The sequence below is a fragment of the Melitaea cinxia genome, chromosome 20 (genome assembly GCF_905220565.1).
Source record: "Melitaea cinxia chromosome 20, ilMelCinx1.1, whole genome shotgun sequence".
Lineage (NCBI taxonomy): Eukaryota > Metazoa > Arthropoda > Insecta > Lepidoptera > Nymphalidae > Melitaea > Melitaea cinxia.
Genome location: NC_059413.1, coordinates 5,577,543 through 5,649,631, shown reverse-complemented (window position 1 = coordinate 5,649,631; position 72,089 = coordinate 5,577,543). Strand labels below are relative to the sequence as shown.

Below are 72,089 nucleotides of genomic sequence, written 5' to 3'. Positions count from 1 at the left end.
TAAAAATCTAAACATATTTATATACTGCTATTGTATATAATATAACAGATGCTTGTTTTATATGACTTTAAATACTAAAACTCAAATGAGTAGGATGTCTGAAGACACATACAATACAAACACAAAAGCACATTTACATTCAAACAGATTACGAGCGGGGATCGAAACCGCGACCGAGCACAACAGCTGTGATCACTGTGCAAATAGCGCTACAGTTACACCAGAGATTCGTTACTGTAATATTTATAATATCTTGTTGTCATTTGTAGAAAGTAACCGACATAGCCCACGGAATTAGCAAGTTGAAGTGGCAGTGGGCTGGTCACCTGTGTCGCAGGACCGATGGCCGTTGGAGCAGATGTGTCCTTGAGTGGAGACCGCGTCTTAGCAAACGCAGTTTGGGATGTCCTCCGGCCCGTTGGACCGACGATCTACGTAAGATTGCCGGTGTAGGCTGGATGAGGATTGCGGAAAACCGGGATGTTGAGACCTATATCCAGCAGTGGACTGCAATAGGCTGAAATAAACTGAATTGAATTTGTATTCATTTAAAACACGAGCACCCGAAAACGAAATCTATATAATACAAATTAATATGATTCGCGACAAACTGTTAACTCGTGTGAAAGTATTAGGCGCGAGGCATACTAAATACAGTGAGAGCAACGACCGCCTTGTCAAGAAAGTGCTTAGGTGTTGTCACATACGTATATATACATATATACATTTCTATGTCGTAATACATATTAAACAAGAATGTGACTTAACACGATGTTTTTAACCACTTCAAAAAATGGAGGAATGGAAGTTACGATTTCGTTATAATTTCGAATACGTTGTAGTAGGTACTTGTCAAATAGAATTGAAGTCAGTTTTTTTTTCATTTTACATATTTTTATTAAGAATACTAGCTGACCCGGCGAACTTCGTATCGCCTAACAGTGACTTTTAAGTATTATCACAAATCTTTTGTATGGGAGTATAGAAAAGTGTTGTTTTTAGACTTTTTCAGGAAATTTAAATTTTTTTTTTTTTTAGAATTTTTCTCTCCGTAAGAACCATCCTCGTACTTCAAGGAACATTTTAAAAAAATAATTAGCGAAATCGGTCCAACCGTTCTCGAGTTTTGCGCTTAGCAACACATTTTGCGATTCATTTTTATATATAAGATTGCGTATGAAATTAAAACTATAATCATAAATTTTAATTTCTTAATAATTTTAATGTCCTTAGTAATGCTATTCATTTATCATTAACATATTATACTAATGTGCTTGACTAGTAATTTGTAAAATAAATTCATTATCAGGTTTTTTGTCTAAAAATAATCTTAAATTAACAATTAACATACAATAATAAACAATCATCTTCTGACATTTGTAGAGGCATTAGTATAAACTCTTGCTTTGTTGAACACACACACACAAAGTTCCAGTTAATCATAATTATTTAGTTAAACTGTTCCCAACAGAAATGAGTCCTGTATTACTTGATTTGAAAGTAAATATAAAAATGTTTATTAATAGCAAGTAAAACAGAACAAGTCTATTGAGATACAACTTCTGTAAATAAAAATGAGAAAAATATAATTAAGCCTAGATAAATATTTAAATTATGTAAACAGTGAAGAAGAGACTTAGTATACAATAAACAAAATTGTAATTAAATTTTTTACTACCTCCAAGGGCGTCTGACGAATCATCCTATTAGGATATATATACCTACGACTAATATGTAAATTATTTTTTGTTTACTTAAAATGTATTTACGAATTCAACTACAGAAATTTGTGATAATTGGAAATAAATTAAATTAATAAAAACTAACATAGCCGGTAGAATCAGCAAGTTGAAGTAGAAGTGGGCTGGTCACATGCGTCGCAACTTGCAGAACAGATAGCTGCTGAAGCAGACGTGTCCGCTAAAAGTGGAGGACGTTGTTGACAAATGTAGTGTGGAATGCCCGCCGACAATCTGTGTAAGATCGCTGGTGGAGGTTGGATCAGAATTGCGGAAAACCGTGACGTTTGGCATGACCTTTGGCGGGTTTTGGTGGGCGTATGGGGACTGCGATAGAGAGAAGTCTGGCGAAATATATAAGAGTTTTGTTGATTTCTGAGGAACGATATTTTAGTAGTATATAATTAAATTACTAAAATATCGTTCTATCTATTTACTAAATTAAATAATTAATGTATTAATATTATCTACTAAAATAAATAATTAATGTGTGGCTACGGCACTAAAGAATTTAGCCACCCCCTCTCTTCCCGTGGGTGTCGTAAGAGGCGACTAAGGGATAACAAGGTTCCACAACCATCTTGGAACTTAAGAAGCCGACCGATGGCGGGATAACCATCCAACTGCTGGCTTTGAAATACACAGGCCGAAGACGGGCAGCAGCGTCTTCGGTGCGACAAAGCCAGTACTGCGGTCACCAACCCGCCTGCCCAGCGTGGTGACTATGGGCAAAACACATGAGTTCACGTTATTTTTGGCGTAAACTTGTGGAGGCCTATGTCCAGCAGTGGACTGTATAGGCTGTAATGAATATAATTAAAAGTGATTAAAAAAGTGACACATCGAAACTATGTAGTAGAGATTGAACAATATTTATAATCTACGATCATGAAAAATTTGATGGAGATTTCGATAGTTATTTTAACAGAACTTTAGCAAACGTTGGATATTTTAGGCTTTGTTATTTTAATCTATCACGTTATTGAAAAATAAATAAAAATAAAATGTTGAGAAATTTGATGATGATTGAGTATTTTGTGCCAGTTAAAATCTCTAAAACTCTGGAGGAGCTGGAATGGTGCACACACAAATAAGCAAATGTAACAAGCGTGTGTGTACCTACTTAGCCTTTTTTAGGAAATTTAGCTTTAGTTACCTAGTTCATAAGTTCATGTTATTTTATTTTGATTTTCTTAATTTTATCTGGGGGCACGGTAGTGCCCCCGCCAAGACGAAACAAAAAAAAAAAAAAAAAAACGAAAAGCACTACCTATCTTTTCTCGAAGTGCTTCGTCGTTTTTTTGAACCCTCATAACTTGGGTTTGGATTATACCAGATAAACAAAATTCTGGGGATATGATGTCAATAGCGGACTTATTAAACATATAAAGTTTCAATTGCATAGCTCTTATACTTTAGATTTTATTGATATCTAAAAAACCCCGATTTCGTCACTCACTGATGATCATCAAAATTCATAGAGTACTTCCTGAAGTCCCAGAAAGCTAAAATTTGGTATGCAAGCTAGTATTAGTACACAAACAACAAAAAAATTCTAAAACTTGGAACTTTTACCCCCTAACCTCTTAAAATAGGGGATGGAAGTTTGTATGAGACTTCCGCAAATTTTGATGGTAGAAGTCTGAAAATTGATATAGGGACTCCTTGTTACTTCTTGTTATAAATAATAATAATAAAAAATACATAAAAAATAAAAATCGACAAATATTTTTGACATTTCATCTTAAAAATTTATTTATTGATTTAGAGTGAAAGCTTAATTACAATAGTTTTTGGTGTGAATATTTGGTGATTTATGAAAGATAATATAGAGTCAGTGTATTTAAGGAGATAAACCAGTTGGTGTTTTCTATATTTGTATTTCTTCGTTTGACATAGTTATTAAGTTCTCTTATAGTGGTTTTTTTTTCAAGACAGCAAAGTAATTTTCTGATATATTTATTGCTGTGGATTTCGTGTTATTTAACTTTATTCTATAATTATATGTATAAACTATTAAGTTTTCGTCTACTTTGCAGTTTTCTTACGTTTCTTGTTTGTTCGGTTTTATTATACACATATTACTTTTATTGAGAGTATTGTCCGTATTCGTCATTTGCGGTCAATTTAGTGTTATTACTGTTCTTTATCTGGGGGCTCGGTAGTGCCCCCGCCAAGACGAGCCAAAAAAAAAAAAACGAAAAGCACTACCTATCTTTTCTCGAAGCGCTTCGTCGTTTTTTTGAACCCTCATAACTTGGGTTCGGATTATACTAGATAAACAAAATTCTCGGTATATGATGTCAATAGTGGACTTATTAACTATATAAAGTTTCAATTGCATAGCTCTTATACTTTAGATTTTATTGATATCTAAAAAACCCCGATTTCGTCACTCACTGATGATCATCAAAATTCTTAGAGTACTTGCTGAAGTCCCAGAAAGCTGAAATTTGGTGGTTGAAACTTTTACCCCCCAACCCCTTAAACTAGGGGATGGAAGTTTGTATGAGACTTCCGCAAATTTTGATGCTAGAGGTCTGAAAATTGATATAAGGACTTCTTGTTGCTCATTGTTATAAATAATAATAATAAAATACATAAAAAATAAAAATCGGTTATTAGATAAATATTGACTTTAGTAGTATTAAAGTACAACAGGCAGCTATAGACGAATATAATCGCCTAAAAGCCAAGTATCGCCTTGATCTATCGCTTATTATAAACAGTAAACCAACAAAGAAAAAAGGCAAAGATAGAGAGTGATCTATGAAAAAAGGCACCTCTGATTTGCAAGAAATACACCCCAAAACAAAGAAAGAAAAAATGAACAAAATACCAAAATATTGTCATAAGCAACTTACAAAAAGAAGTGAAATCCCACCAAAAACATTTTCATGTAAAATGTTGCCAAGACGAGATCATATGGCTCGCACTGTCAAAAAGTTATCAGATCTCATGTAGAGCCAAGCTTCTAACTCTACACGCCCTAACTCTACAAGCCCTAACTTCACAAACTCTACACTTTAGTCAAAATATGTGGCTTGGCCGTTTCGCTACCGCCACGTGAGGTGAAAAATTTATTCACTGTTTATTACTTTTCTGTTGTACAATAGTTCTATTAAAGAAAAAATAAAAAGAAGAATAATAATTGATATATAATACAAATAAAAATAAAAAGAGAATATATATATATATATATATATATATATATATATATATATATATATATATATATATATATATATATATATCCCGCGACGGGGCCAAAATGAAGAGGCAGGGGGCAGCATAGCCAGCAGCAGTAGTCCACCTCACCAGCAGTCGTCATCAACAACATCGGCAGCCGGTAGTAACGAAACGGCCAAGCCACATATTTTGACTAAGGTGTAGAGTTTGTGAAGTTAGGGCTTGTAGAGTTAGGGCGTGTAGAGTTAGAAGCTTGGCTCTACATGAGATCTGATAACTTTTTGACAGTGCGAGCCATATGATCTCGTCTTGGCAACATTTTACATGAAAATGTTTTTGGTGGGATGTTTTTGTCTACTAACACCATCTTAGAATTTTTTCATTTTCGATTTTATTTTTACTTTGTTTATTTTTATTTATTGATTTTTTAATTTTGTTTTGTTTTACTAACCCAATATGGACTTAAAATTAGTATGAAATAAAGTATTATTATTATTAGTATTAAAATGTGTTAAAAGCATAAAACCTGGAGTACCTAAATCTAGAATTTACGAAGCTGCAACTGTAGAGTTCATTCTTCTCATAAATAAAACATTATTTCAAGTGCTAAGGTAACATCTGGCGTCTGTCACGATATGTCGTTAGACTGAACCATTTGTCTAGAATCTAGACTTTATTTTGGCTAGGTTTAAAAGTAACGAACGTTGTAGCACTGATCGTCATTGACAACAATGTTTGCGTGTTAATTTTGTTTCAGTCTTTTGACTGGAATATACATTTTTGTTTCGACTTTCTATTTTACAGTAAAATTCAAGAACGTTACAAGTAACATTAATGTCTATAGGAAACTTTTCGGAAACCGGTAATATTTCTAGTTAGGAGTAGATATTCATATATGAATAGTAAACGGATTAAATATTGTGTTTATTTGCAAAAAGATAAAAAACCGACTTCATTTTACACCAAAGAGTAGGAGTCAAAACGTCAATAAAATATGCATTATCACTACATAGTATAAATAGAGTCGCTTCCCGCTGTCTGTATGCTTAGATCTTTGAAACTACGGAAGGGATTTTGATGCGGTTTTCTTTAGTAATTAGAGTGATTCTAGAGGAAGGTTTATATGTATAATACATTCATAATGTAGTCGAGGAACACTGATAGTTTTAGAGGTTGTTGCGCACATATTATATGTATATTATATATTTTTTTATATTTAGTTTTAGCATTGCATCCGTGCGAAGCCAGGGCCTGTCGATAGTTAGGAATAACTCAAAAAGTTCACGTCGGATCTCAATGAAATCTAAATGAGACTACATGACAAGGTCCATATTTTGATTAAAAAAGATACACATAAAAAAAACGCATTTGAATTGTTAGTCTCCTTCTTTATTTGATGTCTTTTTAAAATGACCAACCCTTAAGTATCGCATATAATAGAAATAAAAAGTAACACAGACAAGGGAAAAATAAGAGATGCTATAGAAGTATAGAATGTGAAATAGTAAAGTTGTAATGTAAAAACAAATATACTACATAAGATAAGGACAAATGTTCAGCTATTATTTTACACTAATTAAAAAAAAACGGCGGTAAAAGTAAGTTGGGCTCAATAGCTTTATTAATTCTCGTATACTGAAAATCAACTAGAAAAATTACTGTCTTTGTCACTATGTAACGATAAGATCGACTCATGTACAATTGTACACAAGTGTTCATGTAGTTTAATTTCACTTTTTTATTTAATATAAATATCTAAATAAAAATACTGGTGTAAGATGAAAACATCAGTATAATAAGACCAGAAAAGTATAACAACAGAAAGCTAGGTGGTACCTGAGATAAGTTACGAGAACAAGAGGTATTCAATCTATCAATTTTAGTACCTAGATTGAAAAACAAAACTTGAAATGGTTCGATGTACAACAATTTTGTAATGAACTTGAGACATAATGATCTAATTATTATCCGAGCCGAGCCACATATTTCTTCTAGAAAGTTTGTACGTTAATATCAGACACAAACAGAAATCTTATAAATGGCGTAATAGAATGAAAATCCACAAAAGAAACATATGTCAAGCGAATTAATGAATTTTCGCTCGTTAGTCACACACGTATTTTACTTAAGACCCTAATATATTTCTCAGGTATTAATTAAGTGAAAACGCTGTGTCCCGACGCGTTCTTGCTCATAAATCCCCCTTGTTCCATGACATTGAACATTTGCATTAGAATCTTGAAGGATGCAAAGTAACTGAAGGATTTAGTATGAAGATGATATTAGAACAGTTATGAGATATTGATGTCTGTATTTATATTAATATTTTTTATTTTAATATGAAAAGCTGGAGTGTTTAGCTACACCATTCTTACACATACATTACAAAAATAAATTTTATTCTGAAGATAAATTATTTCATCAAAATATTATAGAATTTGGACTATAAAATTACATAATTAACTAGATTCTAAATCAAAAAATTTGAAACAATTCTAATACAATAATATATTAGACGAGCTATATATTCTATGTAAATATAGACAATCGGTTACAATTACACACTGAGATTATTATATAACAGTCCTAAATTAAATATAAATGAATAAAGCAAATATTGTTAATAATATGATTATGTATAATGTATCTAATTGTTAAAAAATGTGACAAAATAAATTAAAAGTATATCTAAGTAACGTAGTTATAACATGAAACTGTTCACTATTGTTGATAGCCAATCCCAACTTCAATGTTCATAATGTGACCCAGCCGACGTTACATTTTGCATATTAATGTATGCAAATAAGCCAGAATCGAACCCAAAGTAGAACTGTGACTGACAACAATAGCCACCTTTTGTATTTTTTCTTGATTTTGTAATTTTGATTTAATCTTTTTTCTGGTGTTCAATAAATAATCAATAATCACCCCTTTTTACGAAAATTGCGGGGACGGAGTGATGAGGAGTGAGAAGGAGTGCAGAATGCTAATATTTTTCTTTTTAACCATGCATAAAAATATATTAAATGGATAAAAAAATATTACACACACTACCATATACCATGTATGACACAAAAACGCAATTTATACTCTTTTGTTGATTGTCAGTCTGTAGTCAAATTGAAAATTTAAAAAAAAGGTTTCTTTATTTTCATTATTTTTTGCTTTTCCTTAATTCAAATTTTTAATTATGGTAGAATTTCGTCCTCTGGGTGACCAATAGTATGTATTAATACGGCAAAGTTAAGATGTTTACCTACATTATTATTATTATTATATGTTCTGCGAAGAAGCCCTGCCCTGCGGTCACCAACCCGCCTGCCCAGTGTGCTGATTATGAAACTTGGTTAGGCGAATGTCCAGCAATGAACTGCGGTAGGCTGAAGTGATGTGATGAATAAAATATATAGTTTCAATATGTGAAAAACTAACGAACGCTTTGGCTTACCTGTAATGTTAGATATGAGATTGATTGATGCATTAAATTAAATTACTAAGTACGATTTAATACTAAGTATTAAAATTAAAACAAAACAATACGGTAAAAATCTGTACTGTATGTCTGTTTGTTTTTTTATAAAATTATTAAAGTTAAAAAAAAATTAAAATTTACAAGGATAACTTTTGTTTGTACAGAAAAATACAAGCAATATTTTAGCTCTGTTTACTAGTTTTCATGGAAATTAATATTGTTTCAATTGTATATATTCTTTTACCGTTTGTTTCTCAGATAACCTAGTTATTTTACTTTTCTAAAGTATAGCCATTATATTCTGATGTTCTTACAGTTTTAAGTCAAAATTTTTTTACGAGGCCAATAAATGTTGCCTTCACAAAAAATTCGTACTCAGTGGATTTTGTTATAAATTTATATGTTTTAGTAAATCTTGTGTGGCTACGCTAGTAAAGAATATAACCACCCCCTCTCTTCCCGTGGGTATCGTAAGAGGCGACTAAGGGATAACATAGTTCCACTACCACCTTGGAACTTATGAAGCCGACCGATGGCGGGATAACCATCTAACTGCTGGCTTTGAAATACACAGGCCGAAGACGGGCAGCAGCGTCTTCGGTGCAACAAAGCCAGCCCTGCGGTCACCAACCCGCCTGCCCAGCGTGGTGACTATGGGCAAAACACATGAGTTCACGTTATTTTTGGCGTAAACTTGTGGAGGCCTATGTCCAGCAGTGGACTGTAAAGGCTGTAATGATGATGATGTTGATGATGGTAGTAAATCTTGAAAGTGTTTTTGGTGTATATACTACAGAGAATTTGTTTTTGTTAACTATAATCACTTTACGAAATGTTACTAAAATAATGTTATAGTTTGCATTATTAGAAAATAAAACAACAATATTCTACATCACATTATACAAAAAAAATGTCAATAAAAAATAAAACTACAAGTCATCATCGTCATCTTAAGTAGAATCAAATTCCTATGCTAATCTTTGGAGAATGATTTCCTTAATCCTAATTTTATGTACTATGCTATTGGACAATAAGTATTTATTGCAGCATTTACTTTCGCTTATGTTTTAACCTAAGTAAGCTCTATATTCATTCGGTTTCTCTGACTTTTTGGATATTGCTCATGAATTTCATGTTTTCGTGCAGTTTGTTTTTCAGTTAATTAATCAAACACAATGAACAGGATGCACCTATGGTGGATTCATTTCTTTTTTTTCTCATTAAAAGGAAGTTCTTCCTATTTCATCGACGACAAATGAAATTCAAATCTATATATTACTTTTTACCATTCTAGATCGCGTCAAATTTGACCAAATTACCATACAATTAAAGTATATGAACAAAATTTTACAAGAAATTGAAAAACTTTTTATTTTTTCGAAAATAAAGAATTAAATAAAAACATTATTTGAATTCGTTTCTTCGGGATTTACACCATGTACCTTTTTATATTTGAGGCTCCGATATTTCGGCGCAGTTGCATGCGCCATGGTCACGGAAGAACTGAGTTCAGAGAGAGAGAAGAAACAAATTCAAATAATGTTAACAACCATGGAAATTTAAAACAATATAAATAAAAACATATTAACTGACAAATTTTTCCAGAAGTTGGACCACCACCTCTTAATTCTGTTGTGTTACCAACGTAACGAAAAAATAAATTTTAGTTGTTCTTTTATTACTAGAATATTCTTTTAAATCATGCTAGTGGTTAATTGTATGTATTACAACTGTATAAAGCTACTGAAGCCACTAAAAAAATCCACAAGCTACTAAATCCAATTTTCCTGTTCCTAACGACAGACTTAGCTAACATGGACTGAGAACTAAAGACCACTTCCACAAGATTCACGTATTTTTTTTAACCGACTTCCAAAAAAGGAGGAGGTTCTCAATTCGACTGTATTTTTTTTTTTTTTTTTTTTTTTTTTTTTTTTTTTTATGTATGTTACATCAGAACTTTTGACCAGGTAGACCGATTTCGACAAATTTTGTTTTAATCGAAAGGTGGTGTGTGCCGATTGGTCCCATTTAAATTTATTTGAGATCTAACAACTACTTTTCGAATTATATCTAATAATGCGTTTTTACTTGACGCTTTTTTCGTCGACCTACGTTGTATTATACCACATAACTTTCTACTGGGTGTACCGATTTTGATAATTCTTTTTTTGTTGGAAAGGGGATATTCCTAGTTTGGTACCATGATAAGGAAACCAGGATCTGATGATGGAATCCCAGAGAAATCGAGGGAAACTCTTGAAAATCCGCAATAACTTTTTACTGGGTGTATCGATTTTGATAATTTTTACTTTAATCGAAAGCTGATGTTTATCATGTGGTCACATATAAATTTTATCGAGATCTGATAACTACTTTTTGATTAATCTTTGATAACGCGTATTTACTTGACATTATTTTCGTCACCTTACGTTGTATTATACCTCATAACTTTTTACTGGGTGCACCGATTTTGACGTTTCTTATATAAATTAAAAGCTACTATTCGTCACGTGGTCCCATTCAAATTTAATTGAGATTTGATTAGTAATTTGTGAGTTATATCTAATATTGCGTATTTACTTGACGGTTTTTTCGTCACCCTACGTTGTATTATACGTTATATCTTTTTACTGGGTGCACTGATTTTGATCTTTTTTGTATAAATCAAAAGCTAATACTTGTCATGTCGTCCGTTTTAAATATGATTGAGATATAATGAGCAATTTTTGAGTAATCTTTGATGACACGTATTTACATGAAGATGTTAAGACGACTGTGGTCATGTTCAATACTTTGCCACAACGCCATCTATCAAAATTTAACGAAATTACTTCGTTCACTATCGATCAAATTACAATATTTCACTAGAGTAGAGAGCAGCAGTTTATTCGTTATAAATATATTTGAGCTTTTAATTTTTGAGTTATCGCTAATACTGGGTATTTACTTGGCTATTTTACGTCGACCAACATTATATTAACCTCATTACTATTTTACTGAGTGGACCGATATCGATGATTCTTTTTTTAATTGATAGGTGGTGCTTGTCATGTGGTCCCATTTAAATATAATTGAGATTTGACTCGAACTTTTTGAGCTATATCTGATATGGCGTATTTACTTGACTGTTTTTGGAGTTTTCTTCTTAAGAATCGATTTTCATTTAAGGCCCCGGAATGAAAAAATTGAACAGTAAAATCTACTGAACGAATGACCTTGTTAGAGATGGCGTTCAGACGTTTTCTAATAACGCAATTAGGTTCCGATAGATAGCGTTATTGAATTCATTTATTTACAATTTGATATAGTAATAATATATTTCTTAGACTAGTAAGCCTTTTTGTGCCTATTTAGACAGTTGATCTGAAGGAGTAAACTCCAGTCGTGCATCGGAGCTGTGTGAAAACATGAACATTACATATTTTTAATAAAAAAGACATAAACCGTAATTCAATATAAATCCGCTTCAACTAAAAAACCCGCCGTAATAAGCGATGTCAGCGCTTCGCGCGAATCGACGACGGGCCTTTTATGAAATTTCTGCCTACAATCGCTAACAAAATGTTTAGAAATAACAGTAGAACATTATATAATTCTACAATTTTATAATGTCGCGTTATATGGAATACAAACAAAGTATTACTATTTTTTCGTCGATCTACGTTGTATTACTCTTCGATGTAATTGAAGTCGGTTTTTTTTTTCGTTTGCGAGCAAACACAATTATTATAACCCACTGGATCATATCAACTCTTCACTGCAATAACAAATAATAGCTTATCGACATTTTACTTCATTTAGTCCAACATTATCTTAGTATCTTCATTATTATGAAAATTTGCCGTATTCTGGGTGCTTGTGCAGTCCTTCTGGGTCTCCTCACCGTGTCTCGGAGCGCACGTTAAGCCGTCGCTCCCGGTTGTTATCATCTTTACATGATAGCGATCGTTACTCATAGTATTAACTATATCCGCCAACCCGCATTGGAGCAGCGTGATGGATTAGGCTCAGATCCTTCTTCAACATGGGTAAAGAGGCCTATGCCCAGCAGTGGGATATTACAGGCTGAAGTGATATGAATGACTTTATCAATAATAGTACATTTTAGCTTGCGTAATATTTGTTTTTGATAACAGTAAACAAAAATCTTAGATTTAAAGATCTACATAGTAATTTGCTTCTGACATTTGTTTTAGCTCAGTTGGTTTAAGATGCGGCAAAGCTTTGATAGGGCGCTGAAAACGTTTCCATCATTCTGTACCACAGGCATGAAATATTTAACTTCAAAAACAATTAGACGTGTTTCCACTGGTATGCAATTAAGACAACCTGATTAAACATCAGAGGGTTTAAGAGTAGATTTCTCTTGTTAAAGCTAATTATGAATATTGTGTTTAATATAATCCAATATGATGGAAAGAAAAATAATATAGTAAGGAGTAGTGAGTAATGAGACGGAAATTTGTTAAGATAGAATTATTGAAAAGTACCTTATTTTACTTTCACTGTTATGTAAGACTATTTTATTATATTTTTTCTTATAAAATACAAAACGAAGATATGTTTGTTTGTATTTGAAAGTAACTACTAAATTGATTTTCAACGATTCTTCTACTAATAAAAAGCTTTAAATCAATTTCAATTGGTATTTTAATGGAAATAAGTCAATATTTTCATTATAATATTTATTTATCTACGATTAAAGTATTAACAACAACAATTAGGGTCGTTATACTCTTTATTGCATGTAAAAAGTACAGAGTAAGAAAGATTTTAAAATGAATGTATAAATAGTAGTATATTAGTAGCCTTATTGTTAAAACAGCAATTTTTTCCAGGCAACCTTATGTAGTAGATATTTCGTTTCAATATATGTATACCTGTGTTACAATACATTTTTGGTAATGTAACGGTTTTCTGGAAGAAATCGTTGCTCAGTGATAAGCCTGCTGTTTAAGTATATTTGTACGTAATTATTTCAAAAGTGGTGTAGGTAAAATAACATGCCTTTATGCTATAAATAAAATGGGTGGTTTAAACTGTAAGAAATATCTTGTGTAAAATAAATACATATAATATGATATATTGTGTTTGTTCGAAAACGGAAAAAAACGACTTCAATTTACACTAACAAGGTAGTTTAAAAAGTAATCAATTCTACACGAATTACTAGAAATAAATCAAAAATACCCATCAGGTTTCAACCAATTTTAAATTGGATCACACCAGAAGCACTAGCTTTAGATTCAAAAGAATCATTAAAATCGTTCACGACAGTCAAAATAACACGAATTGAGAACCTCCTTTTTTAAGTCGGTTAAAAAGGAATTTTAGCAACTTTCTCTGTGATACAATAAATTAATTTGTTTTAATATAGACCTCAGAAATGTTTCTTACAGTTAATAATAAAATAATTGATACTTAGTATTAGTTTATATTACATAACACTCGCATTTTATAGAAAAATTAAAACATAGCGAATGAGACGGTACTAGGAATAAAAATAAAGAACAAAAAAATCTGACCTAGGCTGTAATTTTTATAAAAGTCCAATTCCGTTTGCATCTCGTTTTCTCGTGAAGTTTAATTTATTATTCAAGCTTCTATATTTTTAGATTTGATGATCCTATTTTATTTAAAAATCAATTAAGTAATTGACTTTTTTCATTTTATTACCATTTTTTTTTCAATTATTTCATTTAGAAATGTAGTAGCTTAAAAATAGTTTAGATGTTAAACACTTCTACCAACATAGCAGTAGGTAATTATATAATTATATACGTTACTATGCTTGTTACCACAAATCTGTGGCTCGAAACATATCTGTTACTTTTCCCTTTTGCAAAAAGTCGATTCAGATAATACATAGAGGGTACCTTTATAAAATAAAATAATATATTTAAGACTTAATAAATGTAACGATCTTATCATCATTAAATTAGACAGTTTTCTTTATAAAACTGACGTACTAATAAAAACATATTCGATTTAAAATTTAAATCAGTAGTCTTGGTTCCTGAACTACGGTTCGTATTTATCGTTCCTAATCCATTCAATTCATTCAATTGTCGAACATTTCCGTTCTGAGTTCGCATGATTTACAGCAGATCTTGACTATATTTATTATATTATATACTATACCCTTTATCGCGAAATCGTAACCGAATAAAACTGGCCAAGTTTCTTTTTGTTTTAATAAGAAAGCAACATTTTTTCTAAGTAACATATTTATACCAATAGAAATTAATCGCTGAAATTTATTTGCCTACGTGCATAACCTTCGAACAACCGTACAAAATATGATAATTATTTTTTTATGGTCGTTGTCTCACGAAAATTTTATATAGATAGTTTGAAAAAAAAAAATGTTATTTACACGAAAAAAAAAATGGCTGTATTTTGGTGTACATTAAGAATAAATAAATAAATAAATGGCGGTACGAAGATAGCTGGGTATAAAAGTTCACTCTGACTCGTAATGAAACTGTAGCCACAAACGTCAGCACAGGGGAAACCACGATGGACGTCTGATATTGAACAGGAAAATATTTAAAAATAAATCATCTCACCAATTTAAAATGTTACCTTGTCTGTTATCGGCGTGCGTAAATATACCTAAAGTAATATTGTAGCCAATCAAACTTAATATTATAATTCTAAAAATTAATCTTTACGAGAAATCCGAAATAACTCTAATAATACATAATTTTTAACGCTAATGGCTTTCATAATTTGTAATGAGCATTGAGACAGTACTGTGTGGCTACGGTACTAAAGAATATGGCCACCCCCTCTCTTCCCGTGGGTGTCGTAAGAGGCGACTGAGGGATAACACAGTTCCGCTACCACCTTGGAACTTAAAAAGCCGACCGGTGGCGGGATAACCATCCAACTGCTGGCTTTGAAATACACAGGCCGAAGACGGGCAGCAGCGTCTTCGGTGCGACAAGTCAGCCCTGCGGTCACCAACCCGCCTGCCCAGCGTGGTGACTATGGGCAAAACACATGAGTTCACGTTATTTTTGGCGTAAACTTGTGGAGGCCTATGTCCAGCAGTGGACTATATAGGCTGTAATGATGATTATTGAGACAAGCTTGAGTGATGTTCTCGAGGGTTGGGTTCATATAAGTATCTAATTTAGAGAAAATATTATCTATTCTTCATTTAGACATGTGTCGTAAAATTCTGGTAGCGTAAAAATATTAAAATGTAGATATTAAGTAAACTATTTTTAAAAAGATAATTTTTGGAGAATCTAAATTCTTAAATTAGCAGAACTACAAAATCGTTTTAGAAAACGCACAACAACGATGTACTTTGACGGTCTATTCCAGTACTCGTAGCCAATGTACCCATAGGTTGGTACTACTCAAGTTACCTAGCGAATAACATTATTTGTCAAACTATGGCCCTTCCTATACAATGAAGTAAGCTCTTGACTCTGCTACGCATATACAATTATTTTGTTACAATATAATAGGTATATACCTATATGTAATGTGAATTTATTTTAACACTTTAATGAACTTAATATTTGGAATCCATTTTCAGTTTTATTCTTTTATTTTAATTCAAATTTAGTATCAGGTTATGCTGTGTTTTTTATAGCACACCAAAAGAAAAGTAAACGAAAGTTCAAGATTTATATTTAGGTATTTAGCTATGGTATATCTTTAAGACTAGCAAATTTAGCAACATTTAAATTATTATTTACTCACTATCACACCCGACAGACGTTGTCCTGTCTTGCGAATTGTCAAATATGCGAGGATGAAACAATCGTCACTTTTACAATTTTCTGCGTATTTTTCTTAGTTTTTTTTCCTTAAGATAGAGACTATCACTAATATATAAAAAAGAATCAAGAAAAATCGATCCCGCCGCTAGAAAGTATCCCTACTTGGAAGAGACAAATAATAATCAATGGGCTCCGCCTTATCGGTAGTATCGTAGTGGTTCCCTGCTAAAAATTCCAAATAAAAAACGATGATTGATGGGAAGTTATTGTAAACTATTGTGTATTTAACGCCGCGTTGGCGCAACGGTCACAGCACTGGTTTGTGGCTGTTGCGCTAGCGTTCGATCCCCGCTCATGACAAACATTAGTATTGGTCATACAGATGTTTGCCGTGATCTGTGTGTTTGTGCTGTCCTTGTGGGTCTCTCCATCGTGCCTCGGAGAGCACGTTAAGCCGTCGGTCCCGGTTGTTATCATGTACACCTGATAGCGATCATTACTCAAAGTAGGGAATATATCCGCCAACTGCTTCTCCTGCACGGGGAAAGAGGCCTATGCCCAACAATAGGATATTACAGGCTGGAGCGACGTGTGTTTGAAACAGGGTTTCCAAATACTTTATTCAAATTTGATACGTTGAAATACAATTTTTATCTGGGTATTTTTCGATCCAGATAGATCTATCAGGATCCCCAATGGAACTTAATATTTTATATCGGAGTTTTCCCACAGGGTTACTACAACCCACTACAAACATCTGCATCAAACACTATGTTTTGTATTAGATTACTGTCTATTATCTACAAATTAATCCTATCTACTCAGAATCACAAGTTATAATGAAACATATTTTTATATAAAATAGTTATGACATGTATACAAGCTAAAATGAAAGTAGGAACAATTCGTTTATGACGACGGTCAAAGGACCGTGACATTTTATACTTAACGGATATTATGATGCTGTTAATGTAAATAATACCTATTTACATAAAATGTAATTTAAATATGAAGGTGTAGATTAAATAATTTAATATTATTCGAGTAGGTAATTTCTGAGTAAATCTTCACAAATAACATATCTAACCTCAGTTCTTATACTATAACTTCAATAAAGTAGGAGGTTCTCAATTCTACCGCAGTATTGTATTATTTTATTTTGTCAATTAAAAAAAAATCGTGGGATTTTGCCTCCTATCATGTGCCACCCATTCCTTTTTTCAGGAAAATTAAAAAGGTATTTTATAGTAATAGAATTGTTAACGTTTTATTCATTACGTAAGAGATAAGTAAAGATTCTCCTTAAAACGTATCTTTAAACATCCAGTTAAAATGCAGAAGGGAAGAAATTATTATACCATCCTGTGATTTCCAGCAAGATAACCAGATTTAAACTTATCATAAATTCAAAAAGCTTTGTAACGAAAATCTCAAGAATCAGTGCTCTGAACATCTTATTGTTATCATCAAAAGTGAAAACTATAACTGGCTTAATTTGTAAAGCCTAAAATAAATTAAATGAACATTTTAAACAAAAAAACAATTAAGCTTTATTATATTCCTAGATTCCAAGGTACCCATAAGAATTAATACATTTAAATAAAACAAAATTTTTTATTTAAACGAAAATTTAATAAATCATAACATTTTAAATGTATAAATAAGGAATAGGATAAAAATGATTCGTAACCATTAAATATAAAAGCATTTAGCATTTGGAATTGTTGACAATACGGGCGGAGATGTGGATAACAATTACAATTTCATTTTGGTTTGCGGCATCACGCAAAGTGAACGCCATTATGAAAATATTCGACTACGGTGGCAATTCCTGTATATATTTGCACATGTATTTCATTCCGATAAGCAATAACACAAACGAAAAACCAACAAGTAAAAATTGAAATTCATCATTTCGACTTTCCAATTTTCTTTTATTTTTCATTGTGGACCTTTACCGATAATGTTACAGATGACCGTGAAAAGTAATCCAAGGACAACCATCGATCCAATGACGGTCAGAAATTGGTTTAGGGTGAAGGACAAACCGCAATTTTCAGACATATTTCATATGCTTTGTCGTATCACGTTCCTTGAAAATACTTACACATCCAACTCATTACAACGAGCAAAGTCACGAACGCGAAAGCTATTAAGATAATTTGTAGGACATCTATGTTGTAGCAAACTTCGCTTTTTCTCCCCATATTAATCGTCTATCGTCCATTAACTATGTGACAGACAATCAGGAATAGTAAGACGAGAATCACTATTGACCCAATGATCATGAGAAGTTGGTTCAAATTGAAACTGAGTCCGCAAGAAGTTGATTCCACCGTTTTTCTTCCCATTATTTTTTGTTAAGGTGCAGTTATCACAAATGTATTAGTATCCATTATTTTTTAAGTTATTTCATGTGTACATAATTAATTTAATCACATTTTTTTTACATTTAATAAGTCAATTTGACTTTTAAATAAAATGTCTTTTACGAAACTGTCATTGTTAAAAAAATGGTTGGTAGTAATAGCATTAAATTATCTTCATAATTTTTATACATATTAACGATTTAACAGAAATAAGTTAAAATTAAACAAATTAACAAAGTTTAAAAATTTAAAAATTAACGATGTCGGATTTCCGACAAAAAAGTTTAATACAAGATAAATTACCTGTTTTTGTAAATATATCTTCAGGTAATAATTTATAAAACTTATTACAATAAATAAAACATTGTACATTTTGCCACTCATTACAATCAAGGTTCTCTCTGTAATAAAATTGTGCCGACTCCAAGGTCATAACACTACATTTTGAGGACAAATGTACATATTAATCAACGAAGTCCAACGCTTCCTTTGGTCTCTTTTTATATATTTATCATGCTTCCATTTGTCCTTTCCTGAAAAGATAATAATAAATAATAAACAAAAACTTTGTCTAAATAATAATAATAATAATTTGTTTTTGTAATTACCCACTAATTATGTACATTGCGAATTCAATAGGAGTAAACATTCGCATCCGCTTAAAAATATCTTATATACATTGTTAGTATACACAAGCATACAATATTTACATCCATCACTACGGTGTTGCTATTCAAATATTTTAGAAGTTTTTATTTTTTATATTTATACACATACATAATAATTATCCACATTCTTAAATTCTCAATAAATTAATTGTTAAATAAAATACGTTAACGGCCTACCCGTATAAACTCTTATACGTGCCTGTGTTTATTTGCTTGCAGTGTGCAAATTAATTATTCAGACAAAGAAGTCATTAAGATTTTGAAGAAGAATGGATTGTACTAAGGTATATGAAAAAAATTGAAAAATACACTTATTTTTTGAATTCATTAAAGAATTATGGATATTTCTTTTTCTCTTAAATAACTTGTAATATTTTGATAAACAAATAATGTCGGCTTTTAAACGTGCGTATTTTGATTTAGGCTTACAATTTAATTTGCTATCGACTTATCTTACCAATTTTATATGCTTACCATCTTTTCTCCCTTTCTTAACACGTATCCTTTCTTATTTTTCTCTATTTAGAGCGAAGGACTCGAATCCAGCTCTCAATAAATTAAAAAAAATATATATCTATTTATAACCAACTCTTGGTATTTATTCATCTATGACATAATAACATGTCAAGATTAACGCATAAATTATACTTACTTTCTTATATTATTTTTTACTTAACAGCATTTTTTTTGTCAAGATAGAGAAGAGAGAAGCTTTTGAAGTCTAGTCAAATAAGTCCCACCAAACTTTTTACAACACATTTAGATACTTACCACATGCTTAGTGCATAATGTTTAGTATTGAATTGTTAACTTATTGACTTCCATGTTTTGTTATTTCTCTAATTAGTGATAATAAAACCTATTTACACAAGAATATGATTAGAACCACAACCGAAGAAAGGTTAATAAAAACAAGCATATATTTTTTAAAACCAATTTAATTAAATATAACAAAGCAATTATTCTAATAGGGATCCCATTTTCTACGGCAAATTATAAAATATCTACTATAACTATACACCCATATGCTAAAAACCTTTGAAAGCCTTTGGTATACGAAGTATTTACAATGACTAAATTGGCGTAATCTAAAAAGAAATAATTATAAGTAGCTTATAAAACAACTTTTCCACGTCTGTATGCTTTTTAATTACTATTTTATTTTGTTTGCAAATCCTAATTTCTTTTGAATTTTGTGAAATTCTTAAAATGTAAACAATATTTTCGTATTTTCAACAGATAAGTCAAATTTTAATTTGCTAATAGGTACTAATTGGAAATTGATCATCCAAACTTATTGAATCCAGCCTTTAAATATTAAAAAAAAAAATTAAGAGCAAGTACAAAGAAAATTATTGTTTACAAGATAAGAAAGACGAATTTGGGAAAAACTGAAACATGTACTTCTTTACAGATTGTATATACTATTAACAAACAAAATTTCACATTTAATCCATTTATTCTTACTATTAAAATAAATAATTACTGTTTTTTGTACTTTCGCAATGCTCTCCTGCGTACGGTCTCCATGTTCCTAGTCACCAACCAAACGCTGAAACTGTAAGCGACATCATGTATGATGTTTATGATGCAGAAGAATATAGTGTGTGGAAAATAGCCAGGCGTCTTTGAGGTACTTCCGACTAGATTAATGGCAGACTTGACATAAGTTTCCGCTGTAGGAGCCAGTATCGTGCTTCGTCGTATTCCTGACATGTTGGAACAGACGAAACCGGGGAGCACGCACTGTACTATGATTCCTTTTTTACTGTACTCCATTTCGAGGTTCTCGGATAGTTTTTCAACGTAAGCCTGAAAAAGTAGACAATATTTAATCCAGATAATTTTGATAATTTAAAATCACAGATTTCTACCTGAAAACATCTTTTCATAAAAATAGATCACTTTTTCCAGAACTTACATTCCATAGAATGAAACTAGTTTTATTTACTTCTATAGAACTATATCTATAGAAAACTAAAAATGTAATAAATAATAAAACAAAGAAGAAACAAGGGCGTAATTAAAACCTGCGGTTTTTTACTTACGCCCTAAAAATTCGACTATGGATTATTGGAACAATGTTTCTACCAAAATCACAATTGAGAAGCCGTCGTCATAATCGAATGAATAGAATATAGTTCACCCGGGGAATCTGAACTTACCGCAATTGAGTTGCGGTTAGCTCAGATTCCCAAACAACTTGAAACAGTTACCAGCAGAATATCAGTTACTGCAGATAAATTTTCAGGGTCAATGTTACTGATTGTTAATAGAAGACATGAAACTGTCGCTAACACGTTTCTAATAGGGCTTTTTATTTTACTGTCAAACTCTACTTTATCTATATGTTACGTAATAATTCCATCATACCTAGTCTATTGAGACTCTTAATCAGGAGGCCCTGTAGCTAATAATTATGTTTAATAAACTATAAAAGATGTTAGTAATTCCTACCCAATCTTTTTCACAATTCATACTTTCTTATTTTCTCTATACACTCTAGAAATTGTATTGTTTTTATAAACTTGTAACTGTAATTTTAGAGATTTTATATTAAAGCAGTTAAATAGTTTATACATTCGCAATCTTTTATTTCAATATCAAATAATAAACATGAAATGAAAATATATTTATAAGACATTTGACATAACTTTGAAAGATTATAAATGTTTCATAAGGTAAAAAAATAACGATACTTAACTCCAATGCCAATATTATTATTTTTTTTTCTAAATTTATTTCGAGTCTTACAAATATTTATATAAGTTAGAAGAATTTTCTATAGGCGTGTACAAGCTAATAAAAAGCTTATAGCTTTTATTATTTATTTATTTATTCCGTTTTATAAATAATTTCTTATTAAATACTAGCTGTACCCTCCGCGCGTTACTAAGCTTTTTTATTTTTGGTTGTACCAACTAAGAAACCTTTGTTGTCTCATGCACAACACCGCTGAAGATCATGACACGATCAAATGCATAGTTTAAGATTCTATAAAGGACATACAGAAAATCATTCATTTCTATATAGATAGATATACTTAAAATTAACCATAGCTTACACAAAAGAAAAGTTTAAATTCGTAAACAATTTTTTATATTGAACAAGATATTATTATTATTGACAACCCACGCGTGTTACCTTGACGACGACTAACACATTACTGTCACGCCAATGAAAATTACAAGGACACGCACACAATGAACTGTCTATATTAAAAAAAAAAAAAAACAAAAACATCTATTACATATATTATATAACATATAGAATACATTTCTCCTTTGCTTGTATTAATTTTGTAGAAAAATAAATTTTATTCGTAAATATTTAAATGTATGAGATGTTTCAGTTCCAAAACATGCGACTAATTAATATAGACTCACCTTTGAAGCAGCGTAAATGGTTAGGAGGGGGCTCGGTACTATGGACGATCCCGAACCAATATTGATGACCACACCCTTGCCTCGTTTTACCATGTCTGGTAATACAAGTCCAGTCATCCGAGTGATAGCTACTATATTAGCCTTGATCATTTTGTTGACTGACTGTTCCCTGATAAGACACAATATTATTAAATTTATACTCTTAAAGACTTTTAAATCAAGAACGTGTTCGAATTTGAAAAATAACTCTATACAAACGCCTATACTACGACAAAACATCTGATTGGTTTATACAATAGTTTTTATGAGCAATAGACAGCTGGACCACAACGAAATTTTGACGGCGTTCATTAAAACTTAAAAAAAAAAAAACAAAAACCTTTCTAACATTGTAACTTTTGGAGGTTAAGATAAATTAAAGAGCAACTCAGTTTCACAAAGAATTTTAATGAACCGAAAAAGATTATGTGAGATATTAGTATGGACTATCGATATTTAACTAAAGAAAATATTGCCAGCCAGCGGAGCCTCTTTATAGTAAATGACGGTAGCGCGCGATTTACAAAAGATTAATTTTTACCTTACAGTTAATTGATAATCGTAGTTGACAAGTTAAAACAGGCATATACATATTATAAACTAAAATAGGTAAATAAATATATAGTTATGTTGGTTAAATATATTTATAAATTTAAATAAAAATCATATTACAATAACAGCTACATTGGCAAAAATCTAAGTTATCAGTCCTAACGAAAATGGAAATGAAATTAGAAAGCATGCATTTGTGAGCAATTCTCAAAATAATGCTGAATGATCGTTGTATTGCTGTCCCATAAATTGACTTAATTTTTTTAAATGGTAGAATAATATTATGTTCAAGATAATAATTAAATAAATAAAATCACTGAATTACTGTTTACATTCCTGCTTTCATTCTTATGACAAATTGATAATTTATGAAAAAAAACAAAAAAAGATAAACTATTGAGTGTGCAAATGTATGGAGAGTGATGTGTCCCATTTAGCAGTGTATGACTTTCTATTAGTTTTTTTTTTAATATTATGGGCTGACATTTAATTTTATGATGCTATTTTACGCTGTTACTATCAATTTATCACTCGAATATACATTTTTGCGAAAAACATTGCATATTTTAAAAATAAATATATTTTATAACACGTCTTTAAAAAGTTCCTTTTGTATTTTCTTATTTTGTTACGTGGTTTATGGAAAATATTTAAAAACAAGTTAGTAGATTATGATTTTCTGTGCACCGGCAACATTTGAGAAGAACGAAAATCTAAAATTAGCATTGCCTCCACTTTTCGAATTTATTTGAAAATATCGTTTCATTGTGTGGTGCGCGCCGGATTCAAAATTTTCTTCTTGTTTTGTAACTGTATTAACAAGGGTAAGTTTATAATTTTTAATGTTTATAGTGTTAAGAATTGATAATTGTTTAATACATTTTTGATATCTTATCACCTACAGTCGATTTTATCAGATTTTATTGTAGAAATAGATGAAATAAAACTTCTGGTCTATGTTCGTTACTTCCTCTTTGGTTACTTTTGTTTGATTATGTATAAGAAGAATATGAAGTAACAAAATAGGAAAACGTAAGGCAGAGTCTACATTGCATTGTTACCCAACTATAGCACAATATAAGGGAGGGTTATTTTTGACTTTATGTCTATAAGTATTTAGTTCTTTTCTCGGGTTCGAGGTTCTCAGTTTGACCTGTATGTTTGTATGTATGTACGTTGTGTTTGGATGGGGTTTTCACCATTGAGTAGCACATTTATTCAAAGTATAAGCTTTTGTCCGATTTCCAATGATTTTTTTGTGTTTAAGTGGGTCGTAGATGGCTTAGATTAACAATTAGACCCAGTAAGTAGGTGGCACTTCAATCGGGTTCTAGGGTTAAATTCTACTACTTTTTGTTGTGGTTCTGAGTGTGGTTTCCTGAATTGCCCTAATAATCCTGATTCCTGATAATAAAATCCTGATTCCTGATAATAATTTCATAATTATTACTAAGTAAATAATAATTAAGTTTATTTGATATCCCATTTGTGATTTAGATATACTAACCTATAAGGATTTTTGATTTATTTACTTTAGAATAAGTATAATTAATTTTTACGTGAAATGTGTTTGATAGTACAGTATTCAACATATACATATATTTAAAATACTATGCTCGAATAAAATTTGTGATTTCTAAAATAGCTAATTAACGTCATTCTCAATCTTAAGTTCGAATTATGTTAAATAAAAACATTGTTTTGAATTGTGTATTGTCAGCCTTACTCAGCCTTATAAGTTCTTGTTGTGTTACCAATGTTCCTACTTTGTTATTGTCCTGATAGAGATGACCGATTCTTCTATTAATATTTAAAATTTAACAATTTTTTATAATAATTAAGAGTGTTACAGCATAGATTGTTGATTTATTTTGTAATTTTAATTAAAAAATGACTGAGATTCTGCCTGTGAACTTAATAATTTAAAATGTTTTCCAAGCAGGTGTTCCAAAGGTAACGAAATGGACAAAATGTGGTCTATTTCTTCTAAAGTATTGATCTTATAATTAAAGTTTTCCGTTCTCTGTCTGTGTTTTCATTTAAAATATTTAAAATTTATTAAAAAGGTTTGCAAACTTTTACGTGTTTTCATTTTTAACGAATTTTATTCGGTAACGTAATAAGAACATTTTTAGACCATTGTCTTAAAAACTTATATTTTTTCCAAGAAATATTAAATAAATAAGGTAGTTTTATAAAAAATAGTCAAATTTGATTATTTCTTTATTAATTGGAAACATTAATAAGTAGGATACTGTCATTTTGTTTTTTAAAGTCATAATAAAAATTATTCAGCATTATTTTGAGAATTGCTCTTGTATTCATTTTGGTGCATATTGATGCAGCAAATAAAATAGATTTTCGTTTAATTTTGTATTGGTTTGGTCTAGAAACATCGTTAAATGAGTATTAGGTAAGTTTAAGTTGAAAGAATGTACTCAGAAACATCTTTGCATGTATATTTTCAGCAAGCATACATGATAAAAGCATAAAAATATTTATAATGTGAAGACAGTAAAAATCTGCAGAATCCAAAGCCTTGTTATGTTCATAAGGGATTATTAGAAGTACGCTCTGATAGTATCTTAGAATACAGTAAGTCTAGACGACGGAAATAACGTTAAGCTGAATTAATAAATGACACGTTCCCGAAAAGTGTTTGGTTCGTTTTATACCTAATGATAAAAGCTTTTGACGATAAGAAATTAAATATTCAAGCATTAAAGGAAACTGCCTCAGGAAACTGCAATATCCCTAACAGAATTATAAGACACTAGTGGTCGCCCAGTGGTCGAAATCCGACCAAAATAAAAAATTTAAATTAAAGAAAACCAAAAAATTATGCAAATAAAGAACATTTTTAACAATTTTCCATTCTACACTTTGACAATTAACAAAAAAGTATAGGTATCGTTTTCTAATGTTTACGCGAATTTTACTCATTTAATGAAACAACTTTTTTCGGATTTTATCGCGGTTTATTATTATCTTTTGATTCCCGACGTTTCGGCTACTTTACAGCAACCATGGTCACGGGAGGACTGAGGTGTCAGACGTCCCAACGTTACAAAGTTATTCGAAACTACCCGACATACATCAATATCTCATATAGTCCTATCTACGCAGAATGTGCTAATTGAGTCTTTAATCTGTGGTGAAGTATGCTTGGTTTTTGATTTAATTATATTAATAATGGGGTCCCAAGCAGGTGGTAATTGCCAGCCATCTTCTCTATTGAAATTTGGATGTTTTTTAATTTCAATAGCCTCACGGATCATCCTTGGTTGGAATCGGTGTTCTTTTGCGAGGATCTGTGGTTTATCGAATCTAATATAATGGCTAGCTGTGTCTAGACTGTGTTCACAGATTGCGGACTTAGTATAGCGACGATGTTTTAAGTCAGCTATATGTTCCTTAACGCGAGGTTTGATCGATCGCTTTGTTTGTCCTATATAAGAGAGAAACCAGTCACCGTCGAACGAGTACCTGCTGTGCTACCTTTTATGAAAGGGGTCACTGACAAGATTGGCTTCATCTTAAAGCGAGCTTCTATAAAAACTTTTTTCAAGTCGCCAAAAACGATAAGTAAATTTTTACCATCTGTCAAGTGTCATATACCCTTACAAGATGCAGGAGTATACAAGCTTGATTGTGACTGTGGTCTCTCTTATATAGGACAAACAAAGCGATCGATCAAAACTCGCGTTAAGGAACATATAGCTGACTTAAAACATCGTCGCTATACTAAGTCCGCAATCTGTGAACACAGTCTAGACACAGCTAGCCATAATATTAGATTCGATAAACCACAGATCCTCGCAAAAGAACACCGATTCCAACCAAGGATGATCCGTGAGGCTATTGAAATTAAAAAACATCCAAATTTCAATAGAGAAGATGGCTGGCAATTACCACCTGCTTGGGACCCCATTATTAATATAATTAAATCAAAAACCAAGCATACTTCACCACAGATTAAAGACTCAATTAGCACATTCTGCGTAGATAGGACTATATGAGATATTGATGTATGTCGGGTAGTTTCGAATAACTTTGTAACGTTGGGACGTCTGACACCTCAGTCCTCCCGTGACCATGGTTGCTGTAAAGTATCCGAAACGTCGGGAATCAAAAGATAATAATAAACCGTGATAAAATCCGAAAAAAGTTGTTTCATTAAATAAGTATAGGTATCACTACATAGTATAAAATAAAGTCGCTTTTTCTGTCCCTGCACATGCATGTACGCTTAAATCTTTAAAACTACGCAACGGATTTTGATGCGGTTCTTTTTAATAGATAGATTGATTCAAGAGGAAAGTTTAAATGTATAATAACATCCATTAAATAGTGGAGAAATACTGTTATTTTTGAGTTTTCTAATGTTATGTCGTAAATAATAATTATTTTTTTTCGCTTTAATTGCAAACGCAGGCTGAACCCTACGAGATTTATCAAAATAATGTACTAAGTATTGTACACATTGAAAAGGTCTACAGAAAATTCCGCGATGGTATATACCTATCTCTTATGGATATCCCACAATAACATTTTTTTGTTATTTACTTTTTACGACAAATAATGGCTAATTTTCGAAGCGATTTTAACCAATACAGCATTAATCCTTATCCAATTAAATACCTTAAATATATTTTTTATTTAATATAGATCTATATGGTCCTTTACAGCATATGATTTAAATGAATATTTTCGAAGATATTACAGATTTAAAAATCGCGGTACGTAGCGTTTGCGGCGGTTCCGGCCGGCTTTTACTCAATAAAATAAATAAAATAAATCAAAACTACTGGGTCAATTTTAATCATTTTTAACCGACTTCCAAAAAAGGAGGAGGTTCTCGATTCGACTGTATTTTTTTTTTTTTTTATGTATGTTACATCAGAACTTTTGACCGGATAGACCGATTTCGACAAATTTTGTTTTAATCGAAAGGTGGTGTGTGCCAATTGGTTCCATTCAAATTTATTTGAGATCTAACAACTACTTTTCGAGTTATATCTAATAATGCGTTTTTACTTGACGCTTTTTTCGTCGACCTACGTTGTATTATACCGCATAACTTTCTACTGGATGTACCGATTTTGATAATTCTTTTTTTTGTCGGAAAGGGGATATCCCTAGTTTGGTACCGTGATAAGGAAACCAGGATGATGATCTGAGGATGGGATCCCAGAGAAATCGAGGGAAACTCTCGAAAATCCGCAATAACTTTTTACTGGGTATACTGAATTTGATAATTTTTAATTTAATCGAAAGCTGATGTTTATCATGTAGTCACATATAAATTTTATTGCGATCTGATAACTACTTTTTGAGTAATCTTTGATAACGCGTAGTTACTTGACTATTTTTTCGTCGATCTACGTTGTATTACTTGTCGATGTAATTGAAGTCGGTTTTTTTTTCGTTTGCGAGCAAACACAATTATTTCAGTGAATGACATAGGCTATAATTATATTTTATACCCGTGCGAAGCCGGAGCGGGTCGCTAGTATAATATATAATGTATATTAGGACAGATTGATTTCTTACATAAATTTTCTAATATTCTAAAAAATAATTTCGTTTCATAAATGGGATATAACTTAAAATCATTTTATGATAAATGTATTTTCCCGTTTGTCTAAAGGAAAGCTATTACACGATATATTTTATATTAAGATTATTAAAATCACAGTAGTTTTGTACGAAACAACCAAAAATTAATTAAAATCGAATCTAATTTTCCAGTTAATTGTGTGATATAAATGCATGTATACAGTTTATAAAACATTGATCCACATCAAAGGACTACCATCATTAATGTTTCATAAACGTAAATAGAAAATGCACCACATAATATTTCATTCTTGCAATATTTCATAAAACGCGTCTATACCCGCCCGCTACCTTTGAAAGTAACTTCATATTATGCGGTTTGTTGCGTCGAATTTCGATAGCTGAATTTATTTTGACGTGGTTATTGAACGATTTTCTTCTCATTGATATTTTATTTTCATCAAATTTAAAGCATGTATTCGGTATTCGATATTCAATATTTTTGAAGAACGTCGTGAATTTTCAACAAATTTTGAGTTCGAAAAGGATAAAAAGTTTTATGACGCGCACATTTGGCTAAGGTTTAGGAATTTTTTAATAGGTCTTAGCTTATTATCGAAGAACTTTTCTAATAAATACGAATATATAAATAGTAATGGCAACCGACCTTACTAGTATCTCAAATTAATGCGGACGAAACTGTTCGATTAACTTAAACTAGAAAAAAAAAAAAAACATTTATAATAATGACTCCTTGAAAAGTATATTTATACAACGTGTTGATTGGTAATCTCAGATTATACATACTCTTTTGATGTCAACTCTGATCTGTTTGGTTTTAAATGTCATCATCTTCCTGCCCTTATCCCACTTATGTAGGGTCGGCACAACATGTTTTCCTCTTCCATTCCTCTCTATTATTCGTCACTTCAGTGCTTACTCCTTTCTTTCTCATATCCTCACTCCATCCAATCCATCCATCGCTTTTTCGGTCTGCCGATCGCTCTTCGTCCTTCGACATTCATCCCTAACATTCTTTTACCGACATAGCGGTCATCCCTCCTCATTACATGCCCATACCACGCTAACCTATTGCTCCTCATTTTCTCTGTCACGGGTGCTACTTTCAAACTTCCCCTTATATACTCATTTCTAATCCGATCTTTCCTCGTTACTCCACACATCCATCTTACCATTCTCATCTCGGCTGCGTGCACTCTTCTTTCATCCGTCACTTTTGTTGCCCAACATTCCGATCCATACATTACGACAGGTCTTATGATCGTTTTATAGATTTTCCCCTTAAGTTTAAGGGGCATTCGTGGATCACAAGCTGTTCCAGAGACCTGTCGCCATTTCATCCATCCCGCATTTATTCTATTTTTCACGTCACGGTCTATGTTGCCGTCATTTTGTATTAATGACCCAAGGTAGCGGAAGTCGGAGCAGACTGGTAGGGATACACCATCCAAGGCAATATGGGAAAAACCGGACGAACCGCTGAAATCGCAGAACAAGTGCTCGGTTTTAGACCTAATTATCCTCAATCCCGCGCCCTCCAGTCTTTCCTGCCATTTTCCCAGTCTGCTCTGTACCTCAAGGACATTATCTCCGACAAGAACAACGTCGTCAGCAAACAGCATACACCAGGGTGCTTCCTCCTGTATGTCTGATGTTAGAACATCCATTACCAGGAGGAATAGATATGGGCTTAAAGCCGACCCCTGGTGCAAACCTACAGCCACACTGAACTTGTCAGTTACTCCGGCTTCGGACCGGACGTGGGTGCTAGCTCTATCATACATCGCCTGAACAAGTCGTACATACTTCTCTGGCACTCCTTTCCCTTTCATAGCCCACCACAGAACCTTACGGGGGACTCTATCGTATGCCTTTTCCAGATCTGCGAACACCATATGTAGGTCTTTTTGTGCGAGTCGATATTTTTCGCAGAGTTGGCGGAGTGCAAATATGGCGTCCGTAGTTCCCCGGCCCGGCATAAATCCAAATTGGTTCTGTGTGACCTCACATTCTTCTCTCATTCGTCGCGCTATCACTTTCTCCCATATCTTCATACTATGTGACATGAGCTTTATTCCCCGATAGCTGCTGCAGTCCTGTATGTCACCTTTATTTTTAAAAATGGGCACCAGTGAGTTTGGTTTTAAATGTATTATATTTAAATTACTTTAAATTTGGAATGTTATTTTTCTTTAGATTGAATTGTGTCTTAATTTATGATCCTGTGAAAATCGCTTTAATAAGTAACATGTCTAGTTATCTGACATAGCTTTTGTATTTTTATAATAAATTTTATAATGGTTACGTTTAATCAAAAATAAATTCAAAATGTTTAAGTAAAAATAAATAGTTTCATTAAGTCTTTAAGTATCTTTTTGGTTTTGAAAGTGATTCCATTAGCCACATCTACCATTCAAGACAACGTAGTTGCAGTGAAAGACAGACTATTTTTTAATGTAACTAGATCGGCAAACAAGCGTACGACTAACCTGATGGAAAGCGATTACCGTAGCTTATAGATGTTTGCAACACCAGAAGTATCACAAATGCGTTACCAATCCCATCCCCAGTTCGCCCCAAAAGCTCTGGTCACCTTACTCACCAACAGGAGCACTGCTTGAAAACAGTGTTGTACTAGACTTATAGTCATTACGTAATATAATCGATTTATATAGGCTTTATTTACATCGAGTTATTGCTAAACTTTGGTTTACATTTTTCTTAATTTTAAAATAGATATCGATTTCAACATACTAAAATTAAGAGTTTGTTTAAATACGCTATTATGAAGATGAAAATTATTTTGTTTGAGAAAGTTTGTTTATTAAGGAACATTGTAAGAGTTATAATGCCAGTGGGAAACCACGGCCGTCATAAATACGATTTTCATATCTTATCTAAATTTAGGATTTTCCTTTGCTAGATAAAGTAGCCAAAGCTTTTGGGTCTGTGCTTAACTGATGGGGTCAAAAACGCGCTTATGATGATCCTGTTGATACAGGCGTCCAGAGGCTACGGTAAGCTCTTACCGCTAGGCAGACTACGCTTTTGTGCTACCTCAGAAGTATTATAAAAATATTTTGTTCAGACTTATGTCTGGAGAGAAACGTACATACGTAAACACTAACTTCATAGATGCTTAGATTAGTGGTTTTCACTACCAGCGTAATGATTACTATTCTGCTCCTACGAGTCTAGTACAACTTCCTACATTAACAAGCTTTCTAACAGAAAGTAAATAAATACCTAAATGGTTATTCCGTAGCACGACCCAATTATAGTCACAATTTATAGGAACTATGTACCGCATATATATAGTTATAGTAATATAATAACTATAAAAATACTTTACCAGTCCGGTAAATCCAGGAAGTATTCAGGGTAAATGTAGGAGATTCCAACGTTGTTCACCAACGTACCGATCTCGAGGTCTTTAATCTCGTTCGATATTTTATCATAAATTTCATCTCCATCGCAAAAGTCCACCTGTATTACTTTTGTGTTTACTTTATATTTATTTTCTGTGAAATAATATTTTTTTATAGAAAAATATATTGTTTGTGTATGGCATTTATAATTACTAAAATAAATATTTAAATAAATAAAAATACATATAACTTTTTTTGCTATTTTTATTTAAATATACAGGTCACCATCAATTGCGCCAACGAGCTACACCACTCAATAATAAACATACATAAACATACATGCTGCTGTGTGGTTACGGCAGTAAACAATATAACCATCCCCTCTCTTCCCGTGGGTGTCGTAAAAGGCGACTAAGGGATAACACAGTCCCACTACCACCTTGGAACTTAAAAAGCCGACCTATGGTGCGATAACCATCCAACTGCTGGCTTTGAAATACACAGGCCGAAGACGTCGAACAGCGTCTTCGGTGCGACAAAGCCAGCCCTGCGGTCACCACCCGCCCAGCGTGGTGACTATGGGCAAAACACATGAGTTCACGCCATTTTAGGCGAAAACTTGTGGATGCCTATGTCCTGCAGTGGACTGCGATAGGCTGAAGTGATGATGATGAAACATACATAGCCACATACGTACCTATTTCACTGGCTGTCGCATTTAACTTGTCGATGGACCGGCTGACCAAAATAATATCACAGCCACGGGCAGCCAACTGAGGACAAAGATTTATATTTAAAAAACGAACATTATATCGTATTCGTGAAATAACAAATATATATTCTTTGCTTGTCATTCTTTTGATATCTCGGCATTTCCAAGGAATACCGATACGATGCTACTAAGCAAACCGGATGTTTCGTACGTATACAAATAAGCACTAAGACATAATTGTATTAGTTCTAAAAAAAAAAGTTTTAAAATGCTGATAATCCCTACTTTTTCCCTACTTGATTCGCCATTGTGCACAGAATGTGACCGAGTAGAGGATCATATCATGTTTTAATGGAATGTGTGCGAATCGAAACTGAAAGAAGTTTGTTTTTTATGCAGTACCCGGAATATAATTTAAATAATGTGGGGGTATTCAACAGTATCTTGGTTTCTCCAATTTTTGAAGAAGCTAGAAGTGTGTATAAATTAGTCCTAATATATTTAAAGAGACGTTGTTGATTTAGTTAAGAACGTTGGAGGTGACGTGGTCACTGTGTGACAAAACCTCCAATTTTTTTTAGAATTAAAAAAAAATACTAGATTCTCAGCTCTGTGAGGCAACAATCTATTTCTTTTCTCTTCACATACATTTCCTGCTTCCGAGAATAACTGTGCACTATATACAGTCGTTGCCGGAGAAGTTAAAAAAATTCTGGCTAAAATAGCCATGAGTTCATACTTTCCTTGATTTTTTACCCACCATGTAAAAGGACTCATACTGCGTACTATAAAGTCTCATTCAAATAAACGCTTCGCACTCAACGGACCCCAGTAGGATTTTCTCCTGTGTTGGGGGTCCGGAAACACACACAATACACAAGCACAAACGCCCAGATTACGACAAACATCTATATGGCCAATACAAATATCTGTCGTGAGCAGGGACCGCCAGCGCAACAGTCAGTACTGTGACCGATGCGCCAACGCGTCGTCAAATTTTTGCAATTCATTCAGCAAAGGGCAGAGAGGGGGCGGTGGCAAACGCCACCCGGCTCTTGCAGAGCGCCGTACCGACATGTACAAACCTGTTTACCGCGGAAAATTGAACCGAATGATTCGGCCGAACATTCGGTTCGGTACATTTTGGACCGAATATTCGGCCGAACATTCGTATTCGGTTAAACCTACATTCGGCGCATCTCTAATAATAATTATCACTTTACAAAATCGCAAAAAGTATTTATACGTAAAATTGATTTGGAATGAAACAAAACATATTTTACCGGCCTTCAATCATTTTGATGTTGTTTCAAAATTAAAAATTTCAGATGGCAGCATTGCTGTATTGTGTCTCAATTTATATCTATGTATATAATTTTAATAATTAATTAATTTACAAAAACAAAATTATTAATAATTTTTTTAGTTGTTGATGCCGGTAGAGCAAGCAGTTATCTATATAATTTATATGGAGTAATTGTGAGGTTTTTTTTAAAAGGGAGGCAAACATCTTAACCTCAGCGTATCAATATATATGCTAAAAAGTGAAGCGTATCAATCTTTAATCTATCATTTTTCAATTTTTATTTATTTATTGTAATTATAGTTCTTTTCTGGGGGCATGGTAGTGCCCCCGCCAAGACGAGCCTTACTTTTACTTCCACGCAATTGCCCAAAAATAATCGGTCGGGTAACTTATATAGGTTTAGTTTTTATAAGGATATCACATCGAAAATTTAATTCAAAAATACATACAAATGTAATTGGTTTTAAGAAAACTTATTGAACTTCCCTGAATTACAAGAGGGTGTAAAAACGTCAATGATCAGATAAAAGTAAGAAGTAATTTTAAGAACACGAGTTAAAAAAGACACGTAAGACCCACGGGAATAAAAATATATCGTCATTACGTATTATAAAACAAACTTCTGCCGCGTCTGTTTGCTTATTTGTCTGTTCGCGACAAATTCAAAAGTACTGAAGGAATTTTCATGAACTTTTTAATAATAGACAAAGACTTTCACGAGGAAGGTTGTTTATTCCTCATTTCGGTGACGGGTACTTAAAATTATCCAAACAACAATACATACTTACTAAAGGACTGCTGCGAACGGTCGTAGCTAGCAAGAAAGTTATTTTTATTGCGTTTACGAATATATTATTAAAAGAAACGTTTCCTTTACATTTTATGTGTCTTTAAATATCCACTAAGTTATCTATGAATTTTATTTTTCACGTTTTAATATCTATACTAATACTAGCTGACCTGGCGAACTTCGTATCACCTTATTTTTTTCTGAAATATAATAATAACATAATATATCAAAATAAAATATAGCCTATCTTTTAAGTTGGATCAAACTGCACACGGTGTGCAAATTTGACTAAAATCGGTTAAGTAGTTTAGGAGTCCATTGAGGACAAACATTGTGACACGAGATTTATATATATTAAGATTATAAAGCCGAAGAGTTTTTTGTTTGCTTGCTTAAACGCGCTACTCTCAGGGATTACTGATCCAATTTGAAAAACCTTTCACCGTTAGATAGTCTATTTATCGAGAAAGGCTATAGGCTATATATTATCACACAGAGACCAATAGGGGCGAAGTCCACGCGGACGAAGTCTTCGGCAGAAGCTTGAATAAAAATTTGCTTACATACTAAATTGCTTGGACCTCCTCCTCCTCTCACTACTCGACCGCTTGTGCACTCTCTTACAGTTTAGTATTTTATTCTTTCATGTACTTTCAAAGTGGGCATAAAGGTATTAAATAATAAAAAACTGCAAAAACCTTTAGACATCAATCATTAAAAAACTCTACAAAATATTTGTGACAAAAGGTCAAATCCAGAACGAATTTAAATTCAATAGCCACACGTGACGTCAAATAAAATGAATAATAAACAACTGAATAAGTATAAATTGAAAACGTGTAATTTAACAATTGTTTAATTGTACTACATACACATTTAAATGTAAATATTTCAAGTTTGCTGTTTTATTGTATAGCGCTTGTGTTGTTCTTCATTGCTCGTGAATTAAACCGATATGTAATTTGATTTTACTGAGGATAATATTACAAACGCTAATTAAACGCTTCACACTCAACGCCCCACTAGTATTTTCTCCTGTTTCCGAAAACAAACACAACAAACGAGTTCGAACGCCCTGACCACGGTAAACATCTATATGGAAATTACAAACGTCTGTCGTGAGCAGCGAACGAACCCGTGACCGCCAGCGTAACAGCCAGTGCTGTGACTGCTGCGCTAACGCGTCGTCACATATCACATTTTAAACTACTCAAACCTTGCGGTTTCACCCGCCTATTTTCAGATCCATTCGTATCTCAGATATTAGTTATTCTGTGGTGCATCCAGCTACGTACTAAGTTTAATTACATAAGCATTCCGTTTATAAATTAGTAGGACTGATATGTAATGGGTTGTTTTTATTGACAATTTATGGGAATATATGAAAGATTTCGCCCGCATAAAATTTAACAAATAAGTTATTGTTCAGTACGCAGAGTTATAAAATAGATAAATTTCGAAAATAAAAGTAGTCTAAGTTACTCCTTATTACGTCAGCTATCTGCCAGTGAAAGCCATCAAAATCGGTTCAGCCGTTTCTGAGATTAGCCGAAACAAACAGACAGACAGTCAGACAAAAATTGTAAAAAATATTATTTTGGTCTATGTACCGTGTATACATCCACATCCATTTAGTAAAAAGCGGTTCTAATAATATTACAAACATACACTGCAATTTTTATTTATTTTTTAGATTTACATCATAAAAGATATTACATAACATATTCGGCTATATTATTTAGTTCACACAGGCTAGTTGTGGTCTAACTATAACCGACTCATAAGTTATTCCAGCCCCGAGTAGCAGTGTTTTGCTGTTCCGGTATGAAGAGCAAATACGCCAGATTATTCACAAGCAACGTAACAATTAAGACTTAGAGATGGCTGTGGGTTAATAATGTATGTGGCTAATTTCTCATTCAAACAAAACAGGTAAAGCTTTACCATGGCTAGTTATTTATTTGTTTGTCATTACTACTGTACGTTTCAATGTATTGTAGTAGGGGCTATTATATATGAAAATCTTCTACTTTTTGATGCTTCGCTGAAACGCGTACTTGTAATTATACTTTTCTTCTTCTATATAGGAGCGTTATATTAAGAATATTAGACTTTTTTAAGCTACAAAGAAATAATATACTGATTAATTGATAACTATTAACTAAACGCAGAATGTCATGATGTATTTAGAAATTCAATTAGATACTACTTCAGGGTTATAGATTCGATTCGTACCTATTGTATTTATATAATTATATGTATTTTACACATTCGCCAAATGCGCGTTTCAGCCGGCATTTACTTAAAACACTCAAAAGAAACATTTCAAAGGTTGAAAATAGTAATAAGAACAGTGCTTGAGTACAAAGTACACATGTCAGAAGTGAAACTTCTTTGGCAAACTAATTTTTAAGTCTCGATTATACTTATACAAATCTTAAGCTTAAGATTTCCGTTCCAGCGCCATCGACAAAAACGTAGCCGTTTCATCAAAACGTTACCGTTTCATCCGTTAAAATTTTACCCTCATGCGCCTTAGAAATTTCACTTTGATTGTAAATTCCTTACTGTCTCTACAACGGTGCTTAATTGTTAGATTTTCACATGTTAAGGAGATGACTAAAATTTTAATTTTAAATGAAGAAAGTACCTCAGCAATATTAGCATGAATTTGAATTCAAATCTGACCTATTCACTAGAACATTTGAAATTTATGAATATAATAAACTAAAGTATACATACAAATATATGTATTCAATAAGGTCTCGCACTTCATGGGCTATATTTCTAGTTTCCGTCTCATAGAATCTCAGATGCAACAGATTTACGGTACGGCTACGTTAGGAACGCCTTCAGCTGTTGCATGATATGCTAATGCATATTTGAAATGTAAAATCATACATTTTTCTTCAAATTTAACTTTTATATTTCGCTTATAAATGTTTAAAAAGCTTCGATATATTCTTCTATGAAGAAGTTCTCACTATAGAGTTCTTATTAAGAACTATATTTTTTATATTGTTTGTTCAAAATCAAAAACTTCTTTATAGTATAGCCATCAAAAGCATCCACACATTGTTCAAGACCAATGTTTTTTTTTGTTGAATTAGAAAGACAAACTGTTCAATGTAGTTAATACAGACACATTGCACTTAAAAACAGTTTGCTACACGAATTAAAAATATAAAATTCCGAAACTTTCTATTTAATTTTAAGTTACGATCGCGAATTTATTATAAACATCGACTAGCTTTTTTTTTAATTTTCGGATAAAAATTTATTCGATGATAAGAAATATTAATCTGTTAGTCTATCTTAGTCATCACTTATAAATGTCTTTAACTTTTAGTATACCAATAGTATACTAATTTAATATTAATACCTAAATTACTCACCTCTATGGCATATGCTTTTCCAATTCCATCTGTACTTCCAGTGATTACTGAAAAAGAAAAAAAAAAATGTTTTAATTTTATTGTTTTGTGTAATACGCCAAAATAGGATCAACAAATGTATATTTAAACAATTGTAAGAAAATTGGTAATATACTCGGCTGTTAATAGATTTCTAGTGACAATTTGAATCAATAATATTGCCACGTTATCTCTTGACGTCATTATTAATAATCAAAGAGTAATAAAATACTATTCAATATGTTGTAATTATGTATCAGAATAGTCATTCTTATGTTTCTTTAAATACAGAATTGAAAAAATATCTACAGAATGACTATTCTTCTTAACCACGTGAAAACAAAACATCAAATCAACACTGCCGTGCAGACATTTGGTTTTCAACGTAAAAAGAAAATCTCTGCTGCTTCCTCAGCTGTTTTATTTTACGTTATCCTACTTATTCTCTAAACTGCCTCGTTTTGTTTGAATTTGCTCAAAGTCTGGAGTAATCGTGGAGTGAAAGTTTGGATTTTTAGTTTGAACAAGCAACTTTCTTTGTATTGTAGCAAAATAGAACCGTTATTATCCCGTCTGCTGAAATGTTAAAATTATTGTTTGCTCGCTTCGAGCGGAATCATATATTAGGTAACATTACTCTTATGAATATTATTGTTGGATGTCTTAAAATGGACGCTGTATTTCTATTTCGTTTAATATTAAGGTCTTCTGTAACCATATTTGTCATTATATTAAATTTCGGCAAATCTTCCGAATTTACTTACAAATTATACATTTTTTTAAATATGATATACGTTGTATGTACGTGTAACGTTAGGATATCTAACGTTCCAATATCTTAAGTGTAAGTAATTCCTGTTTCAAATTCGACATAGCGAGAGAGCATAATCGTATATTCGCTGGATAAAGCTAAGTCAACAATTTACGCTGGTAGAGAGAATTTGCATAATTTGCAATTGATAACGCGAGCAGTTAGCTCAACTACAGGCACGTCTGGATTCTGGGAGGAATATGTTAGGAAGATTTTGAATTCAATTTGAGGAAGATTACTATTGACACAAGCAATAATAGGAAATTGTAATGGAAGAAGTCGCTCGTGCAGGCTTGATGCCGTTCTAAGTATCTCTATGAATTTGTCCCTATTTGCAAAAATAGTATATTACAAAACTTAGAAATGTTATCGTAAAGTGGAATTATGGAAGTGTACTAAATATAATACTAATTAAACTTTTACATTTCAGTGAACTGGAATTAAATACAGACAAAACAGTACATACTTTATTTTATTTGTATATTTGAAATTTACCGAAAATCTAATACTATTACAATCGATGTCTGTATTTGAAATAGTTCGAAGATGTTGATTAAATAGCTAGAAATATACGCTTTAGCGCAGCGGTCACACAACCTGGCTGATGCCTGGCTGATGGTCAATTTTTCGATACTCGTAGATGACAAATATTTGTAATAAACTATACAGATGTTTGTCGTGGTCAGGCTTTTATAATTCTTATATTTCTACTAGCTGATCCTGCAAACGTTGTTTTATAACATGTTTATAACTTAGGGGAATGAAAAATAGTTATGATATGCACACAAAATTTCATAATATTTTAGTAACCCTTTTAACCCCCCCCCCCCTTGAACTTAGGGGTATGAAAAATAGATTTTGTTTGATTCTCAGACCTATCCGATGTGCAAAATTTCATGAGAATCGGTCAAGCCGTTTCGGAGGAGTTTAACTACAAACACAGCGACACGATAATTTTATATATTAGATTTAACTTACTTATTACAAAGAGAGAATCAACAAAACTTATTACAAAGAGAGAATTAACAAGACTTTAGAGAAATTTACAAAAATTTTGTCTTTAAACAGGGTGTCCTTCTTTTTTTGTTGTTTGGTTATATCTTCAGACATTGAACTTTAATTTTTATATACGAACGGATATAAACGAAGTAATAACAATCTGACCTTTGTACATTCTGAAGGACAGCCAATTTAATACATTGTATGAATTTTTTTTTATTTAGTAATTAGGAATGTTCGTCACCTGGAATTTTCGTTTATCATTTATAATTCCTGTACACGTCAGGTTAACTCTTTTTTATGGACATTCATAAATAAATGCGTTGGTTTTCTTGATTCTTTTATTATTATTAAAATCTTATTGTACACAAAAAAAAATTACAATTTAGAAACATTAGATATGAAACAAATAAGTATGCTAAGGCTCAGAAACGCTTTTGTAAACATCAAATGTTCATTACACAAAAATTCTCTTCTAAATGTTATCTTCTCTTCTAAATAAATAAAGAAAAAAATCGTCGAAACGTATGTACCCACACAACTTCCGAACGACTCCACCAATCTTGGAAAATTCTTTTTTTTTGTGTTCGTGGTTTGTCAGGACAAAGATTGTGGAGAAGAAAAAAATGGAAATTTCACGTAAAACCACGCCGGTACGGTAAGTTTGCTGGGTCAGCAAGTGATAAATAAAAACAATGGACAAACGTACAACAATGCTACCTTTAATGAGCGGCTAGTGATTTAAAATAATGTTCCTAGTTAATGTCAGTATTTACTTTTGAAGAAGTTGAATCTTCCCTATAATTGAAAGGTGCTACAATTATTATTGTTCTAAAGCAACTAATCGCGCGACAATCGTGTTATTATCGAAAATTGCTAATTTTTTAACCGACTTCCAAAAAAGAAGGAGGTTCTCAATTCGACTGTACATATTTTTTTTATGTATGTTACATCAGAACTTTTGACCGGGTGGACCGATTTCGACAATTTTTTTTTAATCGAAAGGTTGTGTATGTCAATTGGTCCCATTTAAATTTATTTGAGATCTAACAACTACTTTTCGAGTTATATCTAATAATGCATTTTTACTTGACGCTTTTTTCGTCGACCTACGTTGTATTATACCACATAACTTTTTACTGGATGTACCGATTTGGATAATTCTTTTTTGTTGGAAAGGAGATATCCCTAGTTTTGTATCATGATAAGGTAGAGAAATCGAAGAAAACTCGAAAATCCGCATAACTTTTTACTGGGTGTACCGATTTTGATAATTTTTTATTTAATCAAAAGCTGATGTTTATGATATGGTCAGATTTAAATTTTATCGAGATCTGATAACTACTTTTGGAGTAATCTTTGATAACGCGTAGTTACTTGACTATTTTTTCGTCGATCTACGTTGTATTACTTGTCGATGTAATTGAAGTCGGTTTTTTTCGTTTGCCTGCAAACACAATTATTTGTTAATAGATTGTCACTATCATTGGTAATTGTTGGTGTCCAAAAAAGTTTAAAAATTTAATACGTTATTAAAAATAATACATTCCTATAAATCATACTATTAACCCCAAAATCTTCAAGCTCACTAAGAAAGTAATACTTACATAAAAACGAGAGTGACAAAGGCCATTAACCTCAAATTGTTCTAAGTTAACTTTTATCCTACAGCTCATAAGGAAAGTTATTTTGTATTCTATGACACCTATTATATATAGTTTAAGCTGCAGTAGTGGACTAAGTGCGTGTCTTTTTATGACACGCATTTAGTCCACTACTGCAGTCCACTGCTGGACATAGGCCTCCCCAAGTTCAATTGGCAATCTCACATAGATAATAATCTTACGTCACACTTATTTAACTATCAGATAATTGTTTTGATATTAAACTGCTAACGAATGTAAATAAATTAGGTTATTACAACAGGTCAGAGTAAAGAAAGACAGCTTGCTAAAACAAAACCGCTTGAGGTGATTCGGCATATTAAAATTGTGTCATTTGAATATAAAGTCAGACGTGGCATGTACCTATGTATAAACATAAAGTAATTGTGTTTGAACAACGAAAAAAACGATTTTAATTATATCGATAAGTAATAATTAATACGACATAGGTTAGTCTATAATACAGTCAATTACTTAATACAACATAAAACATAAATATGCGTTATTATGAACAACTCAAAAAGTACTCGTCAGATTTCAATCAAATTAAATTGGGACTACATAATATGTACTAGCTTTCTCTTAAAAAACGTTATCAAAATCGGTACTCCCAGTAAAAAGTTATGAAAGTATACATAAAAACAGTCCAAAGTCAGTCGAGAACTTCCACCTTTTTTGAAGTCGGTGTAAAACATTAGTATCATGTTTTGACAATTTCTGCTCTAAGAAATAAATAAATGCCTTACACGCAACGGCCCAAGAAGCCTGTACAGTAGAGTACGACTAAATCACGGCAAAATTTTGTTTGACCTATACGTGTTTTTGTTATATATCAACCCGCAGTGAAACAGCATGGGGTAAATAAATAATAAATCCTTTATTTGGACCAAATACTTTATAATTTCTTAACCCACAAGCTGCGTGGCAGTTTAACGGAGTCAATATACATATATTGTACAATATTTTAGTTACTTTTTTTCTTTACTATACATCTATATATGTTTCGATGTTGATCATGTTATGATCTTTCAGCAAAGTGTTTTGTAAGAGCCTACAAAGGTTTCTGAGTTGGTACGACCAAAAAAAAAAGAAAAAAAAAGTCTAACATATTGTTATCATATTTTAAACTCCAATTCTTCTCCTACATAGAGAAAGAGCCCTATGACTAACAGTGGGATATTACGGACTGATTCAATAGGCTCAATCAGCTAGCTGAAAAAAGGGGCTGTTGACTTATAAATAAGTAATAAAATTATTTAATCGTTATACCTCCTTGCTTATGTGTTGATGGAAAAGTACTCGACAGATGTAAGGTTCATTCGCTTGTTACGTATAAAACATGAGGAATTGACTGAACGCATTAATCAATACATATAATAAAAATCTAACGGATCGCTGTCTGTACATGTAAGATATATGAGACAAAATATTATTTTGACCTTTATCATCGCAAATAAAACTCAAAACAGTGATTGTTAGAAATTTTTCTGTTTGTCTGTGCGTTTGTGCACGCTAATCTCAGAAACGGCTTTAAAGAATCACGTTGAACATATAAATACCCAAAACACGAACGAATTTGCAGACACAGCTAGTCTAATCATATAACCAGTCATGATTATCTTGTGGGTTATGTAATATATTTATTAGGGATGTGCCGATTATGACTTTGGCCAAGTAGCCGACTAGCAGATTAGTCGGTTGTAAAAAGGCCATACCTATCAAGGTTTCAGGAAGTGTGGTTTGTTAACTAAGATACTAATTTTGTTTAGTTTAATGTGTCATAGATAGGTCAAAGTGTATTTTAATTTCAGCAAGTAATTTTAGAAATTAAGTTCTAAAAGAAAGGCTGCTTTGCTTTACATTTGTAATTATAAAATTAATTACTTACATTGCTCACATTATTAATTATGAAATTAATTACATTACCTACGTAATTATGAAGTAAAAATATTAATTAACAATGAAAAGCAGTATATATACAAAGTAAAAAGCGAGATAATCGGCGCTCTTTAGGGAAAAGTCGTCGACTATGATAGTGGCCGGATAGTTGGCTTTACCGACATTCATAGAGAAAAAGAGGTGTTAATGAGACTATGATGCTTATTGAACGAAGCTGTAATCAATCATACTTATAATCACATTCAAAACTATACAATATAAAGGACATCTAGCTTGTTAGTACCTACCAATGACTACCCACGACTTTAACAGTACAAAATTTCGAAAAATCGCGGTTTCTTAAACAAGTAAATATACTTAACGAGTAACTTATCTTAGAGAAAGTCTTAAATTTTTATACATGTAAACATTTATGGAATTGAAAAAGTTAGATGATTTTAGAGAAGTCATTCGGTTAAAATTTTATCTTAATATATATAAATCTCGTGTCACAATGTTTGTCCTCAATGGACTCCTAAACTACTTAACCGATTTTAGTCAAATTTGCACACCGTGTGCAGTTTGATCCGACTTAAAAGATAGGCTATATTTTATTTTGATACATTATGTTATTATTATATTTCAGAAAAAAATAAGGTGATACGAAGTTCGCCAGGTCAGCTAGTATATTATATTCCTTCCGTATTACTTGGAATATAATGAATATTGATTAACGTAGCCTACCTCACCTTGTAAAAAAAGTTGAAATTATATAATCTACTGGCTACTCGTCCTTACTTCCTATTTAATTTAAATAAATTACACTTCGAAGTATATATTTTAATATCCTTAATTATTTTATATAGTAATCTATGAAAATTTTATATTTTACTATACTCCAGTCTAGTATATTATATTAGTAACTAGTAAATACTAATATATAATAAAAATAGTACCCAATTATTTTAATTTTATTACATTATTAATATACAAGTGACCTCTGTTCGTCCATATTTTTTACACAATAAGTAAATCACCAACATATCATGTACTAAACATTCTCCGAAACACGCTTTATCTTATGGTATAAGTAATTATTCCGGTCGGTACAGTAGTATTCGCAGTATAACCACAGACGGCCGCGGCATCAATTCCACTCGTACTTATCTATATATTTGTATTTGTGTAAATAACTATTTTTAACCGACTTCTCCCAAAAAGGAAGAGGTTTTTAATTCGATTGTATTTTTTTATGTTACCTCAGAGCTTTTGACTGGGTGGACCGATTTCGATGATTTTTATTTTAATCTATAGGTGGTGCCTGTTACGTAGTCCCATTTAAATTTAATTAATATCTGACAACTAACTACTTTTAAATTATCGCTAATAATGCGTTTTCGTTTTTACTTGATTACTTTTTCGTCGACCTACATTGTATTATAACGCATAACTTTTCACTTAGTATACTGATTTTAATGATTCTTGTTTTATTTGAAAGTCGATACTTGTCTTGTATTCAAATTTAAATTTTATTATGATCTTATCACTACATTTTGAGTAATCTTTGATAATACGTATTTACTTGACCTTTTTTTCGGCTACTTACGTTGTATTACTTGTCGATGTAATCAAAGTCGGCTTTTTTTTCGTTTGCGAGAAAACACAATTATATAGTTACCAAGCATGAAATCGAAGAGTTTGTTAATTAGTTTGAGTGCACTAACTTCGGCATCTTACCGTCTCATTTAGGTTTTATTGAGGAATATATTGTAGACTATAAAATACATACCTTACTGACAATGATATGGTAGAGCTTTTGAAGTAGGTCAAAAAACTAAACGAAAGTGAAACCGTTTACCTATTCTAAAATTAAACGCGGGTGAAATCACGCGAGTCCGGAAGTATCTTTTTAATAGTTCAACTTTATTTATTCATAATTAATAGTTAGCTGTTTATGGTTGTGTATACAATTTCGGCACATATCTTATTATGACACAAATAATTGGTAGACTATTCATACAGTAAATCTCGAAATCTTAGTATCACTATCACTCAACATAAGGAATTTTCGTAAATAAACGTATTTACCATTGCTAGGAAAATTTCCTATTTTGTCCAGAATAAAGATCATTTCTAGCTTGATAGTCACGTTACTCTGAAATCGATTAATTGGAGAACATTTATTCAATGAGTTGAATAATTCTTATGTTTTTTGTATTTTTTATTTTCAGGACATAGTTTCCATAAAAGAAAAGAAAACACGTGTCGGTACGAAATTGGTTGTTTCCGCTAGTAAATATATAACTATTAAAAATAAAGTGAAGATCAAATAACGCATTTGCAATTCAATAAAATTATAAAAGATCCTAATCAAACAGACTCATTAATATTGACAATTTCCGCTTTCTATTTCGTTTTATGTATGACGTTGGTTTTCTCCTTGAACTTACCGGACTATCGTAAAGTGAAAGTAACATCACATTGCAAACGTTTTTCATTCAAATTTAACACTTATTGTAAGGATATAAAATTCAATTTAATACGGTATGGATTAACGTTGATACAGACACGTTACTTATCAAGTGACACAAAATTAAAATAAATAAAACGAGAGAATGAATGTGTGTTTACATTAGGAAATTTCTATATTTTTATTTACGGAAACGTCGGGTAATGAGAGACATCGAGTAATGGGAGCGATAGTGATGTCACTAAATTAATAGTGTTTGTTATTCTAGATTTGATCAGACCTGACAATGGCAATAAATATTTTAAAAAAAGTATACAAATGTTGCTTTCATGGTATAATAACTCCACTTCTAGATGGTGTGATCATGACGAAAACTACTTCAAATTGTAAGTAGACTTCAAAAGAGAAAGTGATATCTAACTGAGTACGCTAACGCTTCACGAGCATATTTAAAAATTAATTTCTCAATATTATTTGTACTAGGCTTAAGATTGTTAATCAGATTAATTTTTCTAAAACGTAGTTAAACTTATGTAGCTGATGGTAATTTACAAAGTTAAATACTCTTAATAAGTCATGATAAAAATGTATTTTCTGACAACGACATAAAATAAAGTCATTGTAAAAAAATTAGCCCTCATTAAAAAAATATAATTATGAGTAATACCATTAAACTGAAATTAAAGTTTCGTTAATGAAATTCCTAAAATAATTTCGTCGTCTTGTAACATCCACTAAGTAATTTAGGGGAATTTTAATGAGTCACCATAAGCACGTAAATCTTCCAGAGATAAAGTGTTTTCTTCTCTATTAAAAACGCCTCGTCTCAAGCACGTATATTCTTACACTGTAGGTATTACCTACTTAAGCTACGATACCGTAAAATTAAGACAACATTACTCTGTAAAAAAAAAATGTCAAACTACTCTTATGGGGAGGCCTTCGTCCAGTAGCGGACTGCAACAGGCTGACTAACTGACTGACTAACTGAATACTCTGTAATTTCTTTCTTCAATTCTTAAACTTATTAGCTTATCAAATTATGTTACTGAAACTTGTGTTTCTACTGATTCAAAACATCACATTAATAAAAAATAAAAAATAAAAAACTAACAAACAAATATTACCATTACGGTTTTTGTGTTTGTAAATAATAGCGATTAACGTATTTAAGAAAATAGACAGTTAAATTTCACATGCATTTTTAAAACAATTAAAAAAAATATGTATTTATTTCTATAATCTTTGTTATAACTCCGTCTTAACCCCGACATCTCTTAGATTGCACAATTCGTTAATATATATTAAAGAGATACTCAGGTTTAGAATAAACCTGAAACCACATTGTTAGCTAAATAATGTTTTAAATTTAAGTAATTGATCAATCTGTTATTAAGCAGTTTTTCAATGATTTTAGAGATTTAAGTAAAAATAGAAATTTGTCGATAATTACTTACACCGATAAGACAAGAGAGTAACAATAGATCTTTTAAGAGCGCTTGGGAAAAGACCAGTATTAAAACAAAGGTTTGCAAAATAACATATGCAGTGCACAACAAAATTTCTAGCATGTTTCAGAAAAGCAGTGCCAATCCCATCCCAACCCGTTGTACTTTACGAATAAAGATTCATCAAGACACTATCCACTTCCTCAACATCAGTGTAGCAATGCGATAGATGATGAATGAGTATAATAAGAAGATGGAACAACAGAGCTATGACAACTTAATCCAGACTGTTTGATAATAACGTCAGCTAGATTTGCTCCAATTATTAACATAGTTAATAGAAGTTGGCTATTTGTTGCGATTTAGAATTTATAAAGGTTACGTTATTCATCTTGGGTGATTTAGGTATATTGAACAATGTCGTTTACCGTGGTCCACAATTTCGTGGTTTTTGCCACCAGCAGTTAAGTATGTTTTTGAGTTTATATAAATGTTAAATATCTAATTGTTAAAATTTATTCCTAACAATCATCAAATTTACATAAAATTAATAATTAACATCATAATGAACCGTTTATTACTTCTATTAATGTAGATATCTATATATAAATACGTAAAGCGAACTTTATTTAAAAAGGTTCTTTATTTTCATTATATTTTGGGTTTTTTTAATTAAAATTTTTAATTATGGTCGAATCTCAACCTCTGCGCGACCACTAGTTAAAATAAAACTTTCCAGTTTCTTTTCATACAAAAATTGTCTTGAAGGTAACTACAACTAAAACTGATATCAAAATTGATCCAAATCTTCTTAATCATCATGCAAATCATTTTTGTTATGTAACATTTTATAGAGACCCAAAGGAATGATTCCATCGAATTAATTAAAAAGACTATCACGATTTTTTATAATTATTACTATTATACTAGGAAACTTTAAAAACTGGAGTTTTTCTTTCTGAAATACCCAGAAGAGCAATTTTCCGACTATAAAGGAGTGAAAAACGTTTCAAACTAAACTTTAAAAAGTCTCCGAGCAAATATACATATCTTTTGAAAATATAAATAAAATTAAGCTTTATAAACATTAAAGAAAGTTTCACAACAGGGAGTTGTATTGAATTTAATTACTATATATTTAATAAGGTATAAGGTAAGGTGTAGCGTTTATTAATCGCATAATGATTAGACGATTCTCACAAAAACAATATTACGTCATTATATAAAAAAACATGAAAAATATAAACTCAAGGCTATTAAAGCAACCTAAACCAAAAAACAACATCTTTAACAACGACCGAAATAATATGAAATATAATTAACAAAACTTATCTAATTAAATATACGGTTTACCAACTTCATCACACATATTTTATGAAAAAAATTGCCTCGGTGTTGTGAAAACATTTCACTCAAAAATCTAATGTTTAGATTAAAAACTATAAATATAATTGCAGTTGATTTTGAGGGAAAATTGGTTATTTCGCCGCCCACAAGGTATATATAATGTATGTTTTTTTTTTTTTGATAATGCACATAACAGAGGCTAGCGAGCACTTCCTGGGACGCGAACCTGCGATCAAAATAATATCACAACTACAACATGACTTGCTGTACCTAACGTTGTCTTACAGCCAACCATCATCATCATTGGCCTTAGTCCGTCTATTGCAGACGATTTAGAGAGTGTCAGACAGACACTGTGTTGCCTAGGACACTCTTCAGGAAAACGCAGAGTTGCCTAAGCTCTGCGCACCCCCTCGACCTCACTGGCGAGGCCCACAGGAACGACGAGTCTACACCTGTGGAGCCAGTTCGGCTGCAGGAGTCTTTCGCATTTTAGAGCTATGCCACGAATGCTTGACGGAGACCCCATTCCGGGTTTCAAATGAAGTTTTCTAGGGTTGTATGTATTTTTCAATACCAACCATAATAAAATAAATATAAAAAAAAATTGCCTAAAAAATAAAAAATATATATTTAAGGTTGGGTTACCCTTATCATTTAGGAGTATAAAAAATAAGTGTTGGTCGATTCTCAGATCTACCCAACATAGACACAAAATTACATAAAAATCGGTCCAGCCGTTTCGGAGGAGTATGGTAACTAACATTGTGACACGAGAATTATTACCGCGACCTTAATGCATATTAACTAAAATAAACAGGCTTGCACAGATTTATGCAGTCGTTTTTTAAACCAGGAGTAGTCGCGGAACTACCTTAACCTTACGATCGATTATGAGGTCGTCTACGCGCTTGCCATGCTCTTGATGTTCCAGGCGTCTAGAGGCTACGGTAACCGCTCATCATCAGGCAGAGCATTGAATTGTTTTCTTACCAAATAGTATAAAAAATATAAAATAAAATAAAATAAATTCTAGAGTAACGAAATATCTTAACGTAGGTATTTGATTTTTTTTGTAAAGTAATTTATATTAATACATTATAGTATAGATTTTATTATATGTAGTATACGAATGACATTATCGCATGTAATATTATACTTTATCAAGTAGCTGCTCCAAGCTTAGTGTCAACGTGACCTTTCACCAAAATCAGGGTCGTTTCTGATATATCGTATTTATTACAGGGAGCTCTCGAGCTATCTTACAAGCAAAATTCTTGTTAAATATGATTAAAAAAACAACAAAGATCTACTCAAATTTTATTCATATACAGGACATTTTTTACATGGTTTTTAGTAGTAAAATACTATACTAACAATATTATTTAGATTTCAAAGGTTTTTTTTTTTTGTTAATTATATTAATGTATTTAACAAATTTTGAAACGTGGTTAACTATGTCCATGCGTATTACTTCTATAGATTTTATTTTTTACAGACCTAACTTATATCTTTAAATATAATTAAAGCAAGATTCATTACAATTTTTTTTACAAAATGTACAAAACATAAAATACATATATAAAAATTAAATTAGAGTTATTTATAACTTTATTTTCATGAAATTGAGTAATTTTCTTGTTATTAGTAACATTTGCTTTCAAATTATTTATCTCACGAAATGGCCGCCATATGAGGAAGGGTTTTATCACTTAGTCTGCAGGACCGTAGGTTTTATAAAAATGTTTTGAATTCGAACAATTGATGACTTCCCTAGTCGTTACCTTTACACTGGAGCCGTAAAAGGATATCTGGTATGTGGCCTTACCTTGCTAGTATAAAAAAATGTTGTTTTGATTTAATATTCTAGCTTCAATTAATCTAACTACTAGTAATCTATATGTGTAGACCTTAGTCACTATTACATTTACATTTTATATTACAATACTTTAATACTGCGCAAAATAGAATTTTGTATAAATCTTGAACCATAATAAAAATTAAATTATTATTTAGATTTAGAATATGAGAAAGAGAATTTTTATTGCGATTTCCGCGAAAATGTCTATTTTTAAACTCTGAACTTACTTGAAAATATCTTTCTTTGCATTGTAATAAATTTAATCTTTACGCTTCAGCCTATAATATCCCACTATTGGGCATAGGCCTCTTTCCCCATGTAGGAGAAGGATCAGAGCTTAATCCACCACGCTGCTCCAATGCGGGTTGGTTGATATATTCCCCACTATGAGTAACGATCGCTATCAGGTATACATGATAACAATCGGGACCGACGGCTTAACGTGCTCAACGAGGCACGGTGGAGAGACCCACAAGGACTGCACAAACACCCAGACTAAGACAAACACCTGTATGGCCAATACAAATGTTTGTAATGTGCGGGGATCGAACCCGCAACCGCCAGCGCAACCGGCACACTCCATGGCTGTGACAGTTGCGCCAACGCGGCGTCACAATTTAATTTTATCATTATATAATTTTTAAATAGCTAGCTATATCTCCGATTTCCGTCACGAATACACATTTTGACTTTCATTCCCTCTCCAAGGAGAATCGTAATGAATTTCGGAATGAAAACTGTGCCAGTAAAGCCAGTAATCCTAGCTTGCAGTATGGACTCAAATCATGTTAAGTTTCATTTACTACCTACAGCTTCATAGCGATGCAAAACCAATATACAGGCAGATAAACAAAAAATATTAAAACACAGCTTAGGCTTCAGCGTCGATTTCAGAATTAAACTCAAAAAACTATTTTAAAATATCTTGTAGCGCACAGAAGTGGAAACGTTACAATTAAATTGAAAGACTATTGTTTGTTAAATATCTAATTTGAACATATACAGAAATATTAAGAAAGAAAAACCTGACTGCTCCTTTTCTCCTAAAATGTATACTTTTTTTTTAAATTAATTTATCAAATAAACAATAATGTAACTTATTTATTATTTATAAATAGCATTGAAAAATCACGGAGGTTTATGACAATATTATTTAGTAACCAATGAGTCAATAAATATAAAATAATCACACATTTACCCACCCTCCTATTAGAAGCAAGCTGGGACTAAAACTCAAACAAAAAGATGCACACAATCAAATATATCAAGTCACAATAGTATCAAGAAAGTGATTTTTAAGGTTACTTTTTAAATTAATTGGTGTAATACTTTCAAGTAATTTAGACGGTAGATAATTTATTAATCTAGGCACTAAATAAGCTGTAGTTCGCTCGCATTGTATATTATTATCTATATTATTATTTATATTATATCATTGTATATAACGCAGATAAAACCGTAAATCACGGCTATTATCGATCATTATACACCAGCTGAAGCTATTTTATTTATACTCGCATATTATTATATTTTCCAATATTCAGTGTTCGACTCTGAACTGCGTTCCTTCAATGGGAGGTTCTATCGGTATTAAGTTCCACGTAAAAACTTTTTTTAACCCTTTTTAAAATTTTATTTTGCCTCAAATATACGAGCTACTCTGGCATACTACTCATACACATGGCTACACATGGCTACTCTGGCAGGGTATTTTTGCATAACTGTCCAATGCTATTTTTTTTTTGCATTAAAAACGTCGATTAAGTGAAATATTAATACTTAACTGCCAGTTACGACTAAAAAACCGCATATGGAAATTACCAATTTTCGATCATGCTGATACTTGCTTTCTCGACCTTAAGAGAGGAGGAGCAATTAAATAAACTTGAGCGTCTTTACTGTCCTTGCTGTATAGTTTAATCCTTATGTTCTTAGTGAGACATAAAATCGAAAATAAATAAATATATATATATATATATATATATATATATATATATATAAATATTTTATTTAATTTATTTTATTTATTTTCAGTGGAAACAAACAGTATATAATATTTTTTACAAATTAGCACATATTTGGAAAATCATCACCAGAACAGTTTCCAACGACTAATAACACATAACAAGTACAAGGCGTAGGTAGATGCGCCTCAAAATCTATAGTAAAAATATAGTATGTTTATTATTATATATTATCTATATGTACTTTAATGCGATACATTCTAATCTGCACACGAATTATTTGTTCACTTTCTAACTGCAGTTTCTGTTTCGTATCCTATACCCAAACGTTGTCTGGAAGAGATCGCTCTTTCAGCGATAAGACCGCCTTTGTAATCTTTCTTATTTTTCTTTATTATTTTTATATGTGTTATAAAGAGTATTGGTATTATTATTATATAAACTAATTCTTTTTCTCGTAGAATATTTTTCATTGTTTTTATAGCCGAGCATACGATCTCACAAAAAGTATCATATGGAACGAGTCTATGCAAGTTGGTCGTTTATTTAAACAGTCAAATATAATAATTGTGTTTACTGGCAAACGAAAAAAAAAACGACTTCAATTACATCGACAAGTAATACAACGTAGGTAAACGAAAAAATAGTCAAGCAAATACGCATTATCAAAGATTACTCCAAAAGTTGTAATCAGATCTCGAAGAAATTTAAATGTGACCACATGATAAACATCGGCTTTTGATTAAATCAAAAATCATCAAAATCGGTACACCCAGTAAAAAAATATGCGGATTTTCGAGGATTTCCCTTATAACTTTTCTCTGGGATCCCATCATCGGTTTCCTTATCATGGTACTACACTTATGATATATCACCTTTCCAACAAAAAAAGAATTACCAAAATCGGTTCATAAATGACGAAGTTATCCCCGAACATAGATAAATATATATATATATATATATATATATATATATATATATATATATATATATATATATATATATATATATATATATACGGTCGAATTGAGTAACCCTGTTTATTGTTTTTTAAGGTCATATACCTTTATTTTCTAATGAAAAACCATATAGCCATTCTCATAACAACATTTAAATGACATAGTCATAGTCCAGTTTATAGGTGCAAAGACCTGGTAAATGATTTTGCGAATCATAACCAACGCGCCAATATAAAATAAATTCGTAGTAAACTACGTCATTTTTTGTGATGTATTTTTTAAGTCGCTGTTTAAAAAAAATACAGTCGAATTGAGAACCTCCTCCTTTTTTGGAAATCGGTTAAAAACAGCGATCGAGTCTGCGACCTTTACATAATCTGTCAAGCTATTGAATAGCTGTGCTCCTTCGAATGTTTATTTTATTTTATTTTAGAGAGAGTTATTGCTCTTTTCCCATAATTAGTTATAGTTTTAGGTTAGACTAACTTATTGTGTCGTGGGAGTGAGTACTTTGGCATTTCGTGGAGTCTAATAAATTTAATTTGAATGTAAATTTTTGAAGTAAAACTTCTTTACGCGCGCTTGACTTATTTTTTATTTATTTATTTATTTATTCTTAATGTACACCGAAATACAGACACATATAAAGAAAGATACAATACAAGATGTACAAAGGCGATCTTATCGCTAAATAGCGATTTTTTTCCAGATAACCTTTAGGTACTGGACACGATACAGTAGCAGCGGTTAGAAGTGTGCACAAATTAAGGAGGAAAAATCAATAATAAATAGATAAAAACTACGATATGATAGACTTACATAATTATTAAAGAAAAAAAATATATAAATAAGTAAATATTTTTGTATATAATATACATATACAGACACATATACATACATATATACACACACATAAATATATACATATATGTACACATAAAGTAAAGTACAAACTAAGACTTAGACTTATTAAAAAGACTTAGAGAATGAGTCGGTGGATGCGTGACGAGAGCGTTACGAAATGTGTGATCGGACGAAGTGAACGGAAGTTAAGAGGAAGATTTAAGTTAGTGAAGATAGAAAGATTGAAAGTTACGTTTCGTAAGTTTTACTTCAGTCGTGTCTATAAAGCACACTTGTTTTTTTTTCTTCTTCAGTTGGGGTCTTATAAATCCAGATAATCGTGTTAAAATAATTTAACTGGCAGATATTCATCATTTATGTTTCCTTATACGTAGATTATGTCAGTGCTTGTCATAAAATCTTAGTTGAAGAGAAACTTTACGATTTTATTCTGAAGTATTTGCAATTCTTGAAGTCCAGTTTTGGATGCACTTCCCTATCATGAATACAATACTAGACGTAAAATTTACTTGTATTTACTGGGTTGTCTGGAAGTAATGGCTAATTAGCCATAAGTCCGCCCATTAGCCATTAAGTCCATTGTACTTCAGTCTGTAACCATATTTATGCTTTGTTCGTAATTTTTTGTGGTGTACAATAATGTATAAAATAAAAAATAATATTTAGTACGCATATCTTACTTTTTGTTATCATTTTTTTAGGCGGTTTTAGTTTTTGTGAACCAGTTTCAATTTTGTTTTTAACAATCCAGTTTTATTTTAATGTGATGTTTTATGATATAAGATGCTTACCACAAATCTTAACAAACTTACATTAGACAATTGACACAAAAAAGGATCAATAGATCTTATGATCTGTGTCGTGGAATAGTTAGAGATCAGTGAAAACTAAACAAAAACAATTTGTAATTTTTTACAACTGCTAACGATAAGTACAAAACTCGAAACGGTTGTATCAATTCTCTCCATGTTTTTTTTTTTGTGTGAACAAAAAATTGAAAAATTCCAAGAAATTGTCTTGTATCGTAGTATTAAATCAATTATTTAGTTCTTTGCTGAAACCGAACAGTCGGTGTTTTAGGCGACCACATTATTAGGTAACCAACGTTTACATTTTTTAATTTAATACTAGTATTATTATCTATATATAGGTACCTATATAAAAATTTCGTGTCACGATTTATGTTCCAGATAAACTCCGACACTATAGAACCAATTTTTATCAAATTTTGTAAGCATCTGTAATTTGGTACAACTTGGAACATAGGGTAGTTTTTATCTCAATTGGACCCGATAGGTGGCGCTGCTATCAGTATCTAAGCAATCAAAATTGGTAACTGTTTTCCAGGCAGAACAACGTCTGCCGGGTTCGCTAGTAATACTATAAAATGTTACAAACTATATCACAATTACTGACTAACTTAATTAAGTCTAGGTATTTGTGTGCAAAAAGTTCCCATGCAAACTGAATCGATCGATCGATCGGCATATATTTATATGTATAGCAATAATTAGGTCATACACAAGTCTTAGACATCAGTCTATGCTATCTAAATCATGTAAAGGAAAGTTCCCCATCGTCCCCGTCTTTTCGCGATAAACTCAAAAACGACTTAAATAGTACGATTATATAAAAAAAAAAATCAACATTAATTACAAATTTTATTAAGTAAGATTTATAGGCAATAAAAAATCACGATGTAGCTGAATGATCACCAATTAAAAACATAGTTAAGGAATAAAATTTATATAAACACGTTACATGTTATAAGGTTAAAATATACCTACACTGGCAAATGTAGGTAGAACTCTTATCAAAACAAACTTAACCAATTAAGCAATAATTGTCACAGATATTATGAGTCAATGGATGAACAGCACATAATTATGACAAAACTATTTAGCTTGTACCACACGATTCTCCCGGTTATACTTGTTTTATTTAGAGTTAAATTTCACATTTTTTTTTTTAAATATTGTACTAATATAATCAGTCCAGGAGCTTACAAGCACGGATAGATGGATTGTAGTGACACTCGGCACATATATTCCTATATCATCACATCTAGAATAAAATATAGGCTATATTTTATCCTGACACCCTTGGGATAGGAAATTAGGCGGGTGTAACCGCGAGGCACATCTTGTAATTCATAATATTGTGACGACTATGTTACTGCGCTCTGAACACACATTATAAATGATATTATATTTAAAAAAAGAAATCGTTCAAAAGTAAGTCATACTATTTTTAATAAGAAATATGATGATAAGTCGACATCTTGACATTGGGTAAAAAATATTTTGTTACGTACAAACATACAGGTCTAGATAACGAAAGCGTGCTAATAATATATATGTCATAGATTAGGTTATCTGGATTAGATATATAAAAAAAATATTTCTATTTTATACCTAGTAAGTATTCATAGTGTTTTTTCTCGCCAATGAAAAAAAACAACGTCTTCAATTACATCGACCCCAATAAAATTTCAATTGGAATACAAGACAAGTACCTATCAGCTTTCGAATAAAACAAGAATCATTAAAATCAGTATATTCAGTTAAAAGTTGTGCGGTATAATACAATGTAGGTAGAAGAAAAAATCATCAAGTAAATAGACATTATCAGAGATAACTTAAATATTACTCGTCATATCTCAATCAAAATTGAATGGAACCATGTGACAAGCACAAGCTTTCGATTAAAAAATCATCAAAATCGGCGCACCCAGTAAAAATACAATCGAATTGATAATCGTCTCAATTTTGAAATCAGTTATAAATAATTCGCATTTAATAATAATATTAAATGATTGATTAATATTATTGTACTATGTATTGATATTATATATATTACTGATCATAGGCCACAGCCATGGATTGTACCTGTTGCGCTGGCGGTTGCGGGTTCGATCCACGCACATGACAAACATTTGTATTGGCCATACAGGTGTTTGCCGTGGTCTGGGTGTTTGTGCAGTCCTTGTGGGTCTCCCCACCGTGCCTCGGAGAGCATGTTAAACCGTCGGTCTCGGTTGTTATCATGTACACCTGATAGCGATCGTTACTCATAGTAGTAATATATCCACCAACACGCATTGGAGCAGCGTGGTGGATTAAGCTCTGATCCTTCTCCTACATGGGGAAAGAGGCCTATGCCCAGTAGTGGAATATTACAGGCTGAAGCGTATATTATTGATTGACATATAGTTATTACACTTAACAACGGTATTTAGATACTTACTAGTAGACTTGTAAATTTAATGTTTATTTTAGTTCATTACGATAAGAATAATTAAAATAATGATGAAATAACTTAATTGGGTTCACATAAATTATTTTAATTAAAATCAGATCGACAACTATTAATTTATAACATTAAAATATTTGTACGAGTGCTAATATCACTGTTTTCAAGTTATCAGAAGTGAATCACAGATCAGATTTCAGTAACATTATTGTATAGATTAGTAAAATACTCACAAGCCCACTTTCCTTGTGATTTGAAATCCACTTTATTGACTGCCGGTCCAACAACGTAAGTATAAAATATATTAAACACAATTTTCGTGATTAGCAATAGTATCGCTACGATAAAAATTATTGCGATCTGCTCTAAAAAAGTATATTGAGCCATTCTTACTGACAGTTTAATCCAAAACTTTAAAAACGTTTTAAAAGATAGGTTATGCTTAGAGTGAACACGAGCAACCATCGAATACAATTCACGCATGCGTACTGACATCGAAAGAAAGTGAGTTTGCGCATCGAGCGAAGTAGCGAACCGAACACGTACGATAAGAACGGAATGCTTCCCGTTTCGAAAGAGATACAAATATAAATAATAGCCCTATCTCTTTCAACCTCGTACAGTACAGCTAATTTTGATACGTCATAAGTCCGAAGTCAACGTAAGTATTTATAATACAGTCAATTTGTACTCTAAAGGGCCGCTGGTGGGAAAGTTTTGGGGTAGTTTTGATTTATTTCATTCTACATGTATTTTGGGGTGCTGAATTTGAATCTGAGGCTTACGGATAAAAATTTGTGACGCAATATTGATGTTTTTTTTTTCTTTTTTTTTCAGTCTCAAATGCGAGTTGAAAATTGGCAATTTTCAACGGTCTCTTCAAAACCCACATTTTACACTCCAAAACTTTATTTTTTATTACAATGTTTTTTGATAGATTTTTCCTAGTTTATTTCACAAATAACTAAACAGTAAAAAAGGATCGGAATTATTAAAATTCAGTATCAAAAAAGGTAGGGCTCTAACAAAATAAAATTTAAAATATCGTTACTTATGGTCATGTATTAATATTATTATAAATTATAATATGCAATAATTGTATTTGCTCACAATCGAAAAAAACCGACTTCAGTTAAATGTGACCTGACATGATAAATATCAGCTTTCGATTAAATTCAAAATCATCAAAATCGGTACATCTATAGCCTGTTTTTTTTCGCTACGGACTAAATTGACATAAGCTGTGTTGCTAGTTTTTTGTGAATCATTAATAGTGATATGCCACCACCGGAACTTTACGTAATTTACAATTTAGTATCGTTTTTCAGCAATAATTACAAAAATGTGTCTTAAAAACTTTAGAATGTGGCGACAACCGTAATGTACCTATAGGCATACCTATATATGTACCTGTATGGCTAATGTATAGATATGATAAATGAAACAGTTATTTTTTAAGTATTTATTAAGCTTAGTAATCACATGCAAATTAAGGCTATCTCTTAGATTAAGAACTATCGAATTATGGGGTTTTGGGGAATGGAGGGTGGAGGGTGGATGGGGAGCTATACTAGGAAACATTGCCATCGTTCGGAAACCAATGGTTATGAAGATCTATCTATCTCAGTCTATGTTGTCTATACGGCTGTTTCAATAGTCAATCTATCTCTGGTTTTGCCTCTTAGCGATAGATTTTTGACGCAATTTCTATGGAGCTCACGTCAAAATTATATCTCTTGTAAGCAAATTCAGAGATAGATAGAATATTGAAAGTGATCGTATGTCGTTTATGTCAGTTCGTATCGTTTATTGATCTTGAGATCGAGATCAGTTTTACGTACTCCTGTTCGAAAATAACATGTGAAATGTGAAATAAACGTGTGAGAGCTGCGGAATTTTTCTTCTAATCTCAAAACTTTAACCATGGATATCTCTATAATATCTGCATAACCATGGAGTTCCGAAGAGTGGCAGTGGTAGCGGAGGTACCAGTTTCTCTTTATAATTTGCCTTATGTGCAACTTTTTGAACGCTCAAATTCTCATTCTCCTTGCGCACTTTGTATACCGAACTCCTGGCTATGTTTAAAATTTCAGCAGTTTTTAAAACACATTGGTTTTTCTTCAGCGTTTAGGTTGGAGATTCTGTTCTCTTTTCGGTGTATACATATTTGTACGCGTTCATTATCATGTTTTTTTCACTTTTGGCGAAAGAAATATGCTTTTGTCTTTTTCTTGGCGAAAAGTTTTCTTCGTCGCGTTTACACGACAAAGTTGAAGGTTGAACGTCCATCATATATGGCTCAAACAAAATAATAAAACTAAAGAACAAAAAAAGCAACGTAACAAAAAAAAAAACAAAACAAACAAAGTCAACGAAAAGGAAACAAATAACACGTGAAATCGCATACGACAACGGGCGCATTTGAACACTTCAGAGATTGAAGAACGAATGCCGTGTATTCAAAATAGCAACGTGTTTTCGTTTTTTATGGCATTCATCATTACAGCCTATACAGTCCACTGCTGGACTGCCTCCACAAGTTTACGCCAAAAATAACGTGAACTCATGTGTTTTGCCCATAGTCACCACGCTGGGCAGGCAGGTTGGTGACCGCAGTACTGGCTTTGTCGCACCGAAGACGCTGCTGCCCGTCTTCGGCCTGTGTATTTCAAAGCCAGCAGTTGGATGGTTATCCCGCCATCGGTCGGCTTCTTAAGTTCCAAGGTGGTTGTGGAACCTTGTTATCCCTTAGTCGCCTCTTACGACACCCACTTTTATGGCATTAGCTACAGTCTATCGACCAATTTCTAACTTGTTATTGCGTATTCTTCAACAACAAATAAATAATTTTTGTATTTACTCCGTATAGTGAGTAATTACAATAAAAAAATATTTTTTTTTTATCTGATGCTCCATAGTTACCATGATTTTTAAAAGATTCGTCAAATAATAATGATAAAATTATGTGGGCAAAAAAAATTAAAAAATTACGATTCATAAAACCGGTTTCGTAGTACAGTACTATTACTAAAAAGCTGGTATCATTATTTCGAAAATTGACATTTGCATGTGTCAATTTAGTCCGTAGCGAAAAAAAACAGAGTATAGTAAAAAGTTATGCGGTATAATACAACTTAGGTCGACGAAAAAATAGTCAAGTAAAAACGCAGATATAATTCGAAAAGTAGTTGTTAGATCTCAAATAAATTTAAATGGGACCAAATGACACGTACCACCGTTCGATTAAAAAAAATGTCCACCAACAAATCGGTCCACCCAGTCAAAAGTTCTGAAGTAACATAAATTAAAAAAAAAAATACAGTCGAATTGAGAACCTCTTCCTTTTTTGGAAGCCGGTTAAAAATTATATGAGTCGTTGCCTTTTACACCTTCTGCTTGTCCCATATATTGTTGTTACATATTTTGCTTGTTCTGGAAATTGAAAGAGGTGGTGTCATTTCTTAATGAGATGAGGATTACAAAATAAATTGTGATACATTATATATATATATATTTTTTTTATTCTATATATATATATATATATATATATATATATATATATTGGACTCATGATAGGCTCAAGGTAAACACCGCATGCATATAGGTAAATACAATTCAGTAGACAAACATAAAATCAGTTCTCCAAAACATTGATTAAACAAATGCTACAAAACTTACATCAAGTACATCTCCAAAAAGTACAGCGACTAGCAGATGGCAAATCAAAAGCGAGATTATAGTCTCGGCTCCTAAATGCGGCAATGTTGTGCCAAATGTATCAATCTGTTTGCTGTACCTAGTGATTGTATATCATACATACATACATAGTTTTAATTTGTAAAATGACGATTCGAAAGTGCTCTTGGAGCCTATTTGAATAAAGCTATTTTTGATTTTGATTTTGATTTTGATACTTAACCGTTAACTTGCGAGTTAGTGCCCAAAACTGATCTTCGAAAAGGAGGATACAGAAGCATAATTGGTTTTCTAGGATATTTGCGAGGGATATTGAAATTAAATTTTGACAGTAGTTCAGAACAGTCAATATTGTTACGTAATGATGTAAACAAAAATAATAAATCGGATGAATTCCTGCGCCTCTCTAATGAATCCATTTTGAAATGTTTCAGGCATTTCAAATAGCTAGGTTGTTTTTTAGCAACACCGGAGATTAAACATACCTATCTAAAACTAAAGCAGATAACAAAATAGCAGGTAAAATAAATCAAAAAGTAGTTAACGATTAAATTATACGTTGATAAATTTTGTTTACTAATAAAATTCCAAGAAGAATCGGGGATATTTGAAAACATTTTTAACATAAATAATTCGACGGGTTTCAAAAACAAAGTCAACACAAAATAACTATTTTATGTAGTGTTTATTTATATTTATATTTACAATAAGTTAAACTTTTACTACTTACATACTTCGTATAAAAATCTGGTATACTATACCCACACACACACATACACACACACGTCAGCCTGTCGCAGTCCACTGCTGGACATAGGCCTCCACAAGTTGTTCATACAAGTATCGACAATAGCTGTTCATTAAACACGTAATTTTTTTTTTATATCAGGTGTCATGGTTTCGCGGTTCTTTCATAAGCTGCTTTAGGAGGAGACGCTTTAAATTTTAATGTCCTAGGTATAAAGTATAGTGTTGACGTTCAAAGGATCTTATTTGTTTACCTATTAGAGTATTAGCTGATTCCTGCAGCTTTGCTAGCTTATAAATAGATTTGAATTAAAAATAATGCTCTTTAATATAGCTCTATTTTATTTATTATTTACTCATTTTTAGGGTTCCGTACCCGTTAGGGTCCCCCTCTCTTTCCGTGGGTGTCGTAAGAGGCGACTAAGGGATAACACAGTTCCACTACCACCTTGGAACTTAAAAAGCCGACCGATGGCGGGATGACTATTCAACTGCTGGCTTTGAAATATACGAATTATTCGAATATTAATATTCGGCCGAAGACGGGCAGCAGCGTTTTCGGCGCGACAAAGCCAGCCCTGCGGTCACCGACCCGCCTGCCCAGCGTGGTGACTATGGGCAACAGGCTGCTGCGCCAGGCTATATCTCAAGAACCGCGATAGCTAAATAGTTGAAATTTTCTTAAATTATATTTCTGTTGCCGCTATAATAACAAATACTAAAAACAAAACAAAATAAATATTTAAGGGGGGCTCCCATACAACAAACGTGATATTTTGCCCTCCTTTGCTCGATATCAATAACGGTAGGCACTTGAAATATTTAAAAAATACTCAGTTGTATTTTTCCTTTAAGAATAAATAATAAAATTAAATTAAAATAAAAAATATTTAGACAATAAATTTTCGTCTAAATATTTTACCTAGTCAATAGTACGGAACTCTTCGTGCGCGAGTCCGACTCGCATTTGGCCGGTTTTTAGAGTAGTGACGTCTTTCCGTAAAACGCTAGTGATCGCGTGGAGAGCCGCCCATATAGAAAATGTTTTTTTTTTTTTTTACAAATAGCAGTTAAGTAAATATAGAACGATTTTAAAAGGAAAGAATAAAAGGAAATACCAGGAAATCAAAGATTAATTCAGATTATCATTTAGAACAAAAAATTGCTTTGGGGAATATTAGGTATTTTTTTTGTGAATTTTTGCAACATTTTATCTTAACCTACATAACATTTATAAAGTACGAATTTAAACCAAATTAAACGATTTTATCTGCTGAGATATAAAATAGTTCTGATTTATGTAAATACAATGACCGTTATACAGTAACTTTGCACATCCATTGCACCCTTTTTTGTTAATTTCACTTGAACGAGCATACTGCGCTTACATAGTTTTGTAAACTTAGGCTATGTTTATAGTTTCTATGGTCTCTTCTTTCAACTCCTGCTTACCCCTTCAGGCTAGAATTTCCACAAACGCTGTGACGTCTATTCATTTTTAATCAGTAGCTAAAAACAATTATTTTAAGTAAAAAATCGATATCGAATATTTAAGTATGTTAATTTTGTATTATCACACTTCTAACGTAAATTAAATATGTTTTCCAATTCTTATTCCGTACATGACTATAAACGCTTATAAATTAATATATTTCTATTATTTGAGTAATTAAATCAAATTTTAATAAAGACTAATAAATAACTAAACTGGAATAAACTTACTGAACTAATAAATTACTTTTAGAGATAACTCGCATTGTAGTTACACGATTTCCAGAAATATTATCAAAGTTATTAAGTTAGTAGCTCGGGTCTTATAGCTGAGATATTATAAGCCTTTTGCGTAGTCATAAGCAGAAGCGATGGCTGTATAACTAATAAATCAGTAGTAAAATTAGAAATACTTATGTATTTATTAGGTTTACGAAACTATTTGGACCGTATGCACAGGCATGTTGCTATTTTTTTTTAGTTTTACCTATAAAAATAAATGAAATTGGAGTGTCTGCTTGTAATAATAAAATAACCGCTTTTTTACTAAATGCAATTGGATTTATACACGATACACATACCAAAATAATATTTTCTACAATTTTTGTCTGACTGTCTGTCTGTCTGTTTGTTTCGGCTAATCTCTGAAACGTCTGGAATGATTTTGACGGGACTTTCGCTAGCAAATAGCTGATGTAGTAAAGAGTAACTTAGGCTAAATTTATTTTAGAAATTTATTTATGTTATAACTCTGAAATGAACAACAGCTTTTTTGTTAAATTCCATGCAGGCAAAGTCGCGGGCACAGCTGGTATCTATAATCTATAATATATATAAAAGCGAAAGGTCATTCATCACGAAATCTCCGAAACTATAACACCTAGAAATTTGAAATTTGGCAGATAGGTTCCTTATAGAGCGTAGACATCCGCTAAGAACGGATTTTACGAAACTCGACCCCTAAGGGGGTAAAACGGGGGTTGGAAGTTTGTATAAAAGTCCTATGTTTTTTAAGTAAGAGACTTGACATTTAAAATGTATGCTCTATAGATGGTGATAAGGTGTCCAAATAATGTATATTTAGAAATCAACTCCCTTTTTGGGTTAAAACGGGGGATGGTAGGTTGACCCACTCATCACGAAATCTCCGAAACTATAACACCTAGAAACTTGAAATTTGGCAGATAGGTTCCTTATAGAGCGTAGACATCCGCTAAGAACGGATTTTACGAAACTCGATCCTTAAAGGGGTAAAACGGGGGTTAGAAGTTTCTATGAAAGTTCTATGTTTTTGAAGTAAGATGCTTGATATTTAAAATGTATGCTCTATAAATGATGAGAAGGTGTTCAAATAATGTATCGTTATCTATATATATAAAAGAGAAAGGTCACTGACTCACTCATCACAAGAGAAGAAAGTTTTTGAAGTAAGAGACTCGAAATATAAAATGTATGCTCTATAGATGGTGAGAAGGTGTCTAAATAATGTGTATTTAGAAATCAACTCCCTTTTGGGGTTAAAACGGGAGATGGTAGGTTGACTCACTCATCACGAAATCTCCGAAACTATAACAGCTACAAACTTGAAATTTGGCAGATAGGCTCCTTATAGGGCGTAAACAGCCGCTAAGAATGGATTTTACAAATCTCGACCCCTAAGGGGGTAAAACGGGCGGTTGGTAGTTTGTATAAAAGCCCTATGTTTTTGAAGTAAGAGACTTGAAATTTAAAATGTACATGCTCTATAGATGGTGAGAAGGTGTTCAAATAATGTATCTTTAGAAATCACCTCCTTTTTGGGGTTGAAACGGGGGAAGGTAGGTTGACTCACTCATCACGAAATCTCCGAAACTATAACAGCTACAAATTTGACATTTGGCAGGTTGGTTCCTTATAAGACATAAACATCCGATAAGAACGGATTTTACGAAACTCGACCCCGAAAGGGGTAAAACGGGGTTTGGAAGTTTATATGAAAGTCCTATGTTTTTGAAGTAAGAGACTCGTAATTTAAAATGTGTGCTCTATAGATAGTGAGGAAGTGTCCAAATAACGTATCTTTAGAAATCAACTCCCTCTTGAGGTTAATACGCCAACACACCAACACCCCAACATGCCAAAACCCCAACACGCGTACACATCAACACGCCAATACGCCAATGCGCTAACACACCAACACGCCAATGTGCCAATACGCCAACATGCCAACACGCCAATACGCCAATGCGCCAACACGCCAACACGCCGATGTGCCAATACGCCAACACGCCAATACTCCAACACGCCAATACGCCAACACACCACCACGCCAAAACGCCAACACGCCAATGCGCCAATACGCCAACACGTCAACACTCCAACACGCCAACACGCCAGCACTCCAACACGCCAATACGCCAACAGTCCAACACGCCGACATGCCAATACGCCAATGCGCCAACACGCCAATACGCCAATGCGCCAACACGCCAACACGCCAACACGCCAACAGTCCAACACGCCAATACGCCAACACGCCAATACGCCAATGCGCCAACACGCCAACACGCCAATGTGCCAATACGCCAACACGCCAACACGCCAACACGCCAATACGCCAACACGCCAACACGCCAACACGCCAAAACGCCAACATGCCAACACGCCAATGCGCCAATACGCCAATACGTCAACACTCCAATAAGCCAACACTCCAACACGCCAATACGCCAACACGCCAACACTCCAACACGCCAATACGCCAACAGTCCAACGCGCCAACATGCCAACACGCCAACACGCCAACGCGCCAACACGCCAACACGCCAATGTGCCAATACGCCAACACGCCAACACGCCAATACGCCAACACGCCAATACGCCAACACGCCAATACGCCAACACGCCAACACTCCAACACGCCAATACGCCAACAGTCTAATACACCAACACGCCAACATGCCAATACGCCAACACGCCAACACGCCAACACGCCAATACGCCAATGCGCCAACACGCCAATATGCCAATGTGTCAACACGCCAATGTACCAATACGCCAACACGCCAATCTGCCATCGCTCCAACACTCCAACACGCCAATACGCCAACACGCCAATACGCAAACACGCCAACACTCCAACACGTCAATACGCCAACACGCCAATGTGCCAATACGCCAACACGCAAACACGCCAACACGCCAATACGCCAACACGCCAACACGCAAATACACCAACACTCTCTCTCTCTGTCATCTGACTGTCATCCGGATAAGTCGTTTCGTAACTTTTTCACGTTTTAATTCTGTTTATAGCAGTTTAACCCGCGTAACAATCTGTGAAAACTAAAATTAGTGAACTTTGGAACTTTTGAAATAGTTTACAATATAAGTGCATGGATATTTCGAAGGTGAACTTTAGTAATACAGGAATACAGACTGTTAGTGGATGTGAGAAAATAAGAATACCTCCAATTATATTTATAATTTATATTGCCACTAATAGGGTAAACAGTGCAATAAGCGTATTCTTAAAACTATTAATTATATATTTTTTATTCTTGTTCTGATATCGATTCTTTCGAATTTTTTTTTCGCTGTACTGGTTTTTATACACATCGTAGTAACAGCAAAATGATAAACGAATGCTACATTTGTAAAGTTGCTGTGTTAGTTACGCAAAAGAGAACTAAATGTATAAAATGTCATACTCAATGTCACTTGGACTGTATAAGTCCAACGGACAGTAACAAATCCGTAGGACCTCGCGGAAAATGGTTATGTCCTCCTTGTGCGTTGACGGCGAATAAGGGAGAAAAAAATATTAAATCGCCAAGCAGTGAGAGTAAAATTAAAGAAATTGAAAATAATACACAGGTACTATCAACTCCGAGTACTTCAACAGAGGAGCAACACCTGGATAAAAATTCTCCTCTGCTATTGGCAATAAGGAACGAGGTTAATGAAGTCGTATCAGGCACTATTGGAAGTGAACTTTCTATAATTCGTAATGAACTAAGTGGCTTACATGACATAAAAGTGTCGCTAGATTATCTGTCAAACTTGTTTGATAGTGTGAAACAAGAACTGAAAGAGGCTAGGACAGAGATAGTTGAGCTTAAAAAGGAGAACAACAACCTCAGAGAAATCGTTGCAGCTAACAGTAGCACTATTGACTTACTAGAAAAAGAATTAAGATCAAATAATATTGAACTACATTGTGTCCCAGAATTTAGAAGTGAAAATCTAGTTAACGTAGTTGAAAATATTGGTAACGTAATAAAGGTCCCAATACAAGAAGGACAAATAACTAAGTGTACAAGAATAGCTAAGTTTAACAAAAATTCCTCACGTCCTAGATCCGTTCTTGTCAAATTCGCGAATCAGTTTCTGAGGGACCGTTTTCTGGCTGGTGTTGCTAAGTTTAATAAATCTAACTCAGATAACAAATTAAATACATCACACATCGGAATATCAGGAGAAAAAGCTCCGATTTATGTCCAGGAAAATTTGACTGCAGTGGCCAAAGAGATTCACAGTGCAACACGCATTTTTGCAAGAGAAAAAGGATATCGTTTTGTATGGACTCGCAACGGAAGAATTTTCTTACGAAAATCTATATCTAGTGATTTAATAGTAGTTAAGACCAAGGAACAATTGCAATCATTAGAATAACTTTGTATTAGAAGTACTTTTTTATTATTATTTTGTATTCCATAAAATTATTGATATTGGACCTCATTGGTTAAAATTTTTTTTTTTATTTTTTTTTTAGATTCTACATAGTATTGAATTATTTATATAGTCATTTATGCAAATATATTTTTTATGTCAGATACTATAAGATTTTTTTATCAAAATGTGAGAGGTATAAGAACGAAAACGGTTGAAGTTTATCAATCAATACTAAATTCAGATTTCGACATATTGGTATTTACGGAAACGTGGCTAAATAGTAATATAAGTAGTAATGAGTTTATAGATGATAGATATTACGTATTTCGTAGAGATCGTGAAACTACAAATTCTACTCGCCTGGACGGTGGAGGAGTTCTAATAGCTGTTTCCAAGCGGCATAAATGTCACAGAGTAAACTCGTGGGAAACGAGTAACGAAGATCTTTGGGTTAATGTAATTTTAGGTGCAAAGACTATCTCAATATGTGGAGTTTATTTGCCCCCACCATTGAACTATGAAAGAATAGAGGGATTCATACAAAATGTGGAAAAAATTATATATAGGCAAAGGTTGACGTTGATAGTTGGAGATTTTAACTTACCAGTAATTAAATGGAACAAAGAAAATGATTATGGACAAAGTTTGATCCCTAGTAACCTCAATACAATTAGCACATTGATAAATGATTTTATATCCGTGTCAGGGTTAAAACAATATAATAGTACTAGTAATGCTTTTAATAAAAAATTAGACTTAGTATTTAGTAACGTAAGTAATATTGAAGTTGATATTAGCGATTTTTCAGCATGTAAGGTTGACAAACATCATCCACCACTGTCTCTGGAAGTTATCTGTAATTATGATAGTCTCCGACTATCATCGAAGCCGGAATCAACAATACGATATAACTACATGAAAGCAGATTATAGTGCTATTAATGAAAAACTTAAAATAATACCCTGGACCGAATTATTTCAAAATTGCGATGATATAAATAAAATGGTAGATATATTTTATATGGAGTTGCGTAAGGTAACAGAGATAATGATACTAAAAACTAAATCAAAGATTAAAAACAAATATCCAGTCTGGTACTCAAAAAATCTAATTAGAAGATTAGCAGAGAAGAATAAATATAGAATTTTGTATAAAAAATATAAGAATCCACTTGATAACATAGAATTCCACCTACTTAGAAAAAGATGTCAACTCATTATAAAGTTAGAATATAGTCATTATTTGCAGACAGTGGAAGATAATATTAAAATAAATCCTAAATATTTTCATTCATACATAAAAAGAATGAGAAATAATAAATGTGACTATCCTGCGTTAATGACATTTAATGACTGTGAATTTACTGATACGAGAGATATTTGTAATCAATTTGCTCTGCATTTTTCAAGTGCATATGTAACTTACGACAGTAAACTAGACTTAAATCAACATCCGAATCTTCAATCTAACTTGAATTTACAACTCCCTAATGTAGGTATAGAAAAGCAGGAAGTAATAGATCAATTAAATAAACTTGATATACACAAGGGCGCAGGCCCAGACAATATACCACCCGTTTTTGTAAAAAATTGCTCGCAGGCATTAGCAAATCCATTAAGTATTTTATATAAAGTATCCCTAGCAGATGGTATATTTCCGGATGTTTGGAAGAAAGCCAGAATTGTACCTATTTTTAAAAGTGGAGATAGAAAGGACATAACTAAGTATAGGCCCATTTGTATACTATCTGTTTTCTCAAAGATTTTTGAAATCATTATATGTAAATCGCTTAGTTGGCACATTAAACCTGTTATGATTGATAATCAACATGGATTTTTAAAAAATAGATCCACAATGTCTAATTTAGCCTCATTTGTAACGGATATATCTGAAGTACTGGACAGTAACGGGCAAATAGACTGTATCTACACAGATTTGGCCAAGGCTTTTGACGTGGTTGACCACAATATTTTACTACAAAAGTTAATGAATTACGGTATCTGTGAAAAATTTAATGATTGGATTACGTCGTATTTGCATAATCGAGAAATGAACGTTGTAATTGGTGGAAATCAATCTGATACTTTTATTGCTGCATCCGGTGTACCGCAGGGATCGCATCTTGGTCCAATACTCTTTGGAATTTTTATAAACGACGTGCTAACGTGTTTCGAGCATTCTAAAATATATTTATATGCGGATGATCTAAAAATGTTTAAACAAATATCAACAACAGATGATTCCATAAAAATGCAAGCAGATTTAGAAAGACTTGTATCGTGGTGTGAACGGAATCACTTAACATTAAATCACCAAATGTGTTATAAAATTACATATAGTCGAAAAATTCGAAATTTTTATTATGATTATAATATTGGGGGTAATAACTTGGTATGTGTTAATGAAATATATGATCTGGGAATCTTAATGGATTCGAAGCTAAGTTTTATCCCACATATAGAAGATATTGTTAAAAAGTCCCTTAAAATGCTGGGATTTATCTTTAGAAATACAAAGGATTTCAAAAAATCATATACAAAAATAGTACTTTTTAATTCATACATCAGGAGCAAAATCGAATATTGTTCAATTGTCTGGAACCCATACTACCAAATTCACAAAAATAGATTAGAAAGAATACAAAAAAAATTATTACGTGCATTATCTTATAAAGACAATTTAGAATATAACTACAATAAAATGTTGAAACACTATAAAGTATTTTCATTGTCTACACGAAGAGATGCTATGGATCTTTGCTTTTTAAATAAAATTATTAGAGGAGACATTGACTGTCCTGATTTGGTCCGAAGATTAAAACTGGCAATCCCTAGAAAACCTATGAGGACTACCAGATCAAAACAAACATTCGTGAGCAGATTTGCTAGAACCAATTTGGGCATGAATACATGCTTAAATAGAATCATAAACTTGTATAATTCAATTTTAAAAGAGGATGCAGATATTGATATTTTTAGATATTCTGGGAAAGCATTCAAGAGAAAAGTTAAGATGCTTTTTTTACATTTGAACTCAAATTAGTTACCTACTGTATGAAGTTATGAACATTCTTTCCATATTATACTTTAAATTAGCTGATTTCTTGTACCTCAAACCGTTTACTTATAGATATATTACATTTATAATTTTTATATTTATTCATAGAATTCCCGATGTATTATCATATTAATTGTTGTATTTCGTTGTTTTTTTTTTTAAATATACCTACATATTTTAACTTTTTTCTTTTAAATATTTTTTACTGTTTTAGCACGGGTTTTAATTGTTGTAAATTTTTTTTTTTTTGATAGTTGGTTTTATACTTTTATTGATGAGTTAATTTTTCATAAGATAGATATTTATTGTTAGTATAAGTTTCGAAGCAACTGTTTAAAGTGTATTGCATGCTGAGTTAGCCTATAAGTGTGGTGTATAGTGTAAGATATTCTGTTTAACTATATAATTATGATAGAAACCACTGTATACTACGTTGGCTTCCTATGTAAATAAATAAATAAATAAATAAATAAATAAATAAACACTCCAACACGCCAATACGCCAACACGCCAATACGCCAACACACCAATACGCCAATGCGCCAACACGCCAACACGCCAATGTGCCAATACGCCAACACACCAACACGCCAACAGGTC

At 32.2% G+C, this 72,089-nt stretch overlaps 1 protein-coding gene across 1 annotated transcript; it reads right to left on the bottom strand.

The window, feature by feature from the left end:
* Nucleotides 1-20,099: 20,099 nt before the first annotated feature.
* Nucleotides 20,100-58,341, bottom strand: LOC123663421 (very-long-chain 3-oxoacyl-CoA reductase). The gene is made up of 6 exons (XM_045598105.1): nucleotides 58,076-58,341; nucleotides 38,308-38,354; nucleotides 32,802-32,877; nucleotides 32,089-32,257; nucleotides 22,566-22,734; nucleotides 20,100-20,991 (listed from the first exon to the last, which is right to left on the bottom strand). The coding sequence occupies exons 1-6, from the start codon at nucleotides 58,335-58,337 to the stop codon at nucleotides 20,662-20,664; spliced, it is 1,053 nt and encodes a 350-aa protein (XP_045454061.1). The 5' UTR covers nucleotides 58,338-58,341; the 3' UTR covers nucleotides 20,100-20,661.
* Nucleotides 58,342-72,089: the final 13,748 nt, after the last annotated feature.

Bases quoted from the DNA above. Each gene is read 5' to 3' on its own strand.
- LOC123663421 (XM_045598105.1), bottom strand. From the start codon at position 58,337: ATGTCAGTACGCATGCGTGAATTGTATTCGATGGTTGCTCGTGTTCAC. The intron at 32,878-38,307 runs GTGAGTAATTTA...CTTTGTCCTCAG, and splicing joins GAAAAGCATATGCCATAGAG to TTGGCTGCCCGTGGCTGTGA. The intron at 22,735-32,088 runs GTAAAGTATTTT...GTGTCTTATCAG, and splicing joins TTCCTGGATTTACCGGACTG to GGAACAGTCAGTCAACAAAA.